We start from the raw sequence: 61221 nt of genomic DNA, 5'->3' as shown, positions 1-61221 counted from the left end.
TTTGTATAAATGAGCATCTTCCCCCGGACATACACCACACTATCACACCACATCAACTCAACTTCACAACACTGACACGCACCTTCAAAAAAAGGAACCACAAGATCAGCACCTCATTTCGCTTTCGATCTTAGCAGCGACCACGCGTGTGCGAACAGTTGAACCGAGCAACATCAGCGTTCCTTTTTCCCGTGTTTTCGTCAGCGAGCGGCATCAGCGGTTTTTTCCCCGAATTTTCGTCATCGAGCAGCATCAGCGTTTTTTCCGAGTTTCGCTAGTTTCATCCAGTTTCAGAGTTATAAAAATTTAATTACTATAGTTTTCTTTTTACATTTATAAAGTGAAATACATTGTATACAAACAAGAAAACCGCATTACATATATACACGCGCATACTCAATTCCAATTCCATTTTTTTTCCTTTCTAAAACAAAATCTTGTGGTGGTAAAGAATTTGAGTTAGTGAAAAATACATACGACCTGAGAGTTGGTAATAGGAAAAATTTTATTTTCCCTACTTTTGGTCCAAAAATGTCGACAAAGGTGTGGTGGGTAATTTCGATTGTCCCGGCAACTGATTTTACTGTAAAGGGTTTTTCGTTCAGAATTGGATTCCTAATCCTAGTGGATTGAATGTAATTCTTATTGGATCCGGTATCAATAAAAAAATTTATTGTGTCTCCGCGCCTTGTTCTAAATTCGTAATAAAGCAGCGAAGAGGGCGCTAATCTAAAAAATTAATAGTATCAGGCTCATTGTTACCTGCATTATAATAATTGCTTTGGTGGGAATTGTTGTCGTATATCCCGTTCGGGTCTAATTTAACTGCGTGACTAGTGAGTCAGTTGTGCGGAAAGCAGACGTTCCTGCGGTCGATTGTCCTGGAATGTATTAGGCCTATTCTGGTAATTAATCTGTCTTGTTCGTATTGATTGGTCTCCATTGGGATCGGTGGTTTAGGTGGTAGGTTCGGTCTGTTGTTAAAGGAGGTTTTTTCTCTAGTAATACGGGGGTTGTTCGGGTCAGGAATAAAGGGATGTTAGACTTAATCCACTGCGAGAACGCCTCAAAATTAGCGTTTTTTATAACATTTTCCATTATGGCCAGATTGAACAAAATAACAATTTTTGGGCATTTATCAACCCAATACCCAACATTTAGTACGAATAAAAATGTCTAAATATCGGTTATTTTGTATATGGAGAAACTATTTAAATCATTTTAAAGAATATTATAGCAACTGACTTTTGTCCTTTCAATACCCAATAATAAGATTTAAGCTTGTTAGCTCTCAATCATTAAATGTTTTTAATCATTTTCCATTGAAAATAAAACTATGATGCTTCAAATTACAAAACTAGAAAATTTTTATAAAAACCTCGCGGCAACTCACCTATGATTTGGCGTCGATTCTGCTTAATATCAAATAAAGCGGGAAAGAATAAAAAACTCGTAGCGGACTGACGATACGTATATGCGCGCGGATCGTAATAGAAAGAGAGTCGGCGCCGTCTGTCAGTCTCTTTTGTCCATTGTGTCCGGGATCCTCGTGTGTGGTGTATATGATGCAGGTGTGTTGAGTGTGAGGTGTGGATGATGAATATGGTGTAGATTAGTGTTGGGAACTATAGAATAAAAACAATCAAGTTATTCGATAGTTCAGCAATTTTCATTCATTCGATAGTTTTCAAGAAATCACTCATTACTATTTTTTTGTTCATTCGAATTTTTTCGTTTATACCAATTTTTCGTTCAAAACGAATATTTTGTTCGATACTAATTTTTCGTTCATTACTATTTTTACATTCATTAGTATTTTTTCGCTATTGAATGATTTTTCGAATGAATGATTTTATGCAAGTAGATATCTAGCAACGGTTTTTTGTACGAATTCATTTATTCCATTTCAAGTAAATGGTATTATATTCAGCAAATGTATGAATAATGCTTAAATTGTGTGTATTTCAAAATTATGTTGAATGGTTATGTTGAATTATGTGTGATAATGGAAATTAAATTGAATGCATGTATAAGTGGTAGAAGTTAATAGATGCTTAAAATAGATTTCAGTGAAAAGTATTAATAATAATAAATATAGACTTATAAAGCGATAATGTAGGAGGCATCGCCAAATTAATAAGATGACTAAAGTAGATTCATATGGTCATCGGTATTTGGCAAGATTAAATGACAGTTTCTAGTCGGTTTGATAAAATCCAATGGCTTTGAATTAAGCAGGTTGGCAACTTGGTTATGTATTGCGATTCGAAATTGTAGATATGTATACATTCACTTAACCGTTTTAACTGTTGGTATTATTTGCAGCATCAATAGTAAAACCAGAGAACATAAAACATAGAGAAGGTGCAAATTGAATTCTGTATGATGTTCGATTGGACGGCTAACAGAGCTCATAAGATTGCGACACGGAATTTCACCATTCTCGCTGCTATTTAACAGAATTGAGCATGTGCAATAGCAGAAATATATGTAAAGCGACTGAATTCATACGAGAATGAATAAAGAGAACTGATTTGTAGAAAAATATATACAAAATATACAAAATCACACAAAGAATGTAAAAAAGCATTCTCTGAGTGACATATGCATGCTTATTTTGTATTATATGAACCATTGATTTCCGAAAAATGGTAAACATTTTATGTGATAAAATTAAATAAAAAATAAGTTTAAATAAATTATTATTTCAAAAATGATATTAATTTCGACTATTATATTATATCAATTTCGACTATTGTGAATGAAGATTATTTCGTTATCATTTCCATATTTGTACCAATAGAATTTCTATGACACATGCATCTGTACATATGTACATATATTATTTCTTTGGCACATTTGTCTGTATGTTTACGAAAGCAAATGCGAACCATATACATACATATGTACATACATTCATATTAACAAGTGTCGCACGCTTCTTTCACATCTCCGTTGTCACGGTCAACCAATGGCCGAAACTGGCGTTCGTCAAAGAGTCAAGTGCTGAACACATTGAGCGCGAATACACACGTTCTTATGGACACAGTTATATAGTTGTGAAGCTGCCTCAATAAATGTGTCCCTAAGAACGTGTGTATTCTAATATTTGACAAATGTCGCTTGCAGTCTGTCGCGCTCATTGTGTTCAGCACTTGTGAGCGAGGTCGCTTGTAGAATTTGCGCCTGCGTTTGTGAATTAAATTGTTCTTGCTGTAAAATTTACTACATTTGGAAGCTTCGCCAATTCATGGCTGCCATATTGACTTGCCATGCTTATGATATTTAGGCAATTGTTGTTTTTGTAGAACAATGTTTTAATTTTTTGTTGGTGACATATTCACATGTGTACGCATATGTATGTATGTTTGTATGCTTGTGCATTATTTGTTCAAAGTATATACAAATAAATGTACATAAGTATAAGTATAAATGAATGCATGCATATAAGCATGCAGATCAATCTGCGCACATGCGTATACATGCAATCATATGGGCAGATAATAAGATTAATATGATAGACGATATATTTATGTATATATGCATTGTTGTGATAAATTCAATTTCTATTACTAAGAAACATAATACAAAAATATTTATTAGTATAGTATATTATGTAAAAATCAAATTAAATTGTTAAATATACAAGTCTAAATTGACTGTACTTTAAATAGTACTATACATGCATTCATACAAAATTATACTCATATCATAATTATTACATGCCAATATATTGCATGCTGTTGTTGGGAGTATCATAAGGAGCATGCATACATATGTATGTATTTATGTCTCTTCATATTCTTGAGTATGTAAGAGAGCTGTATTTGTACACATTTTTCGCTGTTAAAAATGTAATATCAAAGAACTTATTTTTCTGCAATATTCCCTGATTGCGCATACATGCTATGGCATCATAAGCCGTACGTATGTAAATATTTCTCTTCATATTCTCTGTTTGAGTATGTGGAGAACTGTGAAAAATGTTAACATTTCACAGCGTGAATTCTGTATTTGTGTGGTGAGATTCCGTGTCACAATTTTATCAAATGTTCGCTGTCGAACCTGCACCTTCTCTATGTTCTATGTTCTCTGGTAAAACATTTGAATTCGGTTGCAACTTATATAAATATTGGTATTAGATTTTTAATTGCAGTGTTTTCTGTGGTAATATAAAATGTATTTATGTATTTTGTAAAGAAAATGCTGAAAATGTTTTTATACATAATTAGATAATACAAAAATGCGCCCTGGATTAAAGAGATCAGCCGTGTGGGAGTTTTTTACTAATAATGGTAACAACGTCAACCGCAATATTTGTAAAAAAAAAATTAAAGTTTGCTGGTAACACATCAAATATGAATGATCACCTACGACGAAGGCATCCATCATCACATAGTGTGGAGGAGACTTCTTCGGCGATAGTCGAACGAGCACCTGCTGTAAGTGACTTAGATATGCCAAGCTGTTCTTCAACGCAAAGAGCTGTGAACTTAACAGTGGAAACTATTGAAAGTGAGATAAGTAGTGCTTCTTTGGTACCTCCTGTGAACGTAGAAACTACAAGTTCTTCAATAATACCCAGTAGAAATGTTTCAGGTGGTGGACCATTAAAAAGAAGGGCAATGCAAGCAAAATTATTTGTTACAAGCACGCGATCTGAGCTTTCGGAAACTGAAAAGAGAAGTGTAGATGAGTCTCTTATTAAAATGGTTACAAGAGATATGCAACCACTCTCTATTGTTGAAAATGAAGGATTTCGAGAATATACAAAAAAGCTTCAGCCTTTGTATTCAATCCCAAACAGAAAACTTCTTTCCAACACAAAGTTGCCTTCAAAATATAACGAGACACGGAAAAAGCTTCATTCCATTTTGCAAAATATTTCACACCTTTCTATAACAGATATGTGGACTACTGACAGCCAGAAGTCTTTTTTGTCTGTAACTAGTCATTTCATTTGGGAAAGCAAAATGAACTCAGCAGTCCTGGCAACTAAAGAAGTGTTCGGCTCACATACTGCTCAAAATGTAGCCACAGAATTAAAAAGCATTTTTGACGAGTGGTCAATTTTTAACAAAATAGTGACGATAGTGAGTGATAACGGTGCAAATATTAAAAAAGCGATAAGGGATATACTGCAAAAATGACACCACCCATGTGTCGCTCACACCCTAAATTTATGCGTTGTGGATGCTATTTTTATGCTCCTCAGATTTTAGAGCTTATAACGAAATGCAGAGCTATAGTAACATATTTCCATCATAGCTCTCAAGCAGCAGAAAAACTTAAATTTATGCAAAAGCAAATGGGAGTAGCTGAATTTAAGATGAAGCAAGACGTTGCTACTAGACGGAACTCTGGCCTTATAATGATGGAACGTATATGCTTGATAAAAGAACCGCTCTCTGCTGTACTAACTTCCTTTACACTAAGTGCACCGAACTTTCTGAATGCATCAGAATGGGAAAGGTTAGCGTGATTCCATCACTGTATTGAAGCCGAATGGCATGGGAGAAGAGGTATCAGCATTCATACAGCGGAACCAAAGGACTGCTACAGCCCCAGTAATAGAATTACCCGCGGATAAAAGTAAATTATCTCTTTGGACTCTACTGACCAAAAAGTAGCGGAAGCAAAACTATTTGTCACAACGCCCCTAGTAAGTTAATGCAAATATTTTTTTGGAACAATATCTTAGACAAGATTTCCTGTTGAGAGACATCAAAACCCTTTAAACTATTGGGACAGCAAAAGGCAGTTTTTCCAGAACTCTACGAGCTTTCCAAAAATATTTATGTATACCTGCTACTTCAGTTCTCTTCCTAGGGTTTTTTCTTAATGCTGGGCAAATAATAAATGATAGAAGAAGTAGACTTAAAGGTGAAAAGCTAGATCAAATAATATTTTTAAATAGCAATTTTAATATATAATTAAATATTTTTTTGCGTTCTTCTGATATTTATATTTATATTTATTTTATATGATATTGAATATCTTTTCTGTGCTTTACCATTTTTATGTTTTATTAAAGTATTGAATTAAATTAAACCTTTGTATTGGTTTAATTAAAAATGAATAAAATTCCAGTACTTTTTTGTTGTTTGAAGAGCACGCCTTTGCTTAGTTATTGAATTTGATTAAATAAATGAATGAATGAACGAAAAAATTCATTCGATAGTCAAAATCATTCAGTCATTAACAATCGATAGTTGAAATCACTCGATAGTTGAAATCACTCGATAGTTCCCAACACTAGTGTGCTTGCTTATGATGTGTGGATGATATGCGGTGTAGTCGTGTTGAGTATGGTGTGTACAGTACCTGTCCAATAAATTACGAACGAACAAAAAAAATTATCCGGAGTTCTAACTTTAACAATTAATAAAAACATAAATAAAAAAATATAAAATTATTGTTTTCGTTCGTAATTTATTGCATGTGTGGGGTGTAGGAGTATTATATTAAGAGGGGGGTCAAGTGCTCCTTTAGCCAAAAACATTTCATCAAATACCTTTAAATTTCACAAATTTATTTAATTTTCATTGTTTTACATTAATGCAACGATGCAACAAATCCCTCCGTTTACATATTTTTTTGGTAAGATTTCAATCTGGCCATCGCTCATTTCCAATTGCTAAACGTCAAAACCTCCTGAACTCGATCAACTGTCAAAGTTTAGGTGGTTTTGACGTTTAGCAATTGTTCTCTCACTTCCAGTGTCCAGAGTTAAACATCTCTTTATCTCTGGTTCGGGTAATTGTTGAACCTCGGCATGAATCCTTGGTTATTTTGCGCATAGTTGGGAGAGTGTTGAGGATATCCGAATGCATTATGGTCGAAATTTCTTCTGGGGGAGTGGGAATATGTTAATTCGGCGTAAAAAGCTCTATTGTTACTAAAATTATTAAAATTGTTATATCGGGCAGGTCGTGGGGGTGGTTGAATATTGGCTTTGTGTGCATTATTCGCATGATTTATTCTATACGTCATGTTGTCAAGTTTTTGACATAAATTTAGTACTTGGGGCAAGGTTGTTGATTTTCTCATGCTGAGAAGACGAGGTAAATCGCCATTTAGTCCTCTAATAAATATGTCAAGGGCTTTGTCCCTATATGAATTGGTCATAGTTCGTATGGACTCGTCGCTTAACTCAAGACATGAAATTTTGTCTAATATAAGTGAAAGGTGTTTGTAAACTTTTTGGTAGAAGGTCGGAATGTCATCGTGGCGTTGGACCAGAGTGGTCATCTGGTATTCGAGGGTACCTATGTTCCTTTTATCCGAATATTGCATCATAAGGCATTTTCGAATTTGACTCCAATCAAGTGGAGTATTGTACGACTCCAAAGCGGTGTCGACATCGCCAATTATTTTATGCCTGATCGTATGAGGTATCGCGAAGTACTTAGGGGTATTTTTGACTCCCTCATAAGCTTTAAAAATTCTGTCTACGCTCTTCCTCCAGGAGTTAAATTCTCCTGGTCGTCCTGAAAATTCTCTAAGACATTTAACCATGTCAGGAGTTTTATCTAATTCGTTTATGTTGTTCGCGTTCAGTGTCATACTGTGGTCGTGTTCGGTAAAGTCAGTTATAGTCTGCGTACTCATTCATTCGCGTACTTCTCGAACTATTGTTGTTATTAGAGTGGGGTTAGGGGTGGGAGGGTTTAAAGGATGGGTGGAAGGATTTGAAAAATGGGTGGTATGTCCATAATCTAACCTCATTTGGTTTATTTGTTCAATTAATTCTTCCCGCTCCGCTGGGGTGCGCCACGAGCTGCGGGTTGGAATCGGGGTATACGGCCGCTATGGATGGGTGGCCGATTCAATTCGCGTGCTGCGCTGCGATGTAGCAGCGCGTGATGCGGCCTGTGGCATATTTGGGACAGCCCGCGTGACTCACACGCTGCAGTCACATGTGTATGTGACAGGCAGTTATGGCAATGCCCGTGGGCCTTGGCAACTTGCTGCCGTTGCACGGGTCGCATACCCCGAAATATGCCACAATGGTGCAGGCGATGTGGGCGCCGACAGATGGGGCACCTTAGGGTCTCCGAAGTCCTTGATGGGATCGGTGGTGGTCGGGTGCCACCACGAGGCGCAGTTACCGGTACAGGCGCCGGCGTGGTTGCCGGTGCGGTTGCTGGCGTGGTTACCGGAGCAGCAGCCGATGCTGTTGCAACTACCGTTCGGGGCGCTGGTGTAGGCCCGTTGCGTGGCACATTGGTTACCGCCCGAGCGGTTGGCGTAATTGCAACTGGCGTATCTACATCTATGGTAATCTGTGGTAAATGAGATGGTTATTTATATATATCTGTCATTGTAAGTTGATATGGGCAATCATGCACGATATGTGGCATGAATGGGCCGTCGTATTGATCGACCATTTTTAGTTTTCTTTACGGTTTATTATTTTTACGTTCGGTTTATTTATTTTTTATTAACGGATTTGTTTCAAGCGTATTTTCGTTTTTCATGCTATTTAATTTAGTGATTTTATTATATCGCGATATTATCCAGTTCCGTTTTTCGGATTTCGGTTTCGCGGCCGATCTGTGGTTGGTTGTTAAGCACAGCTTCACGAGCGGTCTGGTTAGTGTTCCGTTTTGCGTACGGTCATGTGACCGTCGGAGCCATAATGTAGCTTTTCTATGCGGCCTAGCCGCCACTCGGTAGGGGGTAGACAATCATCATGAATGAGGACACAGTCTCCAAGCTTAGGTGCTTGTTCAGGAGTCTTCCAGCGGTATCTTTTGTGGAGATCCTTTGTGTATTCGTCAATCCATTGGCGGCTGAAATCATGATGGAGAAATTTAATTCGTTCCCATCGATTTAATAGAGATAGCGACTCCACGCTTGGCTCAGGAATGGCCAGGATGGGTGCTCCTTTTAGAAAATGCCCTGGAGTTAAGGCGGTGAAATCTGAGGGGTCTTGCGATAGTACTGTGAGTGGCCGTGAATTGAGAACGGTTTCAATTCGATTCAATAACGTCGTGAACTCTTCGTAATTGAATTTGTAATTTCCAGCTACCCGTTTGAAATGGGATTTGAAGCTTTTCACAGCTGATTGCCATAAACCGCTCATATGAGGAGCGCTTGGGGGTAGGAATTGCCAATTGATGCCTTTGAGGGGGCGTACTTTTGCACAATGTCGGGTGATACTTATTCTTAAAAAATCCACAAATTGCTTTTCTGTGGCTCGTTGAGCTCCAATAAAGGTTTTGCGGATGCATTATCGCTCATGATTTTCGAAGGGTGGCCACGTTCTGCATAGTGCAAATCTTGCTCGTGAAGATGCACTTCTTAATTTGCGGCTTAAGACGGGGGATGTAATACCTTGCGTACCATATGCTGCATATGAGGCGATGTTCGGCGTGTCGCATTATGATGTAAGATGTAAGGAGGAATAATATGGCAAATGGGGACCTCTCTAGAATTATAATGGGGTGGCGTTCATTGTATGTTAGGCTCGAATTAGCGAGCCGACCATTGGCACGAAGCAGACCTTTCGTGTCCAGAAATGGGTTGAGGACTAAGAGTGAGCTCTTTTTATCAATCGGCTTCGATTCTCTTAGTAGCGCTATATCGCGGCTGAAGTAGCGCGCTTGTGTATATGCTATTAGTGCGACCTTTGCCTTTTGTAACTCTAGGTGCGCCACTGTGTTGCATGGGAAATTATGTGATCCCTTCACTTTGCTTTTGAGTTGTTCTATAAATTTGAACATATAAGCTACTACTCTGAGAGCTTTTGGAACGATGAAAATCGTTCAAGGATGTCGGCATCATCTAATAATGTGTGAAAGGTGGCGATTTTTCGACCTTCTGGTGCGATAATGTTGCGCATGGGGGATTGTGGCCAAGAATCAGGAGATTCTATCAACCATCGGGGGCCATTCCACCAGAGGGTGGTGGTAGCAAGGTTCAGGGGTTTGCACCCTCTTGTCCCAAGATCGGCAGGATTGTCAGCACTGGCTACGTGCCGCCAAGTGGCTGATCCTAATAGATCAAGTATTTGGGACGCTCGATTAGAAATATATGTTTTCCACGCGTGTGGTGGCTTTTCTAACCAGGATAGAACTATTTCGGAATCGGACCATGATATATAGTTTGCATTTTGTCATATTTAAATGCATTTGCACCATGGCTACTAATTTTGACAGCAGTAGTGCGCCACATAACTCAAGTCGTGGGAGACTTATAGTTTTCAAAGGTGCCACCTTTTGATTTTGCTACTAATAAGTGGCTTGTGGTCGTGGTGTCGCTTTTTGCGAGCGCACATAGATAGTAGCGCAGTATGCCTTTTCAGAGGCGTCACAGAAGCGATGTGTAATTCGACTTTGTGATCGGGGGAGTAATTCACCCATCGCGGAATTTGAATCTGAGAAATATCATTCAGATTGTTTGCAAACTGGGACCATTTTTCTAAGCGAAGAGGTTTCACTTGTTCGTCCCAGTCGGTTCCATCTAGCCATAGTTCTTGTATAAGATTTTAGCTTGATCATAATTGGCGAAAGCCATCCTACGGGGTCGAAAAGTTTTGCCACCGAGGATAAAATCTCGTCTTTTCGAAATGGCTGATAATGCGGATATGGACTCTGCTCATGTATGAGAACTGGTCCGATATCGCATTCCATTGGATGCCTTATGTTTTTGTTGTACTTTCTTTTCGAATATAAGGAAATTAGTGTGCAACAAATTTTCGTTTGGAATATTTTTGAGTATATTCGGGTGATTTGCCGTAATTTTTTTTTTAATGGAAACCCTGCGGAATTGAGGGCATTTATTACATGTGATAAGGCCTCGTATGCTTGTGGAAGATTGTGACTTCCAAACAGAATATCGTCTACATAATACGTTTATGTTTTCAAAATCCTAATTGCCAGAGGAAATTCTGGATTCAGTGGAGGGTTCGAATGATGGCCACTTCGGTAGTAAATGTCACAAGGACCTACTCGTCTCTGTCCTTGTCCCGTCCATCGGATTTCTTGGACGGCGGTGATGTCAGCCTTTATTTTTGACGAGGGACACCAACCAGCTGGGCAGCGGCACCTTCCCACTAGGGGCCCGACAATCCAGGTGCATGCCCTCACCCGTAGTCCTTATTTCTGTTTTCCATGGTCGTCACTGTGTGGGCATAAGGGGGGTCTCTCATCCGAGGCTGTTTGCTAATTTTCATTGGTAGAATTTTTTACGTGGCGGGTCCCAAACCCAGCGCACAACCCTGCGGAGGGGATGTTTCGCCTTCTCACTTTAGCTCGCCTTCAAACGGATGTTCTTAGGCTACCCAGAGGATACTTGGTCAAAGACCGGAAGTAGTGAGCTGCTTGAGTCATATGTTAAAGAATCGTTTCTGGCCACTCCCAAGTGAATGGCGATCAGAGAACTTTCCTCACTTGCGTGAACTTCTACATATGACTCCATCAATCATGAATATACGCCAATTTAAAATCAGAAGCTGTAAATCTGGTTGGAGAGTGGGTCCCGTAAATAGGATATCGTTTAAAGAATTCCCTGAACTAGTGGTTTTCGAGGCATTAAAAACAACTCTTACTTTTTTTTTTTCTCTAGCTTCACTACTGCGTGATGTGGCAGATAAAAGGAGTAGTATTTGCCGTTGACGATTTTCTCCCCTGGAGTTACGTCCTCCATGTGATCTTATTGGATGTATTCTTCTAACACACCATCATACTCTGATTTGAGTTCACCTTTTTTAAGTAGGTTTCTTTCCATACATACTTAGCAACTGCTGTATTGCAGAGGTGCGAGAGTGACCTAAGGCGAGTGTGTTAGGAAATTGTTGCTTAAGTGGTAGTCGTACGACGTACCGACCGTTTTCTGATCTAGTAGTGGTGGCCTTGTAAAAATCCTCACAATACTGATCTTCAGGGGTTTTTACTGATATGGGGGGGAGTTCTTCTAATTCCCAAAATTTTCTCAATTGTGAATTGAGGTACTCATTTGAGACTTCCTCAACTTGAGTTGTCAATGTTGTGACTAGTTCCGCAACTAGTCCGCTTAGGACCCATCCGAAAATGGTATTTTGCGCCAGAAGTGTTTTGGTAATTTTCTCAATACCTTCGAGAATAATTTGTGGTATGAGATCGCTGCCTAATAGGAGATCCATTTGAGCGGGGGTGTTGCAGTTTGGGTCTGCTAGCTTTAGGTGTGAAACCTTTTGCCAATGCTTGCTATTTATATGATAGCTTGGTAGCATGTTAGTTAATTGCGGTAAGACAATAGCTTCTGCTTGTATGCGCTTATCCGCTTTGGGGGAAAAAATGGTAATGGGGCAGATTTTATTTGAGTTTTGAACAACTCTTCCGCCCATTCCCGTGATTTAAAAATTGGCCAGTTTTGTTGGCAACTGAAGCCTGTTTTGTGCCCTAGACGCTATAAATGATCGTTGTGATCCTTGGTCTATTAAGGCTCTGAGTTTGAACAGTTCTCCTCGGTGTTCGATGGAGACAACTGCTGTGGGTAATAGTACCCTACTGAGATTTTCGCTATGTAGCGTTTGGGTTTTTAACGCCTTTGAGCAGCATGGTGCTTCTTGGCAGTTTTCAAAATTTGTTGTGGCAACTAATCCTATTGCTCGTTTAACGTTTGCATTGTTTATGGGTGAGCTGGAAAAATTGGTTATATGTAACATAGAATGATGTCTTTTATGGCAGTAGACGCAATTAAATTTGCTTTCGCAATCTTTAAACGTATGCGCATGTGACACACAGTTAGTACATAATTTTTTCGTTCTTACGAAATTGTTTCGATCGCTAACATTCATTTTTTTGAATTTTTCGCACGATTTTAGCTTGTGGCCTCCTCTACAAAGTTCGCATGACGATTGTTTATATTGTTCGGATGTGAACGATTGATTTTTAAAAAATCTTCTATTTAAATTAGTGTGACTACTTGCTTGGGGTCTATTGAAGCTTCTATTGAGGTCGTTTTGAACGTTTTTCGTTCTGACTAGTTTTTTATGTACCCTTTCTGCAATTTCATTCTGGGTAGTAAGAAATTCTTTCATTTGCTGCCACGTTGGGCACTTTCTTCGCAATGAGAGCGATTGCTCCCACAAAAGTAACGATTTTTCTGGTAATGCAGCTGTGCATATATTTACCAGAATGGGGTCCCAATTATCTGTGGGAATATTCTGTGTCGATAAAACCGACAAACAAATTGAAACCGTGGATTGAAGCTTTATGAATTCTTCACTGGTTTCTTTCTGAATTTTTGGTAAATTCATTAGTATCGTCACTTGCTTGTCGACCAATATTCTCTCGTTTTCGTAACGTGCTTTTAGAGCTTCCCAAGCAAAATTAAAATTTTCGTCATTGAGAGCGAACTGTTTAACTATTACGCCTGCCTCACCTTTGGTTTTGTATCTGAGGTGATACAATTTCTGCGCTTGTGATAATTTAGGATGGTGTATGTACACAGCTGTAAACATGTCCCGGAAGGACGGCCACTGTTCATAACCACCATGAAATATATCTGTGTCGCATACTGGCACTTTAAGGTGAATGCCTGAACTTGCCTCTTGGGCTTGTCTTTGTGATAGCTCTACCCTCGGTTGTGGAGTAGCTGCAATTGCTCTTAAAAGCTTTAGTTGATCACAAATCATTGCTTTTGTGTCTTCGAACTGGTCTAGGCAGTGTTCATACTTGGTGTATGCCGAGGATTTAAAATTTTCCGGTAGATCTGAGTCGTCAGATTCTACGATTGCGTCATATGCCGCTTGGAGACGTGTCCAGAAGTTGTCTAAATTGTCTCTTGATTTCTAATACCGATTCAGAATTGTCTTGAATCGATGAAGATGAAAATCGAGTGCAGTATCGTATCAAACTGTCACTCTCAGCAATGAATTTTGTATAAGAAATATCTTTACCCCTCTTTAGTTTTGTAGCACCTTGCTTTGAGCGTGTAGCTTCAGCCTGTGTACACGGACTTTTTCGTCTGAAATCATCTTTGGAACTTTTAGCAACTGAGTTGTTTTCGATTCCTTTGAGTCTGAGCTCATTTAAAAAATGTATAGAATGAATCAAAACGTCTTAGTGAAAACTAGACTTGTAGATAAAATGTCGAATAGAAGACTCTTTGTATGTAAGAGTTTCATAAAAAATCAATAAAACCAATGGCTTTTAACAAACCGAGATTTCAAAATATTTTCGTATGTATGTATGCATATAATTGGACGAGAACTCTTTTAAGCAAATAAGAGTTATCAACGAAATTGATATAAAGATAAACGTATTTGATAGTAATCGCGAACTCTTTTAGGTTAATAAGAGTTTTAAAATGAAATAAATAAGTAATCACTTAAATTTGATTTAATGATTATTATTATTATTTTTTTTTCTTTTTAAATGACCGGAAATTATTTTAAGTATTTTCTTTTTCTGTGTATATTTCTTTTATATATACTTTATGTCCAAATGTCCTATAGGGTATACCTATAGGTGGATATTTTATTTATTATGTGCTAATGAGCGCTCGTATTAGAGATCACTGCACTTTGTACATATGCATTAGGGTGTCCGTTATTTGCCAAATTAATTATTTTTGACGAGACGCCCCCTAAACTTTTAGTTTTCCATCGAAAAAAAAAATATCAGACCATAAAAAGCCCTTAATTTTCATAATAAACCTTGCCCCAAACACGATACATTTCCCATTGAAATTACATGGGATTTTGCAACTTTTTACGATTACTTTTTTTTTCTGGAACTTTCTCGTTTGTAGGAATAAAAAAGTCATATTCTTGTACGGAATTGAATGCTCTACAAAATAAGTCTGGACAATTTTTCGATATACGCACTCCTTTAAAAGTTATTCAAGGTTAAAGTTAACTTCTGATTAATTTCTGGAATTTTCGAACTTTTACGGCAAATTGAATTTTTTTTGTAAAATTCAATTGTTTATTCTAAAAAATGTAATTTTTTGTTGGTCATAAATCCGGCTCTACTCTGATTCTTATCTAGAAAAGAGTGAAAAACAAATGATTTTCGAAATTTCATAAAACTCGGTTAAGGGGTTACATGGCTTTACAGGTTTCAAGAAATCGAATCCCTTTTTTTGTCTTGTCTTATTAAGTTCTACAAGATAAGATAAAAAATAAGAAAAATTTGCAAATCAAATCAAATTTAAACCATTTGAGTACATCAGATTTCCTTTATTAAACATTCCTTAGTTACATTTGAATATTTTTTTTGATGTGCCAAGCTAAAACGCATCACCTGATAATTGTGCCTCTAGTTGTTTTTGTATTCTGCACAATGTTCTGACCCAAACAAGAAATGCCGAAACGAAAATGAGTCACCTGATCATGGTGATGCCAGATAGGGCAGCGTGTACCTGGATAATGCTGATGCCAAATTGCACAGTATAACTCATATAAATTAAATGAACTTATTATTAATCGCTAACAACATGTGATTAATTACTCTTCATGTTTCAGAGTTTTTCTGCCGTAACATCAGAGAAATTATATTTTTTAGAATAAACAATTGAATTTTACAAAAAAAATTCAATTTGCCGTAAAAGTTCGAAAATTCCAGAAATTAATCAGAAGTTAACTTTAACCTTGAATAACTTTTAAAGGAGTGAGTATATCGAAAAATTGTCCAGACTTATTTTTGTAGAGCATTCAATTCTGTACAAGAATATGATCTTTTTTATTCCTACAAACGAGAAAGTTCCAGAGAAAAAAATATTCGTAAAAAAAGTTGCAAAATCCCCATGTAATTTCAATGGGAAATGTATCGTGTTTGGGGCAAGGTTTATTATGAAAATTAAGGGCTTTTTATGGTCTGATATTTTTTTTTTAGATGGAAAACCAAAAGCGTAAGGGGCGTCTCGTCAAAAATAATCAATTTGGTAAATAACGGACACCCTAATATGCATGTATGTACATACATATGTATTACGCTTTTGTTTTTTACACAATCCTGCTTGTTTTTGTTGATCAAAAATCAATGGGTATTGCGGGAAATATGCCAATGTGGACTTTGAATATATGTATTTTATACGCAATCCTGCTTGGTTTTGTTAGACGAAAACCAAGGGGTATCGCGGAATATATGCCAATGTGGACTTTGAAGCAGTGAGCGTATCTACATATGCGACAATACTTATGTACAAATTTTGAATTATATAAAAAATCCTTTTTGTTATATTTATTCTTGTATAATTTATACCCAATGTCGATTGGGTATTTGTTCCAGTATATATTGACTATATTTATATGCGCCCGTATGTGCATATATGTATATATACGCGTATATACATATATATATGCATATATGTTTGTACGAAAAACACCGAAAAGAGAATTAACCGACCGCAGGTAATTTTCTCAAGCTCACTCGTGTTTCTATATATGTATATATTTTTATATTGCGCCGCATACACTTATACATGTATATGTATATCAGTGGTCGGCATTTCATAGCAAAATTTTGCAAACTAACTTCACACGTACGCTTACGCTCTATCGTTCAGTCGTTGTCGAGCCAGCAACGAATTAACATCACGCAAGACTATAGCGCAAAACCAAATATGCCCTGCGAGAAATATTTTATGATTCTAAATACCTTTGGTGCCATGCAATGCCTTTTATGTTCCAAGTCTTTTAAAGACATTTTGTTAATTTTCATTATACTAATAATTATTTATAAAATTTGCTTAATTTTTTATACCCTGAACAGGGTATATTAAGTTTGTCACGAAGTTTGTAACACCCAAAAGGAATCGTCGGAGACCCTATAAAGTATATATATAAATGATCAGTATGTCGAGCTGAGTCGATTTAGCCATGTCCGTCTGTCTGTCTGTCCGTCTGTCTGTATATATACGAACTAGTCTCTCAGTTTTTAAGATATCGTTTTGAAATTTTGCAAACGTCATTTTCTCTTCAAGAAGCTGCTCATTTGTCGGAACGGCCGATATCGGGTCACTATAACATATAGCTGCCATACAAACTAAACGATCGGAATCAAGTTCTTGTAGGGAAAACTATCACATTTGTCAAGATATATTCACGAAATTTGGTACAGATTATTTTCTAAGGCAAAAATGTAATCTCCGAAGAAATTGATCAGATCGGTTAACTATAGCGTATAGCTACCATACAAACTGAACGATCGGAATCAAGCTCTTGTATGGACAACTTTCACATTTGACACGATATATTCACGAAACTTGATATATGTTATTTTGAAAGGCAACAATGTAATCTCCGAGGAAATTGTTCAGATCGGTTAACTATAGCATATAGCTGCCATACAAACTGAACGATCGGAAACAAGTTCTTGTATGGAAAACTTTCACATTTGACAAGACATATTCACGAAATTTGGTATATGCTATTTTCAAGGCAACAATGTAATCTGCAGAAGAAATTGTTCAGATCCGTTAATTGATAGTATTATAGCTGCCATACAAACTGAATGATCGGAATCAAGTTCTTGTATGGACAACTTTCACATTTGACAAGATATATTCACGAAACTTGATATATGTTATTTTCTATGGGTACCAATGTAATCTCCGAGGAAATTGTTCAGATCGGTTAGCTATAGCATATAGCTGCTATACAACCGAACGATCGGAATCAAGCTCTTGTATGGACAACTTTCACATTTGACAAGATATATATTCAAGAAACTTGATATATGTTATTTACTATAGGCAACAATGTAATCCCTTAAAAAACTTGTTTAGAACGGATTAATATAGCATATAGCTTCCATACAAACTGAAATCATTACATAGTTATTTCAATAGAAAGGCACCTGTGATGGGTATTTAGCTTCGGTGCAACCGAAGTTAACGTTTTTTCTTGTTTTAATTCCAATTTCTCACTGGGCTACTTTTTTTTCGTGCTTACCAACACAGTGACAGATCCTCTCATGCCGACCACTGATGTATATACATATGTTCGCAGTGGTAAGAAGCCGCGAAAGGAGAATTTAATATTTTTTTATTTGTAGATATATGTATGTATGTATATATGTTTATGTATTTGAAATATATTGATTTGAGAGAAAGAGCAAGTTATGCTCTTCGTATGTTATAATGGTATAAGTGACATATACATATGTATGTATGTATGAAATAGAATTTTATTTGCGCATATCTTTTTTTTTCTTATGATTGCCGTAGCTTATTTTAAGCAATCCTGATTAAACATACTTGATTAAGTATAAGGGGTATTGCTGGAAAATTCTGCAAGTAAATACTTGAATACTTTATTGTTTTTTGGGAATAGTTTCTGTGTTATAACACAACGGTAAGCATTTACCGGCAATCAATAATCCGCTATATGCAGTACCAAACTGCTTTGTTTGCGGTTTCTCGGTTTCTACCGGAAAATAAACCGATTACCGAAAACAGCTTGGTAACGGTTCTCACTACTTTTTTGACCGGAATTTTTGTCAAGCCGTAAATTTAATTTTGTGAAATTAAATCATACATACATAGGTACATGCGTATAATATAAAAATTGAAAGGAACGATACACTCACTTTGCTTTCCTCCAGGGGCTTTTGGGGATAGTATCCCACTAGCAAAAGGTAATAGGTAGTGTATGAGTTGGTAAGAGCCAAAGTGAGGGTCTTACTGCTGAATTCATTGCTGAATTTTAACACAGCGATGTCCTAGGAATTTCAGAACAGATCAACTCACATACTCAGGGATACAAATAGATCAGCTGTACGCATTACCAAGCTATATATCTGAAGACATGAATTAGTCAGTTGTAAGCACTACCGGCTCACATACCTAAATATATGAATCGATCAGTTGTGCGCATTTCCTACTAAAACGAATCCAAAATAAATATCTTATAGTTTTATATTTTTTAATTCAATTAGAAATAATAAAGAACTCCATTTCAGTACAAATTGCTATAATTAAGGTTTTATGTACATTTAAAAATAATGTCAATGTTACTTTAATTAATTGTTTTCATAATTTAATTTATTATATTTGTTTATCTTTTTGCTTTATCAAAGAGCCCGCTTTGTGATATCGGTTTTTACCCATCTTGAAAGCTCTTTTGAGCTCCCGCTCATAATCGCCTTTAGTGAAACCTTCCACTTGCATTGCAAACAAAGTGTATCAAAACAAAGACTTATTCATTACGGAAAAGTAAAATTTACCATATATGGCAATATTTAGGTACTCAAACTTCTTGAATGTCACCTTGTCTTGCAGTCCATCATAATTTAACTGCACCATGACGCTCTCGCTGAGAATTTTTTTCATTCCGTGTGTAACTCCAATTGATCCAATAATGTTTTTTATAATAGACACCTGATACACCGATTTAGTTGCTGATAATGAATTTATATACATTGAAATTTTGTGATAATTTTCACTTTTTCGTAATGAAAAACCTTCGTCAGTGCGTGGCAATGCCTTTGATGTGCTGTAAACTGTTCTGTTGTTTATGCGTTCTCCTTGCTGGCAACATCTAGTACAACCTTCTAATGCATTATGTCCCATAGTCTGACATAAAAATGCCTTTGCGGGTGAATCACATATGAACGCTCTGATTTTGATTTGAAATACCTTTCCACTTATGTTTTTACCATTTTTAAGTAAATTGCATATTTCAGACGCAAATTCCTGTAAATAACTATTCACGCTGGATGGTTTTTTCGTGCCTAAATAAACGCCAAATAACAATACATCAGCATTTAATTGTGGAAAAAGCTTTCCCATAATAGGCCATAACGTTTGCTGTGAGCTCTTACATATATAGTGGAAGACCGTCAATACCGATATCTGACACTACAATTTCCATTTGTTTTATAATGTCACTTATTCAGCTTATTTTCGACTCCTAAATGCAAATATGTTAGAGGCGAAACACTTCTTATAATTGAATTCTGCCTAATAATCAGAGACTCTGCGCAAGTTGGGACATTTAAATGCCATTTATTTAAAAGTCTCAATAAACCATCAAAAGCCACACGAGGTACGTTATTTTTCACTGCCCATTGTTTTAAGTCAACTACCAAACTACTTTATTTCACATTTTTATTATCATTGTCACATTCACTAAGTTTATAATTATTGTCATTTGAATTATTTATATTTAGAATTTCATTTATTTCGGCATTAATAAATCTTCTTTGATGACGTTTGCTGTACATATGTACTTAGATAACTTTTAATACTTCACACGCGACCGCTTTCAACCGATACTTAAAATTTACTAAAAACGACAATCATTAAAATTGAAAGACAACAATTAACGACTAACGGTTATCAATTATTTTCAGAAAAGAACAACAAGAAAAAAGTAGTACTGAAGCGCTCACATACCCAGAGGGCTGGGTCGATCAGTTGTGCGGATGACCAACTCATATGAATAAAATTCGCACATTTCTTAAAGATAACAACAACGATTTTAAAGCGAAATTTTTTTCGTTTCTTGCCCCGCAACCCATTACCAACTCGCTTATTTTTTTCAGTAGTGAATTATTTTGCTACTGGGATGAGTTTACGTATGTATGTATGTATGTGTATCTTGTGCGTGTGCCTGTGCTTGTGCGTTGCCTGAGCTGTGGCCTGTCTGTGCTTGTGCCTGTCCTTCTTTTTCGTGTTTCTCCTGTCCTTTTGTTGCTGGCGCTGTAGCTGTGCTCGTGTTTTTTTATGACTTTTTCTCCTTTTGTTCGTAGGTTATGTCACTGCACTATCACTTTATGTGTACATATGTATGTATATCGCAGGTGTAATTATTCTTTTACTCTGCTTTCTCTCTCTTCACTGCACTTTTTGTCACCCCACTTTTTTTAATTTTCGTTTTCGTTTTCTTTTTTTGAAGTTATACTTCTTATACGAGTTCGGAAAATGTTGCGATAGATTCAGGTTGCACAACCTTGCTCAATATGAATCTACGCAACCTTGCTCAAGCGCAACCTTGCTCAATATGAATCTACGCAACCTTGTCTGCGAAGATGTTCGAGCAGCAAGCGAAGCGGTGACAATCGGCGATCGTTTGTTCGTTTCTTTCGGCACAGCTCGGCTTTTCTACCAACAACACAATGTTGCCATGCTTATGCTGTTGTTGTTTTTGTAGAACAATGTTTAAATTTTTGGTTGGTGACATATTCAATTAAAAATAAATTCTGTTGGGATTCGAACCTACGTACCTATGTGCTCGTCGTAACTTTTCAAGAGCCTACCACCAACACCACCATTGACACTTGTATTGCGTTGTCCTAATTATGGTTTGGTGATGCATGAAAGATATATACAATGGATCGTCGATTGTTACCTCTTTCCTTGCTGCTGCTGCGCATATGTATGTTTGTATGCTTGTTCATTATTGAAGTTATACTGCTTTTTCTTTCCTTTGTCTTTCATTTCTGCGAATTCTCAACTATTTTATGTGCCCTTTTGTTGAAATACCCTGCGTTGGTCTTTGAAAAATTAAGACTATACTTCACTACAGAAATGATCCTGTGAAGTACGGTCTTCATTTACATTTTTTGGAAATCGACCCACGATGACGAAGTATTTTCGTTTTATCTGACAGCGTGAGGTTAAGAAGTTCATTTCTAATTTTGTCTTGTGGCATATTAGAAATGATGTTTATTCGAAAATCATTCGCTTACAACGGATAAAACGACTTCTGAGTGGTGATTTTAATGAATGAATTCCTTTTGGTTGGCGTTGGCCGTTGAAAAGTTAAGACTATGCTTCTCAGGATCATTCATTTCTTCAAAGAAATTAATGACATTTAGAAATATGCATATTTGCATTATTTCGTTGTCATTTCCATATTCGTAGCAATAGGAGTTCTATGGCATAAGTAAAGTAATGGCCGCAGATTGTCACCCCTTGCCGCTATAGCAGCTTCGCCTATGTGTACGCATATGTATGTTTGTATGCTTGTGCATTATTCGGCAATGTATGCAAATATATGTACATATAAGTATATATGACTGTATGAACAAGTCATTGCGCGCACATGTAATAAGTATATTGATAAGTGATGAAAAATTTCTGAACGCGCACATGCGTATACATTCACTCATATGAGCATGTGCAGATACACAAGATAGGATAGAAGATGTAAATTAATAACTCTGTTTGAGTTTTGTAAGCAACTACGGGCAACTGAACGTGGTCAACTGCCGTGGGCAACTCCTTGTAGTCAACTGCCTCGTTTTCTTTATTATGTTTTCTTATATACAGTATTTTGCTTAAACCTAGATACAAATATTTATCTTACATTCTAGGAAGTATATCCACAATCCACTTGAGAAATGACATATGCTACAAGTGGAAAGATTCATCTTACAATCTATAAATTATATTTTGGGACCACCTAAGGTGGACAAAATTAGCAAAGTACACATAATGTTTCAATACGGACCATATGGGTCGTAAGTGTCATGTTACATATTTATGACAGATAAGGAATATGTTCATGTAATGTGAACTGGTGGTATTAACTCCCCCAACTTTAAATTGAAGCGTCCCGATTCAAATGGATATATAGTAGTACGTGAGGCTATAGACTATTTTATCAATTTGAACAGTACAAGCAAAATTCTCTTTGGAAAGCCCAAAAGTCCCTGAAGCCACCAACTAACTCCAACATGCCTATACGAGACATGGGCGGAAATTGGGCTCGAAGTGACGAGGAAAAGGCTAATTGTTTTGCAAATTACCTAGAAAAGGTATTTCAACCAAATTGCCCAAAGAACAACTTCGAGTTGTCCAGCTTACCCAACACAGTTAACGAGTCACTCGAGTCTTTTAAGACTTCACCTACTGAAATTATTAGAATAATAAAAGAACTTAAATCAAAAAAGTCACCAGGACATGATAATATTACCCCAAAAATGCTAATTGAGTTACCAAATATTGCTGTGGATGTGCTCTCTTCGCTCTTCAGTGCAATTCTTAATCTCGGATACTATCCTATTTCATGGAAAAAGTCGCAGATTATCTTGATAGATAAACCTGGGAAAGACTTAACACAGCCGTCTTCATACAGACCAATCAGTCTTTTACCCTGTCTTTCTAAAATATTTGAAAAAGTGTTACTATCAAAGATGTCTCCTTTCCTCCACGAAAATAATATAATACCAACGCACCAATTCGGGTTTCGTGAAAAACATAGCACGATAGAGCAAGTAAATAGAATTACTAACGAAATAAGAAAAGCATTTGAGCACAGAGAGTACTGTTCAGCTTTATTTCTAGACGTGGCTCAGGCATTTGATATGGTGTGGCATGAAGGCTTTTTATATATATAATTAAAACCATTCTACCTTTAGAATTGTATAAAACATTGGAGTCTTATTTAAAAAATATAAATAAATTTCATATCTGACGAACGACAGATAAGGGCTGGTGTACCCCAGGGCAGTGTTTTAGGCCCAACTCTATACATCATATATACTGCAGATCTTCCTACAGCTAATAATATATTGACCTCAACTTTTGCTGATGACACAGCTTTAGTGAGCCGTAATAAATGCCACATAATAGCCGAGCACTTAAGGTCTGTCGAAGAATGGCTAGCCAACTGGGGTATAAATGTAAATGAACAAAAATGCAAGCATGTTACGTTTTCACTAAGACCTAAAATGTGTCCGGCAGTAAAAATGAACAATATTCTAGTACCCCAAGCGAACGACGTAACTTATCTTGGTATTCACCTAGATAGAAGACTTACGTGGAGAAAACACATATCTAGTAAAATAACTTGCATGAAGATAAGAGCTGCAAATTTAAATTGGCTTTTAAATAAAAACTCCAAACTTAGCCTAGACAACAAAGTGCTTTTATATAATGCGGCCATAAAGCCGATTTGGATGTATGGCATTCAACTGTGGGGTACGACCTGTGCAACTAATATTGATATAATACAAAGGTTCAAATCAAAAATGCTTAGAACAATCTCGTGTTCACCATGGTACATGCGTAATGAAAATATCCATAAAGACCTTGGTATTTCTATGGTAAAGAAAGAAGTAGAAGACAGCAGAATTAAATATATATCTAAACTCCGAGATCACCCAAACCCTTTGGCTAATGCTTTGGTACATTCCTGCGATCAATCACGCCTTAAAAGAAGAGATATGCCTGCGTACTAAGGAGCAACGTATCACCAAAACAGCTCAAACACTTGCTTGAGCTTGTCTAGTTTTTAAATAGATTTAAGATTTTAAAACTTATTGTTAGGCTTTTAAAACAAAAAGCAGATTCTATAAATAAAAGATATTGTTTACAAAAAAAAAAAGTACTATTTTGAAATCTTACCATTTATTTTACAATTTATTTAAATTTGACTCTTAAATATACTTTCGATACATTTTATATTATTTTTGACTTCTAATTATTTTTTGATGGAAGTATTTTCATATATGACATCTTTTATTATATTATTGCCAGAATACATTTCAGCAATTTGTTCTTTTACATTAAGGGTTTTCTCAAGTCCCATAAAGTTATAAGTTATAACGATTCGAAAACTTAACATTGAGAATTGTAAATGTGTAAACTCATTTTTGTATGAAATCTAACAACATTTTTTTTTAGACAATTGTAAAACTTTATAATTTTACGATTTTACAATGCTTTACGACGGCTTGTGAGTACCCCAATTATTGAAATTATTTATTTAAAATATTAGTACCTCCTTTTTTGGAGTATATTTTTTTATTTTATTGTCGGTATTATCTTCGACTGGCGTCTTAGGATTTTCTTCTTCTTCTTCTAAATTGGCGTAGGCACCGCTTACGCGATTATAGCCGAGTTAACAACAGCGCGCCAGTCGTTTCTTCTTTTCGCTGCGTGGCGCCAATTGGATATTCCAATCGAAGCCAGGTCCTTCTCCACTTGGTCCTTCCAACGGAGTGGAGGTCTTCCTCTTCCTCTGCTTCCCCCGGCGGGTACTGCGTCGAATACTTTCAGAGCTGGAGTGTTTTCATCCATCCGGACAACATGACCTAGCCAGCGTAGCCGCTGTCTTTTAATTCGCTGAACTATGTCAATGTCGTCATATATATCTCGTACAGCTCATCGTTCCATCGGATGCGATATTCGCCGTGGCCAATGCGCAAAGGACCATAAATCTTTCGCAGAATTTTTCCCTCGAAAACTCGTAACGTCGACTCATCGGTTTCTGTCATCGCCCAAGCCTCTGCACCATATAGCAGGACGGGAATTATGAGCGACTTATAGAGGTTAGCTTTTGTTCGTCGAGAGAGGACTTTACTTTTCAATTGCCTACTCAGTCCGAAGTAGCACCTGTTGGCAAGAGCAATCCTGCGTTGGATTTCCAGGCTGACATTTTTGGTGGTGTTAATACTGGTTCCTAAGTAGACGAAATTATCTACGACTTCAAAGTTATGACTGTAAACAGTGACGTGACAGCCAAGTCGCGAGTGCGACGACTGTTTGTTTGATGACAGGAGATATTTCGTTTTGCTCTCGTCCACTGCCAGACCCATTTTCTGTGCTTCCTTGTCCAGCCTGGAGAAAGCAGAACTAACGGCGCGGGTGTTGAGGCCGATGATATCAATATCATCGGCATACGCCAGCAGCTGCACACTCTTATAGAAGATGGTAGCTTCTCTATTTAGTCCTGCAGCTCGAAATATTTTCTCCAAAAGCAGGTTGAAGAAGTCGCACGATAGGGAATCGCCTTGTCTGAAACCTCGTTTGGTATCGAACGGCTCGGAGAGGTCCTTCCCGATCCTGACGGAGCTTTTGGTGTTGCTCAACGTCAGTTTACACAGCCGTATTAGTTTTGCGGGGATACCAAATTCAGACATCGCGGCATAAAGGCAGCTCCTTTTCGTGCTGTCGAAAGCAGCTTTGAAATCGACGAAGAGGTGGTGTGTGTCGATTCTCCTTTCACGGGTCTTTTCAAAGATTTGGCGCATGGTGAATATCTGGTCGGTTGTTGATTTGCCAGGTCTAAAGCCACACTGATAAGGTCTAATCAGTTTGTTGACGGTGGGCTTTAATCTTTCACACAATACGCTCGATAGAACCTTATATGCGATGTTGAGGAGGCTAATCCCACGGTAGTTGGCGCAGATTGTGGGGTCTCCTTTTTTATGGATTGGGCATAGCACACTTAAATTCCAATCGTTGGGCATGCTCTCGTCCGACCATATTTTACAAAGAAGCTGATGCATGCTCCCTATTAGTTCTTCGCCGCCGTGTTTGAATAGCTCGGCCGGTAGTCCGTCGGCCCCTGCCGCTTTGTTGTTCTTGAGGCGGGCAATTGCTATTCGAACTTCTTCATGGTCGGGTAATGGAACGTCTGCTCCATCGTCATCGATTGGGGAATCGGGTTCGCCTTCTCCTGGTGTTGTGCGTTCACTGCCATTCAGCAGGCTGGAGAAGTGTTCCCTCCATAATTTAACTATGCTCTGGGCATCAGTGACTAGATCACCTTTGGGGGTTCTACAAGAGTATGCTCCGGCCTATAAACCTTCTGTAAGCCGCCGCATTTTTTCGTAGAATTTTCGAGCATTACCCCTGTCGGCCAGCTTATCAAGCTCTTCGTACTCACGCATTTCGGCCTCTTTCTTTTTCTGTCTGCAAATGCGTCTCGTTTCCCTCTTCAACTCTCGGTATCTATCCCATCCCGCACGTGTAGTGGTCGATCGTAACGTTACTCAGGATTTTCTTGTCCCAATTATTTTAAATTTTGTATTTTATATTCTATTTGGCTTTTCGCCATTCTTTTTTTGTTTTATTTTACCGGTAAGATCTTCGGCTGGCGTTGTTGAACTTTTTTTGTTCCACAATTTTAAAGTATTTTTTATTTTTAGTATTGCCGGTACTTTCTTCGGCTGGTGCCTTAAGATTTTTTTGTTCAAAGTAATATAAATTTTGATTTTTTATATTTTGATTTACATATATAGGTATATTTATATTTATTTTATATATGTTTTTCCATTATTTTTTTGTTTTATTTTGCCGGTATGAACTTCGGCTGTTGTTGTAGAACATTTTCGTTCTACAATATTTTGTATAATTCTTCTTTTTATCTGCTGGTATGAATCTTCAGCTGGCGTTTTAGGACCTTTTTGTCCCAAAATATTTTTTTTTTGTTAATAAAATATTGCCGGAAAAATATTCGGGAGGCTCTTCAGGAGTCTCTGCTCCCAAAGAATTATATTTTTTCCTTTAAATTTATTTTTCGGTTTGTTTGTTTTTTTTTTTATATATATTTGTGAGTTTCATGAAATAACATATGTATATAGTAATACTCACAAAAATATATAGTAGTTAAATTTCTTTTTTTGCATAAATCTATTGTAATAACTTCATATTAAAATATTTAAATGGCATATATTTTATTGCCCGCATGTATTTAAATATTTGTTTTGATCTTTTCTGGGAAAAGATACTTTTTATTCTGAGGGTCTGGAGTTCAGATTCGCAGAACTGAGTTTATATTATAAGCCGGAGGGTCCCCTTGTGGTAGTGAATCGCGGTTTTAAAATATATTTTATTATTTGGCTGGTCGAGCCTTCATTTGAAATTTTTAGATTTAATTTAATATAATTTGTATATATTTGATATGCTAATAGAGTATATCTTGTTAAGATACGATTTTATATCTTGTTTTTTTATTATTTTTAAACACGAACAGTTGTGAGTGGCATGATTATTGGTTTTGCAATACTCACAGTGAAATAATTTTTCATACTTAATATTAGTGGGATTATTTCCCATTTAATTAATAAAGAGAATAAGCTTTACTTACAACTAATTTTATGTTGTTGTTGCCTTTGCTGCTGTTTCTTTTGAGTAGAATTTTGGCGGTTGGTTGTGCGATGATCGTCGTTGGAGGCCGTGTGTGAGGTTTAGATGAAATAAGATGTTTTTGGCGAAATTTCTGATTTACAGAAATTTTTTGATTCTTTTGTTTTTATGAGGGGCTTTCAGCGTTTTTTATGTGGATGTATGTTTGCTTGTTGTTCGCTCGTAATCCGTTTAGACGAGGCGCGTTCGATTGGCAATAGGCACAAACACACACTCGAAATTTTTTCAATAATTTTCTAAGTGGCGCTGAGATTTTTTTGATTATGTGTCTCTTTTGGACTTAGCGTTTTTTGAACTTTTTTTTTACTTTCTCCTCAATTGAGGATACTTGATTGTTTTCAAACGGTAACACGGGGATTTTTTTGTCCTTAAATGGTGACCGCCGAAATTTATTGTTACATTTTGGTCCGCCAGAGATTATTTCATCTCCTGGCAGGATCGCCAATTAAAAACTCCGTTTAGTTCTCGTGGGCAACTACGGGCAACTGCCTGTGGTCAACTCCCGTGTGGTCAACTGCCTCGTTTTCTTTATTATGTTTTCTTATATACAGTATTTTGCTTAAGTCTATATACAAATATTTATCTTACATTCTAGGAAGTATATCTACAATCCACTTGAGATATGACATACATATGTTACAAGTGGAAAGATTCATCTTACAATCTATGAATTATATTTTGGGACCACCTAAGGTGGACAGTATTAGCAAAGTACACATAATGTTTCAATACGGACCATATGGGTCGTAAGTGTCATGTTACATATTTATGACAGATAAAGAATATGTTCATGTAATGTGAACTGGTGGTATTAACTTGCATATGTAATTATGTATGTGCTGATATGTAGATGCGCATGAAAATTAAATGACATATTATTGTAATATGTATATTAAGTTTTATGATATTATGATAGTATCTCATATACATATAATACATATGTATAGTTATGTGAAAATAATAAGGACAGTATGGGAAAACAAATTCTTCATGTGGATCCAAACATGGAATACATTAAAAATAAGTGAACCAAGCTAAATTGTGTTAATTAATTGGAAAAATTCCTTTGTACAGCATAATTTAATTAGATATGGCAAATTATTTTATTTTATTTTAATTTTTCTTATAATCTGATATATTATCATGCAGAAAAAATATGACACTTTGAGCATTAACTAAAAACAACAATATTAACATAAGAAAAAGCAATGCAGTTTTCTGTGTTCAATTGTCATTAAATGCATCAGCTAAATTCACGCGCCATTTTTATGATTTCCCTCCTTGTTGTTTAAAACTGATGGCACCACTTCGGCATTTTGTTAGCTTGCGACAGTTCCAATCATTTTGTTCCAGGAATCCTGACCTTCTCTGCCAAAGCTATCGCTGTTACTTCTGCACTTCCACTTTTATTTACTATTTCATTGTATTATACATATTTCATTTGATTTAGATTTTTTAACTGCGGACTTCACTACATGTTGTCTATTGACCCTTTTATCACTTTTCACGATTTTTAGCACTATTTTTTTTATTTTATTTTTTTTTTGCTTTTTAATTTTTATATATATTCACCAACGTTCTTTTTTTAATTTAATTTGGTTACCGCGTTATCGGTGACCTTTATTTTATATATATATTTTTTTAGCGGAATTTTATGTTTATTTATCACTAGTGCCGTCCGGTAACGGCTCGAAAGACCAGAGAACATAAAACATAGAGAAGGTGCAAATTGAATTCTGTACTGATGTTCGATTGGACGGCTAACAGAGCTCATAAGATTGCGACACGGGAATTTCACCATTCTCGCTGCTATTTAACAGAATTGAGCATGTGCAATAGCAGAAATATATGTAAAGCGACTGAATTCATACGAGAATGAATAAAGAGAACTGATTTGTAGCAAAAATATATACTAAAATATACAAAATTCACAAAGAATGTAAAAAAGCATTCTCTGAGTGACATATGCATGCTTATTTTGTATTATATGAACCATTGATTTCCGAAAATGGTAAACATTTTATGTGATAAAATTAAATAAAAAATAAGTTTAAATAAATTATTATTTTTAAAAATGATATTAATTTCCTTTTTTATTATATTATATCAATTTCGATTATTGTGAATGAAGATTATTTCGTTATCTTTCCATATTTGTACCAATAGAATTTTATGACCATGCATCTGTACATATGTACATATATTATTTCTTGTGGCACATTTGTCTGTATGTTTACGAAAGCAAATGCGAACCATATACATACATATGTACATACATTCATAATAACAAGTGTCGCACGCTTCTTTCGCATCTCCGTTGTCACGGTCAACCAATGGCCGAAACTTGCGTTTTGTCAAAGAGTCAAGTGCTGAACACATTGAGTGCGAATACACACGATCTTATGGACACAGTTATATAGCTGCCTCAATAAATGTGTCCCTAAGAACGTGTGTATTCTAATATTTGACAAATGTCGCTTGCAGTCTGTCGCGCTCATTGTGTTCAGCACTTGTGAGCGAGGTCGCTTGTAGAATTTGCGCCTGCGTTTGTGAATTAAATTGTTCTTGCTGTAAAATTTACTACATTTGGGCTTCGCCAATTCGGCTGCCATATTGACTTGCCATGCTTATGATATTTAGGCAATTGTTGTTTTTGTAGAACAATGTTTTAATTTTTTGTTGGTGACATATTCACATGTGTACGCATATGTATGTATGTTTGTATGCTTGTGCATTATTTGTTCGAAGTATATACAAATAAATGTACATAAGTATAAGCATAAATGAATGCATGCATATAAGCATGCAGATCAATCTGCGCACATGCGTATACATGCAATCATATGGGCAGATAATAAGATTAATATGATAGACGATATATTTATGTATATATGCATTGTTGTGATAAATTCAATTTCTATTACTAAGAAACATAATACAAAAATATTTATTAGTCTAGTATATTATGTTCAAATTAAATTGTTAAATATACAAGTCTAAATTGACTGTACTTTTTAAATAGCGATGTCATTTATACTCATAGCCAATTGATGCTGTTGTTGGGATAATGCTCGCTTATTTTTCTGCAATATTCCCTGATTGCGCACTTATGGCATCGTTGATGTTGGCGATGTCTTTCATTAGCAAAATCAAATGCAAGCGAATTTTGAAAAGCGGGATATGTCTTTGTTAGCAAAAATGCGGGAGAATGGTTGAGTGGTATGATACGCGCGTATCAGAGATCTGCAACGGACACACAATTTCTGCGCACACTCGAACACTTACCCAAAACCGGCTTGTATCGCTTTCTTTGAACGAGCAGAAGGATTGCTCGTTAGCCACTGTGCACAGACGAACGTGTTGATCGCAACACTCGAGTGTAGTTCATACGTGTTTGTTTGGGTTCGGGTGTTTTGCGGATCAATATGTTCAAGTGTCCGAGTTTAGGCTCGAGTGTGCAAAGCATTTTTTTGTTTATGTGTAATCGTCAGTACAGTTGATTAATTTGCTTTGTGAGTGTTAAGAATTTTATATGATACGTACTACATGATATTTATTGAAAATAATGGCCGAAAAAGAAGATTCTATTGGTTGCAAAATTGCGAATGGCATTGGTAAGCGCAAAGGCCGAAGTTTCGTATGGAATATTTTATCAGAAATTTTGAAACCGGACGGAACTGTACTGGAAGGTTTTGTTTACTGCCGCACTTGCTTAAAAGTATTGAAATATTACAATGGTCAGACGTCTAACCTAATTCGTCACCCATGCTCAGAAATATTAAAACATCGCAAGAATTAAGAACCGTCACGGTGGAAGACAAGAATGAAGCTGTAAAAAAATTTACATTCTGGGTTGTTGAAGACTGCCTACCATTTTCGGTTGTGCAAGGCTCAGGCTTTATAAAACTTGTGAAATTCTTCATAAAGATAGGTGCATCGTATGGCGAACACGTCGATGTGGAGGATTTGTTACCGAGCGCAACAACAATTTCCCGCAATGTTCAAAAATGTGCAAATGAAAAAAAAGAAGAACTTAAAGAAGAAATAAATAATATTGTGAGCAGCGGTGGAGCTTCAGTCACAATCGACTTGTGGACGGACAACTATGTGAAGCGGAACTTTTTAGGAGTTACCTTCCACTACCAAAAAGACTTGAAATACTTCGACTTGGTTTTGGGAATGAAATCTATGAATTATGAAAGTTCTTCGGGTGACAATGTTCTTAATAGACTTAGCAGTATGTTTAAAGAATATGGTGTTCAAAATATGAGCCAAATTAAATTCATTACTGACAGAGGAAGTAACATGGTTAAAGCTTTAAAACAAAATATACGTCTTAACTGCAGTAGCCATCTATTTTCCAATGTATTGGACAAATCATTCGAGGAGATAGAAGAGCTTACAGATGTGTTAGCTTCTTGTAAAAAAATTGTTAAATATTTTAAGAAAAGCAAATTTACAGCATCTTCTACCCACTTCATTGAAATCCCAATTTCCTACTCGGTGGAATTCTAATTATAGAATGATTAAATCCATAATTGACAATTGGTTTGAAATTAACAATATATTGACTGATAATGAACAAAGCCAAAGATTGTTGCACGTAATATACGTACGGCTTATGATGCCATAGCATGTACATCTGAGATTTTTTTGATTATGTGTCTCTTTTTGGACTTAGCGTTTTTTGGACTTAGCGTTTTTTGAACTTTTTTTTTTACTTTTCTCCTCAATTGAGGATACTTGATTGTTTTTCAAACGGTAACACGGGGATTTTTTGTCCCCTTAAATGGTGACCGCCGAAATTTATTGTTACATTTTGGTCCGCCGGAGATTATTTCATCTCCTGGCAGGATCGCCAATTAATAACTCTGTTTGAGTTTTGTAAGCAACTACGGGCAACTGCCTGTGGTCAACTGCCGTGGGCAACTCCTTGTGGTCAACTGCCTCGTTTTCTTTATTATGTTTTCTTATATACAGTATTTTGCTTAAGTCTAGATACAAATATTTATCTTACATTCTAGGAAGTATATCTACAATCCACTTGAGATATGACATATGTTACAAATGGAAAGATTCATCTTACAATCTATGAATTATATTTTGGGACCACCTAAGGTGGACAGTATTAGCAAAGTACACATAATGTTTCAATATGGACCAAATGGGTCGTAAGTTTCATGTTACATATTTATGACAGATAATGTGAACTGGTGGTATTAACTTGTATGCCTTTTAACATCGTATACTATACAAATAAATATTTTTCTTACTAATAGAAATTAAATTTATCACAGCAATATTATGTATATGTATATTATGTAAATTGCTGTGATAATATACTGACTTAAGTATGGTTTGGTTATGCATGTACATATGAAACATACGATGTTTCTAATAATTTTGTTTAAGTATAGAAATATGCTTTTGTAGAACATTTGCTTTCGCAAACATACAGACAAATGTGCAAACGACATGATATATGTATGTATGTATGATTGTTTCGCATTTTGCTTCAACGCCGGTCAAATTTCTATACAAAAATCGGCTGAAATGTGTGAGAAAATAAAAAATGGACAACTAGGGCAAATAACTTTTAAAAAATTTATTGACAATTAAATATAAATGAAAATATAAGTAAATTTACATCAATTTATTGAAATTTCGTTGCACATTTTTCGGCACTTTCAAATTAATTAATGTAAGTAATATTCACGACTTAACCCGCACACGTCTTATTCGCGCAAAATTTCCCACTTTATGAAAATTGGCGCAATTATTGACACTTCAATTTTATGTAAAGTTTAAAACATGTTTACATATGAATATATAATATATTTGATTTTGGCGCAATTATTGACACTTGTCTTAATATACAAAATTGGGCCAAAACGAAACAATGAAATATATAATTACTTTTGCATGTCAACATGGAAATGCCGACGGCAAAACGCAAAGGCATATATTGCACATATGTCCATACATACATACAAGCGATTTCTTGGTTGAAAGCAAAACTTGACGAATGAGAAATTGAAATGCCGACGGCAAAACGAAATTGCTTACATTCGGACATTGCGTATGAATCGTGAAAATATCATCATAATGTTTAGGTAAATCTTTTATATATTTAAAATGAGTTATTATAAAATAAGATCACATATTTAATTAAAAAAAAATAAATTCTGTTGGGATTCGAACCTATGTACCTACGTGCTCGTCGTAACTTTTGAAGCGCTTATCACCTAGACCACCATTGACACTTGTATTGCGATGTCCTAATTATGATTTGGTTATGCATGAAAGAAATATACAATGGATCGCCGATTGTTAACTCTTTCCTTGCTGCTGCTGCGCATATGTATGTTTGTATGCTTGTGCATTACTGAAGTTATACTGCTTTTTCTTTCCTTTGTCTTTCATTTCTGCGAACTCTCAACTATTTTATGTGACCTTTTGTTGAAATACCCTGCGTTGGTCTTTGAAAAATTAAGACTATACTTCACTACAGAAATGATCCTGTGAAGTACGGTCTTCATTTACATTTTTTGGAAATCGACCCACGATGACGAAGTATTTTCGTTTTATCTGACAGCGTGAGGTTAAGAAGTTCATTTCTAATTTTGTCTTGTGGCATATTAGAAATGATGTTTCTTCGAAAATCATTCGCTTACAACGGATAAAACGACTTCTGAGTGGTGATTTTAATAAATGAATTCCTTTTGGTTGAAACGCTCTGCGGTGGTCGTTGAAAAGTTTAGACTATACTTCTCAGGATCCAATTTCTTTGAAGAAATTAATGACATTTAGAAATATGCATATTTGCATTATTGAAGTTATACTTCTTATACGAGTTCGGGAAAGGTTGCGATAGATTCAGGTTGCGCAACCTTGCTCAATATGAATCTACGCAACCTTGTCTGCGAAGATGTCCGAGCAGCAAGCGAAGCGGTGACAATCGGCGATCGTTTGTTCGTTTCTTTCGGCACAGCTCGGCTTTTCTACCAACAACACAATGTTGCCATGCTTATGCTGTTGTTGTTTTTGTAGAACAATGTTTAAATTTTTGGTTGGTGACATATTCAATTAAAAATAAGTTCTGTTGGGATTCGAACCTACGTACCTATGTGCTCGTCGTCACTTCTGAAGCGCTTACCACCAACACCACCATTGACACTTGTATTGCGTTGTCCTAATTATGGTTTGGTTATGGATGAAAGAACTATACAATGGATCGCCGATTGTTACCTCTTTCCTTGCTGCTGCTGCGCATATGTATGTTTGTATGCTTGTGCATTATTGAAGGTATGCTTCTTTTTCTTTCGTTTGTCTTTCATTTCTGCGAATTCTCAACTATTTTGCGTATATTTTGGTTGAAATACTCTGCGTTGGCCGTTGGAAAATTAAGGCTATACTTTACAGGATCATTTCTGTAGTTAGTCTTCATTTAAATTTTTTGGAAATCGACCCGCGATGACGAGGTATATCGATTTATCTGACAGCGTGAGGTTTATGAACTTCATTTCTAATATTGTGTTGTGGCATATTAGAAATGATATTTCTTCGAAAATCGCTCGCTTACAACGGATAAAACGACTTCTGAGTGGTGATTTTAATGAATAAATTCCAAGGTTTTACGCAAAAATAATGCGGTCAATAAGTACAGACGCTTATGTATGCTTGCGCATTATTTTTCTTTCGTTTGTCTTTCATTTTTGCGAATTCTCAACTATTTTATGTGACTTTATTTCTTTCGTCTCTCTTTTTTTGTGGGAATTCTTTACATTTACAATTTGTGCGTATACATACATTCATATTAACATGTGCAGATACACAAGATAGGATAGAAAGATGTATGCCTTTTAACATCGTATACTGTGCTAATAAATATTTTTCGTACTAATAGAAATTAAATTTATCACAGCAATATTATGTAAATGTATATTAGGTATATTGCTGTGATAAATTTAATTACTATTAGCAAAAAAAAATTTTATTAGTATAGTATTACGATGTTAAAATGCAAAAATTAAAGACTAAGTCCGTCGAGATTCGAACCTGCGTTCACATTGTGACTTTTTATGTGCTTACCACCAACACCACTATTGACACTTTCGTGGCGTTGTCTTAAGTATGGTTTGGTTATGCATGTAAGAAATATACGATGGTTCAAATAATTTTGTTTAAGTATAGGAATATGCTTTTGTAGAACATTTGCTTTCGCAAACATACAGACAAATGTGCAAATGACATAATATAAGTATGTATGATTGTTTCGCATTTTGCTTCTACGCCGGTCAAATTTCTATACAACAAGTAAGGAAGGTCTAAGTTCGGGTGTCACCGAACATTTTATACTCTCGCATGATAAAGTGATAATCGAGATTTCATTATCCGTCATTTACATATTTTTCAAACACCGTATTTGTGTAAAGTTTTATTCCGCTTTCATCATTGGTTCCTAATGTATATACTCGTATTATACAGAAAAGACAACAGATGGAATTCAAAATAGCGTTATATTGGAAGAAGGCGCGGTTGAGAACCGATTTCACCCATATTTCGTACATGTCATCAGGGTGTTAAGAAAATATAACATACCGAATTTCATTGAAATCGGTCCAGTAGTTCCTGAGATATGGTTTTTGGTCCATAAGTGGGCGAGGCCACGCCCATTTTCAATTTAAAAAAAAGCCTGGGTGCAGCTTCCTTCTGCAAGTACTTCCGTAAAATTTAGTGTTTCTGACGTTTTTTGTTAGTCGGTTAACGCTTTTTTAGTGATTTTCAACATAACCTTTGTGTGGGAGGTGGGCGTGGTTATTATCCGATCTCTTCCATTTTTGAACTGTATATGGAAATGCCTGAAGGAAACGACTCTGTAGAGTTTGGTTGACATAGCTATAGTAGTTTCTGAGATGTATACAAAAAACTTAGTAGAGGGCGGGGCCACGCCCACTTTTCCAAAAAAAAATACGTCCAAATATGCCACTCCCTAATGCGATCCTTTGTGCCAAATTTCACTTTAATATCTTTATTTATGGCTTAGTTATGACACTTTATGGGTTTTCGGTTTTCGCCATTTTCTGGGTTTGGCAGTTGGCCGATTTTGCCCATCTTCGAACTTAACCTTCTTATGGAGCCAAGAACTATGTGTACCAAGTTTCATCATGATATCTCAATTTTTACTCAAGTTACAGCTTGCACGGACGGACGGACGGACAGACAGACATCCGGATTTCAACTCTACTCATCACCCTGATCACTTTGGTATATATAACCCTATATCTGACTCTTTTAGTTTTAGGACTTACAAACAACCGTTATGTGAACAAAACTATAATACTCTCCTTAGCAACATTGTTGCGAGAGTATAAAAATCGACTGAAATGCATGAGAAAATAAAATGGACAACTAGGGCAATCAATTAAAAAAAAAATTTATTGATAATTAAATATAAATGAAAATACATGTAAATTTACTTAAATTTATTTAAATTTATTAAAAAACTTATTTAAATTTATTCAGAAACTTATTTAAATTTAATGAAAAACTGCAAAGAAAAATAAAAAGAAAATTCATTTTACTTTGGCCCAGTTTTGTGCGCAATACAAATGCAACGCCAATAATGAATACAAGAAATTGACTAAACACCATGATATAAGATGTACAAATTATAATATGACAACCCAAGAGTACAAAAGAGAGATGGCTACGCTGCATATTCCCTTCCGCATCGAAGAGTCAGAACTACTTTCCGAGTCAATATTCCTTCATTTAGACTTTGCTTTATAAAATGTGCATAATGAATTTAAATGTTCTAGCTTTCTTTCATACAAAATGATATGCATTTCTAAATATCACTAAGAAGTATAACTTCTTCCGCGCGTAGGGACTCCACGCACCTTTTTTCGCTTGTGGGTTAGATTTGAAACCACTAACTCTTTACATACATATGTATGTGTATTGTATGTATATGTTATTTGATCACTGCACTTTTGCCACCACACTTCGTTAGTTTTGTTACAGCACTTATGCACACGTAATGTAGTTATGTATGTACATATGTATGTATATGTATATACATATAGGTATGTATATATGTCTATATATTTTTTTTTCAAAATGTTGCCACCAACGTGTCTTGTTTAAATTACTGATGTATGTCACCACCACCGTTGCCTTTCCACAATTTTTAATACACTTTCACTTTTTTTTTTGTTTAACTGTGTCACCTCACCACCGTTGTCTTTTGACCACTTTTAGTATTTTTTTTTCTTTTGTTAACTGTGTCACCTCACTCACCATCGTTGTCTTTTGACAACTTTTAGAACATTTTTTTTTTGTTAACTGTGTCACGTCACTTTCTTTTAAAATATTTTTTTTTTGTTTGTCAACTGTGTCACGTCACTTTCTTTTAGAACATGTTTTTTTTTGTTTGTTAACTGTGTCACGTCACCACTTTTTTTGGTTTTTGTTTTTTTTTGTTAGTTTGTTTTTTTATAATTTGGATTTTATGTTTTTTATCACAAGTGCCGTCCGGTACGGCTCGAAGGACCATAGAAAATCGTTATAAAAACCTCGCGGCAACTCACCTATGATTTGGCGTCGACTCTGCTCAAAATCAAATAAAGCGGGAAAGAATAAAAAACTCGTAGCGGACTGACGATACGTATCCGGCTCGAAGGACCATAGAAAATCATTATAAAAACCTCGCGGCAACTCACCTATGATTTGGCGTCGACTCTGCTCAAAATCAAATAAAGCAGGAAAGAATAAAAAACTCGTAGCGGACTGACGATACGTATATGCGCGCGGATCGTAATAGAAAGAGAGTCGGCGCCGTCTGTCAGTCCCTTTTGTCCATTGTGTCCGGGATCCTAGTGTGTGGTGTATATGATGCAGGTGTGTTGAGTGTGAGGTGTGGATGATGAATATGGTGTAGATTAGTGTTGGGAACTATCGAATAAAAACAATCAAGTTATTCGATAGTTCAGCAATTTTTATTCATTCGATAGTTTTCAAGAAATCACTCATTACTATTTTTTCGTTCATTCGAATTGTTTCGTTTATACCAATTTTTCGTTCAAAACGAATATTTTGTTCGATACTAATTTTTCGTTCATTACTATTTTTACATTCATTAGTATTTTTTTGCATGAATTTGAATGATTTTTCGAATGAATGATTTTTTTTTTTATTTTTATATTCAGCAAATGTACGAATTAAATTGTGTGTATTTCAAAATTATGTTGAATGATTTATGTTGAATTATGTGTGATAATGGAAATTAAATTGAATGCATGTATGAGTGGTAGAAGATAATAGATGCTTAAAATAGATTTCAGTGAAAAGTATTAATAATAATAAATATAGACTTATAAAGCGATAATGTAGGAGGCATCGCCAAATTAATAAGATAACTAAAGTAGATTCATATGGTCATTGGTATTTGGCAAGATTAAATGACAGTTTCTAGTCGGTTTGATAAAATCCAATGGCTTTGAATTAAGCAGGTTGGCAACTTGGTTATGTATTGCGATTCGAAATTGTAGATATGTATACATTCACTTAACCGTTTTAACTGTTGGTATTATTTGCAGCATCAATAGTAAAACATTTGAACTCGGTCGCAACTTATATAAATATTGGTATTAGATTTTTAATTGCAGTGTTTTCTGTGGTAATATAAAATGTATTTATGTATTTTGTAAAGAAAATGCTGAAAATGTTTTTATACATAATTAGATAATACAAAAATGCGCCCTGGATTAAAGAGATCAGCCGTGTGGGAGTTTTTTACTAATAATGGTAACAACGTCAACCGCAATATTTGTAAAAAAAATTAAAGTTTGCTGGTAACACATCAAATATGAATGATCACCTACGACGAAGGCATCCATCATCACATAGTGTGGAGGAGACTTCTTCGGCGATAGTCGAACGAGCACCTGCTGTAAGTGACTTAGATATGCCAAGCTGTTCTTCAACGCAAAGAGCTGTGAACTTAACAGTGGAAACTATTGAAAGTGAGATAAGTAGTGCTTCTTTGGTACCTCCTGTGAACGTAGAAACTACAAGTTCTTCAATAATACCCAGTAGAAATGTTTCAGGTGGTGGACCATTAAAAAGAAGGGCAATGCAAGCAAAATTATTTGTTACAAGCACGCGATCTGAGCTTTCGGAAACTGAAAAGAGAAGTGTAGATGAGTCTCTTATTAAAATGGTTACAAGAGATATGCAACCACTCTCTATTGTTGAAAATGAAGGATTTCGAGAATATACAAAAAAGCTTCAGCCTTTGTATTCAATCCCAAACAGAAAACTTCTTTCCAACACAAAGTTGCCTTCAAAATATAACGAGACACGGAAAAAGCTTCATTCCATTTTGCAAAATATTTCACACCTTTCTATAACAGATATGTGGACTACTGACAGCCAGAAGTCTTTTTTGTCTGTAACTAGTCATTTCATTTGGGAAAGCAAAATGAACTCAGCAGTCCTGGCAACTAAAGAAGTGTTCGGCTCACATACTGCTCAAAATGTAGCCACAGAATTAAAAAGCATTTTTGACGAGTGGTCAATTTTTAACAAAATAGTGACGATAGTGAGTGATAACGGTGCAAATATTAAAAAAGCGATAAGGGATATACTGCAAAAACGCCACCACCCATGTGTCGCTCACACCCTAAATTTATGCGTTGTGGATGCTATTTTTCTGCTCCTCAGATTTTAGAGCTTATAACGAAATGCAGAGCTATAGTAACATATTTCCATCATAGCTCTCAAGCAGCAGAAAAACTTAAATTTATGCAAAAGCAAATGGGAGTAGCTGAATTTAAGATGAAGCAAGACGTTGCTACTAGACGGAACTCTGGCCTTATAATGATGGAACGTATATGCTTGATAAAAGAACCGCTCTCTGCTGTACCAACTTCCTTACCAAGTGCACCGAACTTTCTGAATGCATCAGAATGGGAAAGGTTACGTGATTCCATCACTGTATTGAAGCCGAATGGTTGGGAGAAGAGGTATCAGCATTCATACAGCGGAACCAAAGGACTGCTACAGCCCCAGTAATAGAATTACCCGCGGATAAAAGTAAATTATCTCTTTGGACTCTACTTGACCAAAAAGTAGCGGAAGCAAAAACTATTTGTCACAACGCCCCTAGTGTTAATGCACATATTTTTTTGGAACAATATCTTAGACAAGATTTCGTTGAGAGACATCAAAACCCTTTAAACTATTGGGACAGCAAAAAGGCAATTTTTCCAGAACTCTACGAGCTTTCCAAAAAATATTTATGTATACCTGCTACTTCAGTTCCTTCCGAAAGGGTTTTTTCTAATGCTGGGCAAATAATAAATGATAGAAGAAGTAGACTTAAAGGTGAAAAGCTAGATCAAATAATATTTTTAAATAGCAATTTTAATATATAATTAACATTTTTTTGCGTTCTTCTGATATTTATATTTATATTTATTTTATATGATATTGAATATCTTTTCTGTGCTTTACTATTTTTATGTTTTATTAAAGTATTGAATTAAATTAAACCTTTGTATTGGTTTAATTAAAAATGAATAAAATTCCAGTACTTTTTTGTTGTTTGAAGAGCACGCCTTTGCTTAGTTATTGAATTTGATTAAATAAATGAATGAATGAACGAAAAAATTCATTCGATAGTCAAAATCATTCAGTCATTAACAATCGATAGTTGAAATCACTCGATAGTTCCCAACACTAGTATGCTTGCTTATGATGTGTGGATGATATGCGGTGTAGTCGTGTTGAGTATGGTGTGTACAGTACCTGTCCAATAAATTACTAACGAACAAAAAAAAAATTATCCGGAGTTCTAACTTTAATAATTAATAAAAACATAAATAAAAAAATATAAAATTTTTGTTTTCGTTCGTAATTTATTGTATGTGTGGGGTGTAGGAGTATTATATTAAGAGGGGGGTCAGGTGCTCCTTTAGCCAAAAGCGTTTCATCAAATACCTTTAAATTTCACAAATTTATTTAATTTTCATTGTTTTACATTAATGCAACGATGCAACAAATCCCTCCGTTTACATATTTTTTTGGTAAGATTTCAATCTGGCCATCGCTCATTTCCAATTGCTAAACGTCAAAACCTCCTGAATTCGATCAACTGTCAAAGTTTAGGTGGTTTTGACGTTTAGCAATTGTTCTCTCACTTCCAGTGAGAGAGGAGTTAAACATCTCTTTATCTCTGGTTCGGGTAATTGTTGAACCTCGGCATGAATCCTTGGTTATTTTGCGCATAGTTGGGAGAGTGTTGAGGATATCCGAATGCATTATGGTCGAAATTTCTTCTGGGGGAGTGGGAATATGTTAATTCGGCGTAAAAAGCTCTATTGTTACTAAAATTATTAAAATTGTTATATCGGGCAGGTCGTGAGGAGATGGTTGAATATTGGCTTTGTGTGCATTATTCACATGATTTATTCTATACGTCATGTTTGTGTCAAGTTTTTGACATAAATTTAGTTGCTTGGGAGCAAGGTTGTTGATTTTCTCATGCTGAAAGACGAGGTAAATCGCCATTTAGTCCTCTAATAAATATGTCAAGGGCTTTGTCCCTATATGAATTGGTCATAGTTCGTATGGACTCGTCGCTTAACTCAAGACATGAAATTTTGTCTAATATAAGTGAAAGGTGTTTGTAAACTTTTTGGTAGAAGGTCGGAATGTCATCGTGGCGTTGGACCAGAGTGGTCATCTGGTATTCGAGGGTACCTATGTTCCTTTTATCCGAATATTGCATCATAAGGCATTTTCGAATTTGACTCCAATCAAGTGGAGTATTGTACGACTCCAAAGCGGTGTCGACATCGCCAATTATTTTATGCCTGATCGTATGAAGTATCGCGAAGTACTTAGGGGTATTTTTGACTCCCTCATAAGCTTTAAAAATTCTGTCTACGCTCTTCCTCCAGGAGTTAAATTCTCCTGGTCGTCCTGAAAATTCTCTAAGACATTTAACCATGTCAGGAGTCTTATCTAATTCGTTTATGTTGTTCGCGTTCAGTGTCACACTGTGGTCGGGTTCGGTAAAGTCAGTTATAGTCTGCGTACTCATTCATTCGCGTACTTCTCGAACTATTGTTGTTATTAGAGTGGGGTTAGGGGTGGGAGGGTTTAAAGGATGGGTGGAAGGATTTGAAAAATGGGTGGTATGCCCATAATCTAACCTCATTTGGTTTATTTGTTGAATTAATTCTTCAGCGGTGTCTGGCATTATATTAATCTTTTAACTTTTAAATCAATTAATTAAAATTCTTTCCTTTGTAATAGCACTTTCTTTGACAATATTGGAATTTTTTTTGTAAAGCTTACATTAATTTAGGACTTTTTTCCCTCTCTTTTTGTGTCGAATAATTAAATTCCTATAATTTAAATTTCTTTTTTTTAGTTTAAGACCTTTTTTGATTCTCTCTCTTTTTGGGTTGAAAAATTTAATTTCGCGTTCCTTATAGTAACAATATTCTTTATAATAACCTTAAAATATTTTATAAAGCTTACACTAGTGATTTCCGGCTTTCCATAGGATGTTCTTATACGTTCCGGGGTTGTCCTTTTTTCTACCGGTACTGAGGTCCCTCGACGTTTCCAAATCCCACGTGTTACGATGTAGCCTCTCGTCAGCACAGTATTTATTGTATTTTTTTGTTTTTCACACACGTAGCCTTACTTTTTTATTTTCAGGTTTTTTTTTCTTTCTTTTATTCACAATCACTACCGTTCGCAACTCGCGTAGCCTTACCTTTTTTATTTTCAGGCTATTATTACTTTCGCGCGAGTTATGTGTACACTATCATCCCAACCAAACACCACACAACAAAATATTGTAAATTGGACAAAATAAAAGATTAAAGAAAAACAAGTAAACATTACAAAAAAATAAGATAACAAGTAGAGATAAAGAACATAATGCAAATGCATACAAACATGTTTTGGTCCTTGTGTTTGACTGTAATGATAACCCAGACATTATCGGGTAAACCACACAATCATGTTTGTTTGCATTCAATAGAAAATAAGATTACATTTGACAAATATTGTATTTCACAAAGAAATAGATTAAGAAAATTGTAATCATTTTAGTAGTTATATAAGCAGAATATAATTTGAAAAAAGAAGAGAATAAAGTATAATGTCACAGAAGTAACATCGTCGGCATTTTTATTCCTCCGCTCGAGCAATTTAAACTGGCGCAGTCGGTAGGATCAAACTGCAAAGTTGAGCGATACTAAAAACTGAAGTTTTTTAAGTTTCGTAAGCTTTAGCAACGGGAAGCAAATCCTAAGATTAACTCCCATTTTAAAGATCTCTTATGTATATATAAATATATAAGTCGGTCGGCACAGATAGCCAAGTTGAAGAAACTTAAGTTTCTACACAAGTTATCTGGAACGCAGAGAGAGCGAAGTGCACCATACAAAGCAACTACAACAAGTTGCTATTAAAAGAGGATACATCAGCAATGAATCCAGGCGAGCAGCAACCACTTCAGATGACAGGATCGCAAATTTTGAAGGAAGCTTCAAGAATCACGGCAATTTGACGGCAGAGATTTATCATCGTTCATCAGGGAAGTTGACATGATCCTTCCTTTATTCAACCCCAACCCATCAATGTTGGAATTTGCAACGCAGCGACACGTCAAAACAAAAATTAAAGGAGAAGCAGCAAGTGTCATCCGGCCTTTGGGATCTACACCTACATGGCAGCAAATGAGAGAAGAACTCATAAAGAATTTTCGAGTAAAGGAAAAACCACACCCTTTACAATCAGGCGATTGTAATACGAAACTATAACGTAAGTCAATATTTTCAAAATGTAAAAGATATTTTAGATAAACTAAATTTAAAGCATGAATTCGTTAGTATAAAGCCTATAGAATTTTCTCCAATTAACAACGAAAGTTTAATTCTAAAAACATTTTTAAATGGGATACACCCCAACTTAAGCAGTGTAGTGATTAGTAGAAATATAAGCACCATTAGAGAGGCTTTTAGCGTTCTTCAAGAGACAGGTTTGCTAATACAATTTGATAAAAGACAAAACACAATTATTAAAAAAATAATTGTAAAATTTTTCAAATAGAAATTCTTTGGCTCACAATTTTGGCAATTTCGATAATAAACAGCATATGCAAAATTCCAAAAATTTCAATTTGGACAAAATCAGCAGGGAGAATTTAATATCAATTCTAACCAAAATGACAATTATCAACAATTTAACTTTGGACAAAATAGGCAAAATAATTCTCAACAATCTAGAAGATATAATTCAGTCCAAAGAAGACAAACCCCCGAACCGATGGAAATAGATCACGTTCAAGAACAAGCAAATTTTCAGGTTGCCAGCCCAAAACAATCGTTACCGATAATAGAAGTGACCATAAAGAATTCAAAAATTAAATGTCTTATTGACACAGGGTCTACAACATCATTATTGAAATATAATGTGTTAAAAGATTATGAATGCATTGACCTTGATAAACAAATATCTACACTTTAGCACCATTATGGAAAATTTATCCCTAAATAAAGAGTTAGTCACCCCAACCCCAAACGAATTTAATGAAAATAGTTATATACATTGGAAACTAACCAACATAAAAAATAATAACTTTGATGCTATAATAGGACAGAATATTTTAAAACCTATTAAAGCAATAATTAATTTAGAAAAGGAGTAGGTAGAAATAAACGGCAACAAAATTAAATTTATAAACTCATGCCTTTACAATTACGAAGATATTAATATACTTACAGAATGTAAAGAGAATTTGCTAGACATTTTATCAAATAGTGACATGAATGAATAAGAAACGCAAGAATTGGAATACATTCTAAACGCAAATAGCGATTTATTTTTCAAGAACCAACCTTTCATACTCATGAAATTCAGTATGAAATTGTTACAAAAACAAGTAGACCAACTTATAATAAAATTTATAGATATCTCCAAATTCATGAAGAAGAAATTAGTAGACAGATGAACGAGATGTTGCGCCAAGGTATAATTAAAGAAAAGTAATTCCCGTACAACTCGCCTCTTTGGATTGTACCGAAAAAGCAAGACAATTCAATGAAGAAAAATGGAGAATAGTTATTGACTACAGGAAGCTAAACGAAGTCACTATAGATGACAAATTTCCGATACCTCATATAGAAACAATACTCAGCAAACTTGGAAGAGCTCAGTATTTTACAACATTAGATCTTGCAAAAGGCTTTCATGAAGTATTAATAAAAGAAGAAGATAGACCAAAAACACCCAAGGACACTTTGAATTTATAAGAATGCCTTTCGGACTAAAGAATTGACCAACAACTTTCCAACGTTTAATGAGTTCAGTTCTTAGGGAATATATCAACACGATATGTTGTAGTTTATTTAGACGACATCTTCATTTTTAGTTCAAGTATTGAAGAACATACCCAAAATATCAACAAAATATTTTCAGCATTAAGAAAACATAATTGAAAGATTCAGGTATATACATGCAAATTTTTCCATGAAAACAACTGAATTTCTAGGTCACACTTTAACAACAGAAGGGATGCAACCAAATTTAAGCAAAATCGAAAACATAGAAAAACTAAAGTTGCCTACTACATCAAAGCAAATTAAATCATTCCTAGGTATAACAAGTTATTATACAAAATTTGTAAGAGATTACGCTAAAGTAGCACATGGTTTAACAAAATATTTAAAAAAAGGATATTAAAATAAACACTCGCGATCCTCAGTACATATCACCCTTTGAAAATTTAAAAATCTATTAGTGAGCCCACCAATATTTAAATATCCAGACTTTAACAAAAAATTTGGCATTTCAAGTGATGCAAGTGGCTTTGCAATTGGCGCAGTATTAACCCAGGACAGTCCTATAAGCTATGCTAGTAGAACACTTAACAAACACGAAAGAAGTTATTCCACTACAGAAAAAGAACTACTAGCTATTGTCTGGGCAGTGACATATTATAGACCATACATTTACGGCAGAGCATTTGATCTCTTAACCGATCACCAACCACTTAAGTGGCTCCAAATAAAAAACAAGGGAAAAGACATTAACCCAAGATTGCAAAGATGGTTAATTAATCTAGGTGAATACAATACTAATATAAATTAGGTGAAAGGAAAGGAAAATAACGTAGCCGATTTTCTAAGTAGAATAGATAGTAACACAAGCGAGATTCATTCATTGGAAGAAGACAACATAAGCACAAATGCTACAATCCACTCTCAAGAGGAGGAACTAAACGATCATTTTCCAATTTTACATACTATTGTAAATCGCTTCAATACACAAATTATTTTAACAAAAAAGAAAATTATGGAATCTGAAGAACTAGGCAACACGAAGAAAATTTTTATTAGCGCAGAAGATACAAAAAATAATAATTTTATAGATCTTTGTCGTAGGCACATAAATAGTGGAAAAGTAGGTATTTTTTCTTATTTAACCGATAATCAGTACAATATAGTTCAGCGAAAGCTTATTCAAATATTTAATAGACAGGTAAAGTTTTTTAGATGTGAATTCCATGCTAAAGATATAAAAAATGAAGAACAAGTTTATAAACAAATTGCTCAATATCATAAAAATGAAACAGGCAAAATTGAAAAAAATAATATACTGGAAAAATTTGAAAGTTTTGATTCAAAAATATATAAATAATTGCAATGTTTGTAATAGAGCAAAATATGACAGAAAACCTTTAAAACCAAAATTTCAATAAACGGAAACACCATCAGATATAAATGAAATAGTTCACGCAGATATATACATAAATAAAAAATGTTACTTCCTTACTTTTATAGACAAATTTGCGAAATTTGCTATGACATTTCAGCTGGAAAATAGAAACAGTATAACTATTATTGAAAAGCTTAGATTATTTTTTTCTATCAAAGGAAGACCCAGAAAGTTAATATTAGATAATGAATTCAACTCAATTAACATACACGATTTTTGTAGGAAAGAAGAAATAGAAGTTCATTTTACAAAACCAAACAGTCATACTGGGAACTCAGATATCGAAAGATTTCATAATACTCTCTCCGAAAGAATTAGAGTCCTAGAAATTTAAAAACCAAGCCCTTCGACAGCGGAAAAAGTATTTCAAAGCATAGAATGGTATAACAAATCTTATCATTCTACAATTAAAACCACACCTCTTGAGGTTATAAATGGAAAAACTGATAAAAATTTGATTAAAAACACTATTCAGAAGACTAAAGAAAAACGCATAGGGAAACTAAAAAGAAATAGAGAAGAGTTTAATAACACTCAAAAAAAGGTTACGTAAAAAATTACAAAGCGGTTCGGCACAAATACGAACCAAGGTATAGAAAATTGCCATTAGATAATATTCACCCGACACATATTAAACGTCCTAACAAATTTTTTAGGTCATCGTTATAATAACTGCACAATTAAGATCCTTTACCAAACATTCTCAAATACTAAAATATCATACAATCAAAGATTTTATTATCCAAACTCTGATACTCACAATTTCACTAACAAAATTACAATTAACGACCTAGTATTTAAAAACGAAGAAAATTTAAAAGAAATTAATGAATTACAATATCACAAAAATATCTCTCATATTGGAATATCAATTTTAAGTTTTATTGTGATTATAATAATAATTTTAATACCTTGTAAAATTAAAAAAAAGAAAAACAATACTATTCAAACTCAGGACAGTTTTCCATTAAGGGAGGGAGGAGTTATGTGTGCACTATCATCAACCAGACACCACACAACAAAATATTGTAAATTGGACAAAATAAAAGATTAAGGAAAAACAAGTAAACATTACAAAGAAATAAGATAACAAGTAGAGATAAAGAGCATAATGCAAATGCATACAAACATGTTTTGGTCCTTATGTTTGACAATAATGATAACCCAGACATTATCGGGTAAACCACACAATCTTGTTTGTTTGCATTCTATAGAAAATAAGATTACATTTAACAAATATTGTATTTCACAAAGAAATAGATTAAGAAAATTGTAATCATTTTAGTAGTTATATAAGCAGAACATAATTTGAAAAAAGGAAAGAATAAAGTATAATGTCACAGAAGTAACATCGTCGGCATTTTTATTCCTCCGCTCGAACAATTAAAACTCGCGCTGGTCCCTGCTCAGAGCAAATGGTTTTCCAACTCGTGAGCACGCCACGTATATCCGTCCTTGTTAAAAACATAGCATTTCCAAATTTATGCCACACGCTTCTAGCGACTATCCTTGTGTCCTATTGATTCTCATCTCAAATGCAATTTTCACTTGAAACGGAATGCGTTTGGAACTGATATGGAAAATTTGTAGAACTCTTTGAAAACTGAAAAGGTTTGGAATTGAAATGGCAAATCGTTGGAGCTCAGAGGAATTCGTAGAGTCATTCTGCCCCATTCTATAAGATGCTACGTTACAATCAGTCGTGTTGCATTACACAGTTTCGGTGCTTGAAGATTGCGAAACGTAATAACGACAGATCCAACTTTGAGACGCAAATAATGCGGTGTCATACCAAGCCTCTCCAAAGCACTTAGAAATTCCACTTGATAATTCGCGGCTTCGTCTCATTGTCAAGACGATCGATCGATTTGTATGAGCGCAAGTCTCCCGGAATTTGACTTTAAATCTTCCAGTTTATGTCAACAACATCGGTATTTTTGGCAGCTAACATTGCGCTTGCACTTAAGGACTCGTACTTACGATAATTTGGCCAATGTCCGAACATTCCTGATGAGTTCATCTTTCGTGAATTGATAAACGACAGATGGAATTGATATCGAACCACCGGAATTGATCCATTTCCAATTTTTAGACGCGGATTTGAAGGCTGATTTGTCTAAATGTTTATAGCGAAAAGTGTGCGTACTTCATTTTCATTCCAGTGATTAACATGTTCCAGAAATTGTAATTGCTGGCTTACTTCTCCAAAATTTGCATACACCGTACCATTCACAGTACGGAATGACTCAAATAAAGTTGAACCGCGTACATTAATCAATAGCAACCTAAGGTAGAAACAATCGTCGTTTATCGGGTGGATTGTGTAAATTTGTCCTAATGCATTAGTTGATAACACACATGGATGTTAATCTACTGGTTGGAATTGCTTTCTGCGCAGCTATTTCTTTGACGATGCATTCCAGATATAATATCAAGGTATTTCCGAAGAGAGCAAGGTTCTCGCAAACGGGTCACTGACGAAAGTTGAGAAAAAACTCGTCAATGTTAATTTTGTTGCTGGCGGTGTTTCCACTGGCTGTGCTGTATTCTCTGGGTTGAAATACACTCTCCAAATTAACTGCGAGACGCACAACAGTCGGAAAACGTTCATGAATTGCAAAAGTAAATATCCTACAAAGCGCTTTATTGCAGTTCTCGTATCGATGGTATCGTTCAAGACCAATAACCGCCATGTTGCTTCCTTTGGTGACGTAATTACAAACGTATTTTATCGATTACACCAAACTGCAACACTAAACATTGATATGAGTTTTGAATGTGAATTACACAATAATGGCGAATATGATACGATCCATGTGTTGTCAACTTCAATATTCATTCTTCTAAATTGAATGCTGAATGTTCTGCCATTGTCGTCTGGTGAGCCACGCCTATACAGTGGATATCAATCATTTCATGTTTGAGTTTCCGAAAGAAAAGCACTTGGATAGTGTTTCGTGCATTTATTGTCAGACATACAACTCGAAGTGGGAGTGTGGTGTCCGCAAGGTCCATGAACCATATTGGTTTTCACCATTTTGTATAATACTGTATCTTTCTCTGCATCAGGAATTTCCGCAGAAATGAGTTCATCAGTTTGATCTGGTGTAACCACCATCCACCATCCAAAGAAGAATGTGTGCGTGCGGCTAATTTTTTTTGCTACTCAAAGAATACATCCAGCATCTAACAGCACCATATGTTGCTTCAAGATAAAGTACATCAAACATCACTGCTGTTGTTTGAAAAGTCGTGCTGTGACATCGTGACGATCGCTTGCTGATTGACCGCGTTCCATAATTCCACATGTATGTCATTGCATTCTAGGATTAGTCGTTCATTTGGCTGCCATACGTTGATGGCAAAAGGAACGCCGACCGATATTAGCGCGACCTCTTCGTGGCTTCGTAAGAAATTTCAATCTGTAATTGATAACTTTATGTGAAACATAACGTTTTCACTGAATAATTTTCAATAATTTTTCCTTTGAACAGCCGAAATAAAAAAAGCATGCAACCGAAATTGAATGATTCTAATATTTGACAAACAAAAATTTTGAAAAACAAAACAGACAAAAATTGAAAAAAAAAATTTGTATAGAAAAATGTTACTTTTTGGGAATTTTCCAATTTCCAATTTCCCTTAACATTTAGGAGGATGAAAAATTGATGTTGTCCGATTCTCCACCCTAGCCGATATGCACGCTAAGATTCACGAGAATCGGTCGAGCGGTTTCAGAGGAGTTCAATAACGTACACCGGGACACGAGAATTTTATATATTAGATGTTTTCCGGGAGCTATGCTCCTTTATTGAATTCCGCTTGAGAACTAAAGTTTATAATTAATTATACTTAACTGTAGACCTATGTTTACCGCTGCAACGGGTATGGAGCTGCTGACGCTGCGCTTCCCACTGGTTGCCACTACACGTGTCGCACTCTCAGCGATGTAGTGGTGTCATATTATATTACTTTGTATCATATGATATTAATGCATCATATGATACTTTTTGAATGTGTGGGGTGCTAACTTGTATATATTTCAAAGAAATTTGTAGTTTTTATTTTTTTTGTATTGAAACTCGTAAATTGTTGGCTTTTAAACCCCTTTCATAAATTGCTTTTTTTACGATTTCTAAAACAATGGGTGGCTAAGTGAGCCTTAGTCGCCTGCCCCACACCACACCTACACCCATCTCTAACACGCACACTCACCACACTCACCTCGACATCACCACACTCCACATCAACACCACCCACACGCGCGAGCGCAGGATCCACATACTCAAACACACACCACACCCAGAGAACTTAAAACATAGAGAAGGTGCAGGTTAGATGTCGAACAATTTATAAGATTGGAGTAAGGAATTCACCTCACAACTTCAGAATTCACGATGTGAAATGTTAACATTTTTAACAGTTCTCCACATACTCAAACAGAGAATATGAAGAGAAATAATATACGTACGGCTTATGATGCCATAGCATGTACATATGCGCAATCAGGGAATATTGAAAAAAAATAACTTCTTTGATATTCCATTTTTAACAGCGAAAAAATGTGTACAAATACAGCTCTCTCACATACTCATGAATATGAAGAGACATAAATATACATACATATGTATGCATGCTCCTTATGATACTCCCTACAACAGCGTTGTGATATTTCCATGCTTCAATTTTTTCTTTCATGCAATGTATGCAAATATGTATGTATGCTTTTGCGCTTGCCGTCGGCATTTCCATATTGGCATGTAATAATTATGATATGAGTATATTTTGTATGAATGCATGCATAGTACTATTTACAGTCTATTTAGACTTGTATATTCAATAATTTTATTTGATTTTTACATAATATACTATACTAATAAATATTTTTGTATTATGTTTCTTAGTAATAGAAATTGAATTTATCACAACAATATATAAACATATCGTCTATCATATTAATCTTACTATCTACCCATATGATTGCATGTATGTACTTATGTATACGCATGTGCGCATTCAGAAATTCAAATCATGATTTTATCACTTATCAGTACATACATATGTATATTACATGCGCGCGCATTAATTTGCATGTTCATGCATTCATATATATTTATATGTACATATATTTGTATACACTTCCGAACAACTAATGCATAAGCATACAAACATACATATGCGTACACATGTGAATATGTCACCAACAAAAATTAAAACATTGTTCTACAAAAACAACAATTGCCTAAATAGCATAAGCATGGCAAGTCAATATGGCAGCCGAATTGGCGAAGCCCAAATGTAGTAAATTTTACAGCAATAACAATTTCATTCATAAACGCAGGCGCAAATTCCACAAGCAACCTCGCTTCATTCATAGAAACAGACGCCGTAACATCTCCCCGAGCATGCCTTTGCCCACAAGCGTCTTTTCGCGACGATGGCAAAAGCTAAAAATCATAAATTGAACAACTTTCTGATGATTCTTCACAGAAAGAAGTGACAAAAGTGGCAACATAGCCGTTGTCGATTTACAATACTTGTCTAAAATATTTTTCCGTGACTCGCAAAAATCTGCGTCGATATGTATGCACGCTCATACATCTTCATACATATTTACGCTAGCTTGTTGGCGACGCTGTTCGAGCAGCAAGGGAAGCGGTAACAATCGGCGATCGTTTGTTAGTTTCTTTCGGCACAGCTCGGATTTTCTATCATCACATAAGTGCTGAACCAATGAGCGCGACAAATATTAGAATACACACGTTCTTAGGGACACAGTTATTAAGCCAGCTGCACAACTACATAACTGTGTCCATAAGAACGTGTGTATTTTAATATTTGACAGATGTCGCTTGTAGTCTGTCGTGCTCAATTTGTTCAGCACTTGACTCTTTGACAAAACGCAAGTTTCGGCCATTGGTTGACCATGAAAACGGAGATGCGAAAGAAGCGTGCGACACTTGTTATTATGAATGTATGTACATATGTATGTATGTGGCTCGCATTTGCTTTCGTAAACATACAGACAAATGTGCCAAAGAAATAATATATGTACAATAGAAATTCTATTGGTACAAATATGGAAATGATAACGAAATAATGCGAATATGCATATTTCATGAAGGTCATTAATTTTTTTTAAGAAATGGAAGGAATGAATGGAAGTGTTTATATGAGCACATTTAAGTTCATTTCATAATAGTCGAAATTAATATCATTTTTGAAATAATAATTTATAGAAAATTATTTTTTGTTAAATTTTATAACATAAAATTTTTACCATTTTTCGGAAAACAATGGTTCTTATAACACAAAATAATCACGCATACTTATGTGACAATGGTTCATATAATACATGCATATGTTACTCAGAGAATGCTTTTTTACATTCTTTGTGTGAGTTTGTATATTTTTCTTCAAAGCATTTCTCTTTACTCATTCTCGAAAGAATTCAGTCGTTTTACATATATTTCTGCCATTGAACGTGCTCATATCTGCTAAATAGCAGCGAGAATGGTGAATTCCTTACTTCAATCTTATAAGCTCTTGTTAGCCGTCCAATCGAACATCATACAGAATTCAATTTGCACCTTCTCTATGTTTTATGTTCTCTGGTTGAACTCAACAGAGAACATAAAACATAGAGAAGGTGCAAATTGAATTCTGTATGATGTTCGATTGGACGGCTAACAGAGCTTATAAGATTGAAGTAAGGAATTCACCATTCTCGCTGCTATTTAGCAGATATGAGCACGTTCAATGGCAGAAATATATGTAAAACAACTGAATTCTTGCGAGAATGAATAAAGAGAAATGCTTTGATGAAAAATATACAAACTCACACAAAGAATGTAAAAAAGCATTCTCTTTTTAGTAACATATGCAAATTAAAAACGCACTTTTTTGAGTTTTCGTGGGCAACTACGGGCAACTGCCCGTGGTCGGGCAACTGCCTCGTTTTCTTTATTATATTTTCTTAAATACAATATTTTGCTTAAGCCTAGATACAAATATTAATCTTACATTCTAGGAAGTATATCTACAATCCACTTGAGATAGGACATATGTAGGACATATGTTACATATGTAGGACATATCTTACAATCTATGGGTTACATTTTTGGACCACCTAAGGCGGACAGTATTAGCAAAGTACACATAATGTTACTTACGGATACTTAATACGGACCATATGGGTCGTAAGTGTCATGTTACATATTTATAACAGAAATACAATATGTTCATGTAATGTGAACTGGTGGTATTAACTTGCATGCCTATATTGTATTATATGTATGAACCATTGTCACATATGCGTGATTACTTTGTGTTATAAGAACCATTGTTTTCCGAAAAATGGTAAAAATTGTATGTTATAAAATTAAATAAAAAATAATTTTCAATAAATTATTATTTCAAAAATTATCATTTCTTAAAAAAATTAATGACCTTCCATTTCTTATGAAATATGCATATTCGCATTATTTCGTTATCATTTCCATATTTGTACCAATAGAATTTCTATTGTACATATATTATTTCTTTTGGGCATTTGTCTGTATGTTTACGAAAAGCAAATGCGAGTCACATACATACATATGTACATACATTCATAATAACAAGTGTCGTACGCTTCTTTCGCATCTCCGTTTTCATGGTCAACCAATGGCCGAAACTTGCGTTTTGTCAGAGTCAAGTGCTGAACAAATTGAGCACGACAGACTACAAGCGACATCTGTCAAATATTAAAATACACACGTTCTTATGGACACAGTTATGTAGTTGTGCAGCTGGCTTAATAACTGTGTCCCTAAGAACGTGTGTATTCTAATATTTGTCGCGCTCATTGGTTCAGCACTTATGTATGTGATGATAGAAAATCCGAGCTGTGCCGAAAGAAACTAACAAACGATCGCCGATTGTTACCGCTTCCCTTGCTGCTCGAACAGCGTCGCCAACAAGCTAGCGTAAATATGTATGAAGATGTATGAGCGTGCATACATATCGACGCAGATTTTTGCGAGTCACGGAAAAATATTTTAGACAAATATTGTAAATCGACAACGGCTATGTTGCCACTTTTGTCACTTCTTTCTGTGAAGAATCATCAGAAAGTTGTTCAATTTATGATTTTTAGCTTTTGGCATCGTCGCGAAAAGACGCTTGTCAGGGCAAAGGCATGCTCGGGGAGATGTTACGGCGTCTGTTTCTATGTAGGAATGAAGCGAGGTTGCTTCAATGTGGAATTTGCGCCCGCGTTTATGAATGAAATTGTTATTGCTGTAAAATTTACTACATTTGAGCTTCGCCAATTCGGCTGCCATATTGGCTTGCCATGCTTATGCTATTTAGACAATTGTTGTTTTTGTAGAACAATGCTTCAATTTTTTGTTGGTGACATATTCACATATGTATGTTTGTATGCTTTTGCATTATTTGTTCGGAAGTGTTTACAAATATATGTACATAAAAATATATATGAATGCATGAACATGCAAATTAATGCGCGCGCATGTAATATACATACATATGTACATATTGATAAATGATAAAACCACGATTTGAATTTCTGAACGCGCACATGCGAATACATACATACATACATGCAATCATATGGGTAGATAGTAAGATTAATATGATAGACGATATATTTATACATATATTGTTGTGATAAATTCAATTTCTATTACTAAGAAACATAATACAAAAATATTTATTAGTATAGTATATTATGTAAAAATCAAATAAAATTATTAAATATACAAGTCTAAATAGACTGTAAATAGTACAATGCATGCATTCATACAAAATTATACTCATATCATAATTATTACATGTCAATATGGAAATGCCGACGGCAAAACGCAAAAGCATACATACATATTTGCATACATTGCGAAAGAAAAAATTGAAGCATGGAAATGTCACAACGCTGTTGTAGGGAGTATCATAAGGAGCATGCATACATATGTATGTATATTTATGTCTCTTCATATTCATGAGTATGTGAGAGAGCTGTATTTGTACACATTTTTCGCTGTTCAAATTGAATTTCAAAGAACTTATTTTTCTTCGATATTCCCTGATTGCGCATATGTACATGCTATGGCATCATAAGCCGTACGTATATTACGTGCAACAATCTTTGGCTTTGTTCATTATCAGTCAATATATTGTTAATTTCAAACCAATTGTCAATTATGGATTTAATCATTCTATAATTAGAATTCCACCGAGTAGGAAATTGGGATTTCAATGAAGTGGGTAGAAGATGCTGTAAATTTGCTTTCTTAAAATATTTAACAATTTTTTTACAAGAAGCTAACACATCTGTAAGCTCTTCTATCTCCTCGAATGATTTGTCCAATACATTGGAAAATAGATGGCTACTGCAGTTAAGACGTATATTTTGTTTTAAAGCTTTAACCATGTTACTTCCTCTGTCAGTAATGAATTTAATTTGGCTCATATTTTGAACACCATATTCTTTAAACATACTGCTAAGTCTATTAAGAACATTGTCACCCGAAGAACTTTCATAATTCATAGATTTCATTCCCAAAACCAAGTCGAAGTATTTCAAGTCTTTTTGGTAGTGGAAGGTAACTCCTAAAAAGTTCCGCTTCACATAGTTGTCCGTCCACAAGTCGATTGTGACTGAAGTTCCACCGCTGCTCACAATATTATTTTATTTCTTCTTTAAGTTCTTCTTTTTTTTCATTTGCACATTTTTGAACATTGCGGGAAATTGTTGTTGCGCTCGGTAACAAATCCTCCACATCGACGTGTTCGCCATACGATGCACCTATCTTTATGAAGAATTTCACAAGTTTTATAAAGCCTGAGCCTTGCACAACCGAAAATGGTCGGCAGTCTTCAACAACTTAGAATGTAAATTTTTTTACAGCTTCATTCTTGTCTTCCACCGTGACGGTTCTTAATTCTTGCGATGTTTTAATATTTCTGAGCATGGGGTTAGCATAATTAGGTTAGACGTCTGACCATTGTAATATTTCAATACTTTTAAGCAAGTGCGGCAGTAAACAAAACCTTCCAGTACAGTTCCGTCCGGTTTCAAAATTTCTGATAAAATATTCCATACGAAACTTCGGCCTTTGCGCTTACTAATGCCATTCCGCAATTTTGTAACCAATAGAATCTTCGCCATTATTTTCAATAAATATCATGTAGCATACGATTATATAAAATTCTTAACACTCACAAAGCCAAATTAATCAACTGGTACTCGACGATTGCTAATATAAACAAAAATGCTTTGCACACTCGAGCCTAAACTCGGACACTCGAGTGTATTGATCCGCAAAACACTCGAACCCAAACAAACACGTATGAACGACACTCGAGTGTTGTGATCAACACGTTCGTCTGCGCACAGTCGCTAACGAGCAATCCTTCTGCTCGTTCAAAGAAAGCGATACAAGCCGGTTTTGGGTAAGTGTTCGAGTGTGCACGGAAATTGTGTGTCCGTTGCAGATCTCTGGTACATACGTATCATACCACTCAACCATTCTCCCGCATTATCCCGCTTTTAATTCGCTTTGCATTTTTGCTAACAAAGACATCGCCAAATCAACGGGTAAAGTGCCGCGAGTTTTTATCATCAAACTTTCTATGGTCTTTCCAGAGAACATAGAACATAGAAAGAGTGCAGGTTCGACAGCGAACATTTGATAAAAATTGTGACACGGAATCTCACCACACAAATACAAATTCACGCTGTGAAATGTTAACATTTTTCACAGTTCTCCACATACTCAAACAGAGAATATGAAGAGAAATATTTACATACGTACGGCTTATGATGCCATAGCATGTATGCGCAATCAGGGAATATTGCAGAAAAATAAGTTCTTTGATATTACATTTTTAACAGCGAAAAATGTGTACAAATACAGCTCTCTTACATACTCAAGAATATGAAGAGACATAAATACATACATATGTATGCATGCTCCTTATGATACTCCCAACAACAGCATGCAATATATTGGCATGTAATAATTATGATATGAGTATAATTTTGTATGAATGCATGTATGAAAGTACTATTTAAAAAGTACAGTCAATTTAGACTTGTATATTTAACAATTTAATTTGATTTTTACATAATATACTATACTAATAAATATTTTGTATTATGTTTCTTAGTAATAGAAATTGAATTTATCACAACAATGCATATTATATACATAAATATATCGTCTATCATAAACGCAATCTTATTATTCTGCCCATATGATTCATAATTGTATACGCCATAAGCAGATTGATCTGCATGCTTTATACATGCATTCATTTACGGTGGCTTATACTTATGTACATTTATTTGTGATATACTTCGAACAAATAATTCACAAGCATACAAACATACATACATACGTATGCGTACACATGTGAATATGTCACCAACAAAAAATTTAAGCATTGTTCTACAAAAACAACAATTGCCTAAATAGCATAAGCATGGCAAGCCAATATGGCAGCCGAATTGGCGAAGCCCAAATGTAGTAAATTTTACAGCAAGAACAATTTAATTCACACAAACGCAGGCGCTTTAATTCTACAAGCGACCTCGCTCATAGAAGTGCTGAACACAATGAGCGCGACAGACTGCAAGCGACATTTGTCAAATATTAGAATACACACGTTCTTAGGGACTCATTTATTGAGGCAGCTTCACAACTATATAACTGTGTCCATAAGAACGTATTCGACAGATGTCGCTTGCAGTCGTCGCTCAATTTGTTCAGCACTTGACTCTTTTGACGAACGCCAGTTTCGGCCATTGGTTGACCGTGACAACGGAGATGTGAAAGAAGCGTGCGACACTTGTTAATATGAATGTATGTACATATGGTATGTATATAGGTTCGCATTTGCTTTCGTAAACATACAGACAAATGTGCCAAAAGAAATAATATATATGTATTAACATATGTACAGATGCATGTGTCATAGAAATTCTATTGGTACAAATATGGAAATGATAACGAAATAATTCTTCATTCACAATAGTCGAAATTGATATAATATAATAGTCGAAATTAATATCATTTTTGAAATAATAATTTATTTAAACTTATTTTTTTATTTAATTTTATCACATAAAATGTTTGCATTTTTCTGAAAAATCAATGGTTCATATAATACAAAATAAGCATGCATATGTCACTCAGAGAATGCTTTTTTTACATTCTTTGTTTGACTTTGCATATTTTTCTTCAAAGCATTTCTCTTTATTCATTCTCGCATGAATTCAGTCGCTTTACATATATTTCTGCCATTGCACATGCTCAATTCTGCTAAATAGCAGCGAGAATGGTGAAATTCCGTGTCGCAATTTTATGAGCTCTGTTAGCCGTCCAATCGAACATCATACAGAATTCAGTTTGCACCTTCTCTATGTTTTATGTTCTCTGGTCTTTCGAGCCGTACCGGACGGCACTAGTGATAAATAAACATAAAATTCCTTAAAAAAAAATATATATAAAATAAAATCGGTCACGGTAACGCGGTAACCAAATTAAATTAAAAAAAAGAACGTTGGTGAATATATATAAAAAATAAAAAGCAAAAAAAAAATAAAATAAAAAAAATAGTGCTAAAAATCGTGAAAAGTGATAAAAAAATGTAGAAAGACAACGGTAGTGAAGTGACAGTTAAAAAAAAAAAAAAAATTATATACATACATATGTATATTGTGGGATAGGGTGGGTCCAGAGAACGTATATTTACAGAGAAGGTCCAACAACGGACAAGAGTGTGAACTGTCAAAAGCTAACAAAATGCAATGAGTGCATTTCACCACAGCTAGCTAAGAAGGAGAAATCTTAACAGTGGCGCGTGTGAGCAGAGCTGAGCATTTAATGAAAATTGTGCTCAGAAACATGCATTGCTATTACAGACGTATGTTGGCCTTTTGCTTATATTTTTATATGCTCATATGCCATCATGTTAATTGATGTGATTATCATTATGCGCATTTCTATGAATATATGCATAATTTATATCATTCTAATTAAATTATGCTGTTTTCAAAACAATATTTGTAGTTAATGTGCAATTAAGAGTTATTTATTAAAATATTTCTTATGTTTGAGAATATATTATAATTTCATATGCATAGTTATGTACCACCAGTTACACATTACATATGAAGTTAATACCACCAGTTATATGAACATCTTTATCTGTCATAAATATGTAACATGACACTTACGACCCATATGGTCCGTATTGAAACATTATGTGTACTTTGCTAATACTGTCCACCTTAGGTGGTCCCAAAATATAATTCATAGATTGTAAGATGAATCTTTCCACTTGTAACATATGTATGTCATATCTCAAGTGGATTGTAGATATACTTCCTAGAATGTAAGATAAATATTTGTATATAGACTTAAGCAAAATACTGTATATAAGAAAACATAATAAAGAAAACGAGGCAGTTGACCACACGGGAGTTGACCACAGGCAGTTGCCCGTAGTTGCCCACGAGAACTAAACGGAGTTTTTAATTGGCGATCCTGCCAGGAGATGAAATAATCTCTGGCGGACCAAAATGTAACAATAAATTTC

General features: G+C 35.1%; 2 non-coding genes and 1 pseudogene across 2 annotated transcripts; all 3 read left to right on the top strand.

The window, feature by feature from the left end:
- Positions 1–21443: 21443 nt before the first annotated feature.
- On the top strand, positions 21444–21652 carry LOC120779947. Its single transcript, XR_005705769.1, has one exon. It is a non-coding gene; the product is annotated as a small nucleolar RNA U3 (small nucleolar RNA).
- Positions 21653–34307: 12655 nt separating this feature from the next.
- Positions 34308–34516, top strand: LOC120779946. Its single transcript, XR_005705768.1, has one exon. It is a non-coding gene; the product is annotated as a small nucleolar RNA U3 (small nucleolar RNA).
- A 705-nt stretch (positions 34517–35221) lies between these two features.
- LOC120779965 lies at positions 35222–35424 on the top strand (annotated as a pseudogene).
- The last annotated feature ends 25797 nt before the right edge of the window (positions 35425–61221 follow it).

The sequence above is a fragment of the Bactrocera tryoni genome, unplaced genomic scaffold (assembly GCF_016617805.1).
Source record: "Bactrocera tryoni isolate S06 unplaced genomic scaffold, CSIRO_BtryS06_freeze2 scaffold_11, whole genome shotgun sequence".
In the NCBI taxonomy this organism is placed as follows: domain Eukaryota; kingdom Metazoa; phylum Arthropoda; class Insecta; order Diptera; family Tephritidae; genus Bactrocera; species Bactrocera tryoni.
This window is presented reverse-complemented; position numbering and strand designations above follow the sequence as displayed.